Below are 72,089 nucleotides of genomic sequence, written 5' to 3' on the forward strand. Positions count from 1 at the left end.
CTTGTAAAATATATATTTAGTAAATGCATCCAATCTTAGCACCAATGACTCCGATAAGTGAAAATGAATTTAATTTAATTTATTAATAGTACTTCACCTACCCATCTGTTTATTTTCCTCTTATTTTCCACTTTTTCTGAAATTCCATGAGCTCATTGTGTTCTCACAGATGTCATGAAGATTTAACATGAATGTTCAGATACTAACGTGTGATTTAGTGATTTCTGTTCAGTGTATATAAGCTGCCAAACAATGTGATGTGTTTGATCACACAAGTTAATAAATGAAATGTATTGGGGAAAACATGGCTCATATGAAGCAAATGTCCTCCTGTAGGTGTTTATTAGAGGAGCAAGTGACTGTTTCTCCAGACAGATCCGTCCTTATATCACTATGAAACAATATCTCACATTCAGCTCTGTGTGTCTGTTCAGTCCTGAAACATATGACAGTTTCAAACAGCACCATTGAGCATCAACATGTATAAATCTCATTCTATCAGCATCAGTATGTGGCAGTGTTTGTCATTATATCTCCTCTCCTGCTCTGAGACCAGAGTCAATAACAAACTACAGACACTTCAACTACAATTCACATTGTGTCATTGTTCTCTACAGGTTGAGTTATTGTGGTGTCAAAGAAGAAGGTTGTGTTGCCCTGGCTTCAGCTCTGATATCAAACCCCTCACACCTGAGAGAACTAAACCTGGCTGGGAATAAACTAGGAGATTCTGGAGTCACACTGCTGTCTGCTGTACTGGAGGATCCTCACTGTAAACTGAAAATACTGCAGTAAGACCATCTCTCTAATAGCCTCATGTCTTTGTCCTTTAATATATATTGTAAGACCAAAGCTTGTAAAATATATATTTAGTAAATACATCAAATCTCAGCACCAATGACTCCGATAAGTGAAAATGAATTTAATTTAATTTATTAATAGTACTTCATCTACCCATCTGTGTTTATTTTCCTCTTATTTTCCACTTTTTCTGAAATTCCATGAGCTGATTGTGTTCTCACAGATGACATGAAGATTTAACATGAATGTTCAGATACTAACGTGTGATTTAGTGATTTCTGTTCAGTGTATATAAGCTGCCAAACAATGTGATGTGTTTGATCACACGAGTTAATAAATGAAATGTAATGGGGAAAGCATGGCTCATATGAAGCAAATGTCCTCCTGTAGGTGTTTATTAGAGGAGCAAGTGACTGTTTCTCCAGACAGATCCGTCCTTATATCACTATGAAACAATATCTCACATTCAGCTCTGTGTGTCTGTTCAGTCCTGAAACCCATGACAGTTTCAAACAGCACCACTGAGCATCAACATGCATAAATCTCATTCTATCAGAAGCAGTATGTGGCAGTGTTTGTCATTATATCTCCTCTCCTGCTCTGAGACCAGAGTCAGTAACAAACTACAGACACTTCAACTACAATTCACATTGTGTCATTGTTCTCTACAGGTTGAGTTATTGTGGCGTCACAGATGAAGGTTGTGCTGCTCTGGCTTCAGCTCTGAGATCAAACCCCTCACAACTGAGACAACTGAGTCTTTCTGGGAATAAAGTAGGAAAGTCAGGACTGAAGTTACTCTAAACTGAAGGAAAATACATGTTATAAACTGACAACATTATGCTATTGTGAGTAATCTTATTATTTAAATATTTTCAAATGGCCATAGTTTAGTAACAGGCCTCATAAGTGTGTAATTGGAGAATATAAAATAATAATTCAGTTCCACTTTAGTTTCCATACTTTAAACTGTTTAATGTGATGTGATAATGTGATGATCTGTGAATATATGAATATTTTCATATCTTCCAGTGTCTCTGGACACAAAGTTGTTGATCATTCACTGTTATTAATCTATGATCAGTTGTTGATTCATATCTCTGGCTGTAATATCAATATACTGTGTTTATTTTGAAATGGATCTGCTGATGTGATGTGACAGCAGTATTATCTCATACTCATATGTGACTGTCTTTGTGTTTTATTGTAGGACCACTACAGTGACATCAAATTCACACAATCCACAGAGACTAAAGACAGAGACACACATCACATGTTTGTTGTCTTTCACTGTTCTTGTTTTATAAGTAATAAATCATTTTGGATTCACTAGATATTGACATTTGTACAATGTAGATCAGGGTTGTCAAACATGCAACGCACAAAGATGTTCAATCTGACCCCCAGGATAACCTGAAGAATAATATTAAATAATAACACATTATTTTGAAAATAAAAGTTTGTGTTACAAACTGCTCAAAGACTTTTGTTAAAGATCCAAACGTAGCTTTATTAAGGGAAATCCACAATCGTAATCCAAATACCAGCCAAAGGGTCAAAATCACAGAGCAAATAAACAAACAGATATTTCCAAATCATCCTCACATTGAGGATGATCCCCCATTTGTTATACCTCATGGCTCAAAAGGGACATACCAAAAACAGACACAAAAAAGCCAGTAGAATGCAAAAATTATTTTAAAAATCATGCTATAAAAAATACTTTGTTTTAACACTTTTTAAAACTCTTATTTTGAAATGAACTTAAGCGATATTGAGTGTCACCCAGAAATATTCTTCTGTGTCTGTTCTTCCATGGCTGTTATTCCTCTTTCAATCTCTCCCAGTTTTTCTTCCTAAATCTTTTTTTAACTGCCTTGATAAAACAATTTCCTCTTTTATATGGGCAGGTACGATTCCAAAAGTAAGTAAAGTTATTCTTCAGCACTGAAAATGTGATGGTGGTTTAGCCCTGCCAAATTTTCTTTTCTTTTTTTTTTTTTTTTACTTGTCCGCTAATATTTCCAAGATTTCATTATGGCATAATGCTTCAGAGTCTAACTGGTGTCTAGAAGCTGCTACTTGTACTACTTCTTCCCTTCCAGCATTAGTCTTTGCTCCTTTGTTCCTCCAGCCTTCTAGTTACACAAGAAATCCCATTGTGCTGTCAACTCTAAAAATTTGGAAACCTTTTGGAAAACATTTTCAGTTAGAATCACTTTCTGCTTTCAGCCCTATTTGCAACAATCACTTGTTTTTGCCCTCTAAGATTGACCACACCTTTAAAAGATGGAGTGATAAAGGCATTGTCCATTTTTTAGATCTTTTTATTAATAATTTTTTCAATGACCTTATATTCAAATATAATTTACGAGCAACAGATTTATTCAGGTATTTCCATCTTCGTAATTTTGTAAGAACTCATTTCTCTAGTTTCCCCCAACTGCTTGAGAGTTTATTGTCAGCCCCTATAGAGGATAGCCTTATCTCTTCTTTATCTCATGTTGCTTTCAACTAGAACTTCATCTCTTTTATATTTAAAGTCAGCATGGGAGAAAGAGTTAGAGCTCAGCTTTTCTGAAGAGCTCTGGTCCGAGGCCTTTGTTAGAGTTAATTCTACTTATGCTTGTGCCTGGTTAAGTCTGATTCAAAGTTTTTGCATCGAACCCACTTTACCAAAGCTAGACTTCATAAATTGTTCCCAGAAACAGATGCTCCTTTTCTCCAGCTGACCATGTTTATACATTTTTCAGTTGCCCTAATTTGGCTTCCTGCTGGGCTTCCTATTTTGATTTTCTTTCAAGGGATTTACATATTTCTCTCCATGTCCTATAATTGCTGTCTTTGGTGTGTCTGTGCTTTCTTCTACTCGTTCGAAACAACAAAATGATGTTATTGCATTTGCCTGCCTGGTTGCTAAAAGATGCATTTTGCAAGTGTCCAACTCCACCCCCAACTACTTCCTGGTTAAAAGACCTCATGTCATTCCTTCCTCTAGTATGCTATTTAGGGCTCAACTGTTAAATTCTACAAAATTTGGAACCCTATTTTAAGTTTCTTTGACCTCAATAGAATCTGACTGAGTTTGGTCAGTATATGACTGTTTACATTTATTGCTACTTTAGCAATAAATTGCAGAGTTCTTTTCACTGTATTGTTCTGTCTTTTACTTCTGTCTGTAATAAAAAAAAAAGTTTCCCTAAGTTTGGATTAAAGACTCCTATTACCTGTTCATTTGTCTCCGTGAGCTTTTGATACAACGTACGGTGACATTAGGATGGACTTCCAGTAAAAGTTCTCTCCAGTAATTTGTTTTTCATGAAAGACGTGTCTAATATCTTTGCCAGTGCATTTGTTTGTTTGTCTGTCTGTCAAATATAGTCTTATCATTTATAAGTGAAGGATCTAAGGATCCTTAAATGCAAACTGTGTGTGCTTAGGGAATGTTGTTGTGAAGCAGTTAACTTTGTATATATACTGGTCAGATGAAGTGTGAGCATCGAAACACACGCAGCTAGGATTATTTAAAAAACTCTGCTCCTTTTTTTTGTACAAATGCTTTTTAATTATTTTGTATACTGAAACGTGTACGTTATTTGAACGAATTATTTGATATCACAGACGTTTTCCTACAGTGTGTGGAGTTTTAAGACGCTCCCTTACGCACTATAGGTGTGTTGAGTGACGCCATCTTTTCGTGTCTCAAATAAAAAGTGAAAGCAAATATTCATAGTTTATGTTTCTCCATTTAAACAGCCAGAATCGATTCTATACGGAATATTAGTTGTAATATGATCTTTCATAGAAACTAAGCCATGATTTTACATGTAGCTGTTTTATAGAAAGGCGGTGGATTTCGTGAGTCTGTGTAAATAAGGTGAGTGCACAGGTGCTTTACATGTGACTTCCGCATTCATATTTTCTCTAAACGACGTATATTTTCATGTTTTAATATTTTCTTTGGCAAACAAATGGACGTGGTTTAATTGGTGTGTCGTGTTGTCTCTGGTTTATTTGATCATTTGTTAACACGTGACTAACATTGTGTATCTGAGTGAACGCCGCGTCTTATCCTGTTTCTCGCAGGATCCGTTCATCTGAATTATTGTGTTTGTTTGTCATTTCCATTTAGATTCAGTGCTTTAGATCAGATTCTGTTTCATCATGGATGACACAAACATCCACAGATGAAGATTTTTCTCCAGGATGCAGGTACTTTGAATAAACATTGTATTAAATTACCTCCCTTGTGTTTTTGTGTCTGGGGTTTTTTTTTAAGTTAAAATGAAGATTAAAAAAAGGCCAAAAAGCCTCATCATGAAGTGTTCTTTTTTATTATTATGCATGACAATTACTTAACCTTTAAACAAAATTATTATCATCATAAAGTATTAAATCTCTTTTGTTGTAGTTCATTTCAGCACCAGAGTCCAGCTGTGTGTCTATGAGGAGGGACACCTCTATGAACAATCCAATAATGTTTAAGAGTGGAGATACAAAGACTGATCTCAGGTACATTTTTAAATAAATATTTTCTAGTATGTCATTTTATTTTAGTAAAATAATATATATAGTATTCTTTCACAATATATGAAAAATTCTTCTTGTACATTGCTAAAAGATTTTTATATATATATATATATATATATATATATATATATATATATATATATATATATATATATCAATGTATATATGTATGTATGTATATATATATATATATATATATGCATATATATATGTATATATGTATATTTTTAAATATATAGTGTTACACAGAAAGATGCCTTTGTAAAAACACTCAGTTCTGTTTAACATCTTTTGTAATAAAATAGTGTAAATCAAAAGATCCTGAAGTGCTCTTTAAAGTGATTGTTTAAAAAATGTATGAAGATGTACTTTGTTAAATATGGTAATTCAAAGAATTCATTTAAATCTCTTTATGTTATAGTTCAGCTCAGCAGATGAGATCAGAAGCAGAGCCCAGCTGTGTGTCTGTGAGGAGGGACACGTCTATGAAAAATCCAATAATGTTTAAGAGTGGAGATACAAAGACTGACCTCAGGTTAAAAAAATAATAAAATATATTATTATAGCATGTCATTTTATATTATCAAAATAGTGTGTATTTTCTACAACATATGAGAAATTATTCTTGCACATTGCTAGAAGATATTTTTTATCTTTATCTGATCTCTGGCTTCAGCTCTGAGATCAAACACTTCACACCTGAGACACCTGAGTCTGTCTAGGAATAAACTAGGAAAATCAGGAGAGAAATTACTCTCTGATCTGAAGGATGATCCAAATTATAAACTGGAGACTTTAGGCTATTGTGAGTATATTATTATGTAAATCTTTTAGTGACAGGCTTCATATGTGTGTAACTGGAAAATATAAGATATTTTTTTCCACTTTAGTCTCTGCACTTTTACACTGTATTTAATTCAGTGATGATCTATGAATATTTGAATATTTTTACTTCTTCAAGTGTCTCTGTATGCAAGTGATAACGAGTGAGTTGTTGATCATTCACGGTTATTAATCTATGTTATTAATCTCAGTTGTTCATTCATATCTCTGGCTTTAATATGAATATACTTTGTTTTTGTTTTTTTTAAATGGATCTGCTGATGTGATGTGACAGCAGTAATGTCTCATACTCATATGTGACTGTCTGTGTTTTATTGTAGGACTCTCAGTATTGAGACATCAGTCCAGTTTCCTCAGGATCAGCTGGCGGTGATTAAGGAGCTGCTACAGAGACGTCACAGTCACACAATCAACAGAGACTGAAGACACAGAGACACACAGCATCACACTGTCATGTGTGTCGTCTTTCACTGTCTTGTTTTGTAGGTAATGGCCCATGAAATTGAGTGCAGAATCAATTTGGATTCACTAGATATTGTAATGTAGATCAGGGGTGTCAAACATACGGCCCACAAAGATGTCCAATCTGGCCCCTGGGATGATTCGAACAATAATATAAAAAAAATACACATTATTTTGTTAAGTTTATTTGTGTTACGAACTGTTCAAAGACTTTTTTGGTTGAAGATCCAAAAGCAGCTTTAATAAGAGTAAGCCACAATTGCAAAATACGGTTGCCTCTAATTCTCTGTCTTTGGCTTTACACCCCCAAAAATCCAAGGAAATATTCCCTGCAGCCCCCTTTTAAACCTCATCTAGGGCAGAGACTGGTCTGCTTACAGAAAAAAGGTTAAAGATCTGGCTGTCTGGTGCAGTTATAACAGCCTGGAGCTAAACACACTCAAAACTGGAGATGATCGTGGGGTTCAGCAGAAACCCCTGTGCATTCCCCCCATGCACCATCATAAACAGCACAATAACAACAGTGGAGTCATTCATGTTCCAGGTCACCACCATCTCTCGAGTCCTTACATTTCATCATTCGAAACATTTAACGTTATATCTTTTTACAGTCTGTGCAGTGACAGTGTGCAGAGGTTTACAGGAGTATTTTGTTGTTAATTAGATGCAAAAAAACAACAACAAAAAAAAACAACAACACACAGATGTGGCATGCTATCAGAACCGAACCGAAAACGGTGGTTGAAAACCGAGGTACATATTGAACCTTGGACTAACTGTGTTGTTGCAATCCTAATACACATCATTTATACATTTATTTATTTAACACACATACTTATTTACCAACACATTCCCACTCCCAACTCATCACATATTGACGCTTGGTCTGGACCCATGGGCATCACTTTTTGATGCACAGGATACCCCTTAAGCGTCATTTATTGTCTTGTAGGGTCCTCCATTGCTTTAAATAAGAAACCTTTGGTGTCAATATTCATTGGGAATTTTGTCGTCATGATTAAATTCCATATTGGGTAGTAATTTTGCCATTATTGCATATATGTTGGGTGTTTTTTTTTTTGTTTTTTTTTACACTATTTACACATTTATGAGCATTTTTGTAATAAATACCTGTTACTGTACTTTTATTTACCTGTTAAGTGTTTTATATTGTTTAGAAGTGGGTGGGTTTAGGGTAGGGGTGGGGTTATGTGTGCCAAAATATCTATGAAAGCATACATTTCTATAAAATGATTTCTATTTTTGCAAATGCACGCAAACCATTAAATGCGACTCATAATGCAAACAACTAACAGCAATGGAGGACCCTGCACATCCAAAAGTGATGCTAAAGGGGTACCCTGAGTGTCAAAAAGTGATGCCAAGGGGTCCTGACCAAGCATCAACATGTGATGAGTTGGGGAGTGATAACGTGTTGTATTTACACTTCCTTGCACTTTTTTCCTTATTTTTTTTTATTTATATATTTATATTTATATAAATTTATATTTATATTGTTATTTCCTATTTATTTATTTTCCTATTTTTTATTCTTTTTTTTATCTGTGTCTTGTCACAGTCATTCTGCCTTTGAGAAAATCCTTTTTGCAGGTACAGATGATGCAGTGACTCCCAGGTGTTTCTTGGCAAGCTTGCTAAGAGATGGGAAAATTGGTTAATACTTTTTTTCCACCAAAGTAGTGGGTCTTGCTTCCATGAAAATATCTTCTCTTCTAAGTACCGCCACATTTCAATGAAGGCATCAACAACACATCATGGGATTCATTTCAATTAGATTGCTAATCATGCACATTGGTACTTTGACCCTGGCTTGTGGCTATATTTTGTTTTTAATTGTAGTACAGATGTTGTATAGATAATATATTAGATTAAGTATAAATGATTGAATGCTTGTTTGCTGTGGTGTTGCTCACCCCTTGCAGCCTTAAAAATATATATATTTTTTAATTTTACTGTTTAATGTTGTCCTGCCTCCTCCTATGTCTATCTCCCACCTGGCTTTGTCCACCTGATCTGTGCTTGAGGTTTCTTCTCCAGGCCTGGTTCTGTTGGATTTGCCTGCCTTTGGCCCTAGTCTGCTTCTTCTTTGGATACTTCAGTTTACTGCCTCTGAGTGGCATCATAAATAAATATATATATATATATTAATAATAACGCTTGTACCTTATACAAAGGAGGAGTTGTAGACAAAGATTCAGAATGATAAATTTTAGAAAATTGTCAGAAATGTCAGGACTGTTCTGTTTCCAGTGTCCATAAACTTAAGGAATAAGTTGGATAGCTCCTTAAATCATTGCTTTTGTAACATATATGTTCCTTGTGTTTTTACTTTTTAACCTAGTTTTCCCTTGTCTGTCTTACTCAGTTCACCTGTTGTCAATTAATTAGCCAATTAGCTCTTGTTTGGTTTAGTATTTATAGTCCTATGTTTCCTGAGTTCATTTGTTGTCTCTGTCTGTTAAGCGTGTTGTGTAGACTGTTTCCCAAGTTTGGATTAAAGAGTCTTGTTGCCTGATCATTTGTTTCTGTGAGTTTTTGATGCAACGTACATTGACTTTGGGATAGAATTCCAATAAAATTTCCCACTTGGAATAACTTTTTTTTCATAAAAGACTTGCCTAATATCTTTGCTAGAGCATTTGTTTATTTATACTATGTCAAATATATATATATATAATTGAAGAATCTAAAGATCATCAAATGCAAACTGTGTTGCTTCAAAAGTGATCATACATTTGAGTTGTTTTATTTCCTTTTTATTCATTTATCAGTTGATCATATAGTCATACAATTTTTAGTCATACAATATTTAATCAGTAGTGATTTAAGTAATTTATTATTTGAGTATTTTTAATTATTTAAATATTAAATCATTCAAAGTTTATGGGATGCTGTTTTGAAGTAGTTAACATTTAACGAATATTGAAGCTAAAACTAACTTTACCACGCTTGAATTTTGATCTGATATCATAATGCTAGTCGAATGTCTGGAATCGTTCATTCCGGAAAAACTGAATCAAACGCGCACCGGTTGAGGCTTGAAGTGACGCCAAAAGTGAAAGCAAATGTTCAGAGTTGAGCTGTCTGAAAGGAACCGATTTTGCACTGGTTTCTATTACGGTGCCAACCGTCTCAGAAGGTCGATTACCGCAGCTGAAGTCCAATGGCCGTAAGACAGAAGAAGCACAGTCAGTTGTACTAGTTTACTTATTTACTCTTGTTGGATAGAAATCACATACAAGTTGTACATATCCAGCAACAAAGAAATCACCGCAATGTAAAGGAAACATCAATGTAAGGGGCGTAGGCCTACGTAAAATAATAAACAAAATAAATTATTTCAACCGGTGCAGGCTTTAAGGATACAGATGTCAGCTACTGCAAAATTAGCAAAAAAAAAAACAGTTACTGTAATAGTTCGTGTTGGTCTCCACAGTCTCTTTTAAACGTCCGGTATCAGGATAGCGATATGACAACCCAGTGCTGGTCTTTCGGCGGCAGTCTTAAGTCCCGTGATGCACGATGAATCCGTAGAAATGATGAATACAGGTGCATAAGTCGATGAAGTGTGTTACTGAATGGTTATCTTGTTTATCCTGTACGACTCTCGAAAATGGTTCTAATAATAGACAAAATAAACGTAATCAGTAAACGAAATCCGCATAGATGTGCGATAAATGCTAGCAGCACAACAGCAATTGCTGCGTTATTACAGCAACATAATGGGCGATCATGCTCGCCGCTAATATCTCTCTTAATCGGGTGACTGCGCACTGAAATCTAGTAAATACAATGCAGCAGCAGTACATCGGATAAACAGTGAATAAATAATAACAATATGAGAAACACTTAAATGAAACTCACGTTTTCCAATGACGCACATTCAAGAATCGTCATAAACAAACTTCCACAAAGGTTTGGAATAATTCAGTACCATCTGCTGCCAATTCGGATTACAATATATTCTCCCCTGCAGTTCACAAAGTGAAGGGGCTGCAGAAAAAGATTTTATTCCGCCTTATTTAGCTGCGTTACAGGTGAGATTGCCGGACCCCCACTTTCACTCGGCCAGTTTTCAAAGGAACTGATTCACTTTCACGCAATCGCTGAATAAACCACGCCTCCAACACATACTAGCTCTACAGACCTAATAATAAAGGAACACAACGGAACAGGGGCTTTTTTTACATGAGCTAAGACACGACTTTACGTATATCTAGAAAGGCGGTGGATTTTTTTAATAAGGTGAGTGAAGGACGTATATTTTATATGTTTTAATATTTTCTTTTGCAAGCAAATGAACGTGGTTTGATTGGTGTTTCGTGTTGTCTGTGGTTTATTTTAGCATTTGTTAACACACGATTAACATGTCTCTGAATGAAAATCGCGTCTCATTAACCTGTTTGTCTTAGGATCTGTTCAGCTGAAATATTGTTTATATATATATATATATGTATATATACTTGGTAACTTCATGCGTTTTCTGATCGGATATCTGTCAGATTTGTTAAAACGGTTGCATTTTACACTTGCCCACGTGTCTTCTTAAAACGGGTATCAGATCTTCAGTTTCAAATGTAACGGCGTTCAAGTCAACTACGCGTTGCATTTTATTCATCATGTAGCTAATTTCAAGATCAAAGACCGCAACAGGAGAGAGAGATCGTTATCAGCACTGGAAAGATGAGCCAGTTCCGCTATTTTTAATTAAGATAATTGTGTGTTGACCGTCTGCAACTTACTTTGTTTCATTTGCTGCAGTTTGGTCTCAGGGCATAACATGTCATATAACCCATAACATGCTCTCACGTTTATTATGTTAAAGCGTTTTCAACAACCAGATGTATTTACGCCACGCAGGCACACGCACATACAAACACATACATTGTAGGGTCTGGCTGCAGACATGCCTGCACTTCCACAAGTGACGTCATTTGCAGTCCTCTTTTTTTTTTTTTTTTTTTTTTTTTTTTTTTTTTTTTATAATTTATTTTATATATTTATTAAATATTTTAAATTAAATATTTTTTAATTGAATCTCTCAACATTTTACAACAGTAGCCAGGTGGTGAAGACAAGAAAAAAGAAACTAAATTACAATGTCACTCACAATCACCACCTGCACTCTCTGCTACCTGTGACATGACTTGCAATCCACACAAATCCATGTTGCCAATGGAGACAAGAAGCTGTGATGGTTAAACGATTAATACTAACTTAGCATAAGGTACAGGGTCCTGCAAGTCATCTGTAGAAGATGAAGACAAGACCCGCAAATCCATATAACTATAATGCTTTTATTTATTCTACTCTAGAGGTAGAGGGTAGACTGACTCTTGCCTCGAACCAGTTCAGGGATTATTCTGCCCCATATCAGAACAGGCTCACTAACATAACTAATTATAATTCAATCCAGCAGTTTCCATCATCCTATAATGTCAGACGGTTGGGTGGTTTAATCACTCTCCTACTCCGAACTGTCTTGGCTTCAAACGACCAGCTCGGCGGAGAACCTGAGAGGCCTGGGAGAGTCGCACAGCAGCTGTCACACTGGGTTTTAAGGCATCAAGACGTGCGCAACTGGCGTCCCAAAAACAACAAGGAAGGGGACTCTTTTGTCGTTGGATGTGGTCTGTTGCGGTATGTCAGCAAGAATGTTTCCAGCCTTTTTTGAAGAGTAGAAGAGCCCTTAGAAGCCTTCAGTGCTTGTTTTAGTGACTGAACAAACCTCTTAGCCTGCCCGTTCGTTGCCAGATGATATAGAGTGGAATGAATATGTTTCACATGGTTGGCCTTCAGGACATTTGCAAACTCCTGAGAGACAAATTGTGGTCCATTGTCACTCACGAGGACTTCGGGCAGACCATAATGACTAAAAAGGTTCCTCAAAACTTCAATCATTTTTTCTGCTGTTGTTGATGTCATCACTTGGACCTCAGGCCACTTTGAATGCGTATCGACCATGACTAGATGACCCTCACATGGCCCAGCAAAATCTACATGTATGCGCTCCCATGGTATGCTTGGCCACTCCCATGGATGGAGGGGTGCTTGGGATGGCATTTTCAGTATTTGTTGACATGACTGACACATTTTCACTTGCAGTTCAATGTCAGCATCAAGACCCGGCCACCACAAATAACTACGAGCAATAGCTTTCATTCGGACAATTCCTGGGTGGCCAGTGTGCAGTTCCTCCAGCACTCTTTTCCACAGCTTGTGAGGAACAACAACTCTCATACTCCACATTAAACACCCATGTTGGACAGACAGTTCATTGCGCTTGGAGATGAAAGGTGAGAGTTCATTATTATCAATCAGGCTGATAGCTTGAGTCCCTTTCAGAACCATTTCGACAATTGTAGCCAGGATAGAGTTGCTCATAGTCTCTCGTCGAATATCACTGGCACTGACAGGGAGCTTTTCCACTTGTCCGAGGTAGAACAGTTCTACAGCATCCTTTTTCTCGCGATGTTTTACTTGCAATGGCAGATGGGAAAGACCATCAAAATTTGCGTGATGTTCAGCTCTTTTGTACTCTATGAGGTAGTTGTGCACAGACAAAAGTAATGCCCACCTTTGCATACGTGCCACCGCCATAGATGGAATTCCATTTTGTGGTCCAAAGATCGTAGTAAGGGGGCGGGGATCTGTGAAGAGCGTGAATTTCCGTCCGTAGAGATACTGATGGAATTTCCTGACTCTGAACACAATTTCCAGAGCCTCACGCTCAATCTGTGCATAATTCTGTTCTGCCTTGCTAAGTGTGCACGGTGCAAAATCTATTGGCTTTTCTTCGCCGCTGTGTAACGTGTGAAATGACGGCACCAATGCCATAAGGTGATGTGTCACACGCAAGCCGAATTGGGTTCTGTGGGTCATAGTGTGTCAAGACGTTTTGTGACACTAGTTGTTCCTTTGCCTTTTTGAATGCAGCATTGCACTCTGCAGACCACTGGCAGCGTTTCCCTTTGCTCAGCAGAGTATTCAAAGGATTCGCTATAGTCGCCAAATTAGGTATGAATCTCCCATAATAGTTTAACAGACCAAGGAATGATCTCAGCTGTGTGATGTTTGATGGAGTTGGGGCATTGACAATTGCACTTACTTTTTCAGGCGATTTGTGCAAACCTTCAGCGTCAATTATGTTACCCAAATATTCCAGTGAGTCCTTAAAGAAGTCACATTTCCCTCTTTCAACATGCAAGCCAGACTCCTCCAGGCATCCAAGGACTGCATTCAGGTTTTCCAAGTGTTCAGCTTAAGTCTGTCCGGTAACAAGAATGTCATCCAGATAGCTATGGGCATTGGGAAGACCTGGGGCAGAGGCGATCCCAAATAGAAGACAAGTATACTGGAATAGCCCTTTCTGTGTGGAAATTGTGAGGAACTTTGTGGACTCCTCCTCAACCCTCATTTGGAGGTAAGCATGTGACAAGTCCAGTTTACTGAAACATTGTCCTTCCGCTAACAAAGCAGACAGGTCCTCAATACGTGGTAATGGATAGTGTTCAGCGTGAAGAATGGGGTTTGTCACCTTAAAGTCACCACAGATGTACACTGCTCCATTTTTCTTTACAACAGGGACTATTGGGGTAGCCCATTCTGTACTGTACCGGTGACAGTACTCCCATTTCAGTGAGACAGTTCAGCTCCGCTTCAACTTTTGGACACAGAGCAAATGGGACTACTCTAGGCTGACAAAACTTGGGTTTGTGTTCAGGTTTCAGTGTTATTTTAGCTTTAATACTCTTCATTTCCCCTGATTGTTTAGAGAAAACAGTGGCATGTTTCTGCAGAACAGCTTCTAGTGTCCTCAGTTTGACTATTTTTATTTCTTTCCAGTTGAGTTTAATCTGACGCAGGCATTCCCTGCCATAGAGTGGTGGATAATCCCCCTGCACAACATACAATGGAAGAACAGCCGTCTGTTTGCCCATTTTTACATGATCATCAATTACACCTTCAGGACGTAATGCTTGTCCTATATATGTTCGAAGAAGAATGTCAGTTGAGCATAAGGGCAGATGTTTCAGTATTCTGTCATAAGTCTCTGTTGAAATCAAGGAGACTGCTGCGCCCGTGTCCAGTTCCATTTCAAGTGGCTGTCCTTCAACTTCTGGTTTCACCATGATACTGGACTTTTCTCCTGGCTGTGACAGTTTATAAGGAGCTAAATCAGAGTCAGTTTCATCACCACTGGATACTGCATCAGCATCAAGGTGGTGTACACTTCCTTTTTTAACATAGCCTTTCTGCTTAGTTTCTTTTGTTGGCCGTTCAGCTTTGCTCTGTTTCCACTCTTTGTTTTTCTGTCATTGTTACTCTTCCTGCAAACGTGACTGATATGACTTTTTTTCCACATGTGTTACAATTTTTGTCCTTAAACCAACGGTCTTCATCACTATGGTTATCCTTTCCACATCGTTTACATTTGTTTGCAGTCTTAGTCTTTGATAAAAAAGACAGTGCATTTACCGTCAGTGATCCACTTAGTTCATGCGCTTCACGTGACGCTGTTTCCATGGACACCACCAGTTCCACTGCTCTTTGAAACGTCAGCGTAGTTTCAGTCAACAAGCGCTTTTGTCTAGCCTCACTCTATCGCGAAGTGCATCATCCAAATGACCCCCAAATTCACAGTGTTCTGACAATCCTCTAAGCACTGCAACATACTATGTCACCGACTTGCTCTCCTCCTGACTCCGCCGGTGGAAGCGAAAACGCTCCGCGATGATCAGGGGCTTCAGAGAAAAGTGCTGCTGTAACGTGTCTGTGATCTGCTTGAAACTCTTCTCTCTCGGCTTGTCCGGTGCGATCAGACTTCGGAGTAATCCGTATGTTTTCCCTCCAATCACGCTGAGTAGCACAGGTACTTTTTTGTCAGCATCAATGCTGTTAAATTGTACAAAGTGCTCAAATCGTTCAATATAGGTGGTCCATGGTTCAACGCTTTCTTTAAAAGCTTCCATATGGCCTATAGTAGCAGCCATTCTAGCTAACCTTGCTCACTTTAGCTACGCAGGGAAAATAAAGTTCAGGTGCGCCTAACTACTCACGATTCACTGTGGTAGCTCCATGGAAAATTAATCCACCTCGTCGCCAAATATGTTATGTTCTCACTATCACAACATTTAGAATACACTCTTGAATGTACTACGATAAATAACACAGCCACAATGGGAGTACTTAACTTCTTCACTTGATTTTATTTCAAGGAACACAACTACTAATTTTTAATACCGTGGTGGTGCCACCTACAGGCACTGAGGGGAATGGCAATATCACATTCATAACACTTTCACCACCTCTCCTTCTCTTTATTGAGGTATAGCTGCATTCTTTCAGGGTCTGCATCACAATCTTTTCTGAAGAGGGACTTTTCATCAGAGTAACAGGGGGACGGTCAGTTCAGGGACACAAAATGATAAAAAGATTGTAAGCATTAAAAAGGAATGTATACCAAAAAAATATGTTTTGTTGAGGAATATTAAAAAATAAAAATATATGACAATATTGAAACATTTGTAATTAGTTTTTTTTTTTTTTTTTTTTTTTTTTTTTTTTTTTACTTGAAGTTATGCAAGCTTATCTGGGAACATGGCAGTTTAGCCTACTTGCACTAAAATAATTATTAATTAATTAATTTTGGGTACATATTTATTGTGTTCTATCTTGTTATCATTCCAACATACCACCCGTGGGACATTTTGCATTGAGTTAAATTTGACAGGAATGCTAAGGAACTATGGTAGAGGGACAGTAACTTTGTAAGATGAGCATTCAGAAACAAGTATTAGACCATTTTTGCACAAAATATGCCACATTATGTCATGGTGACTCAAATGCCACCGAATGCTAGGAATAACCCAATTGTTTCTTCTGGAATGAAGCCCAGACCACCTCCTGAAGTGGTTTGAGAGAACTGATTTAAATCTGTCTTGAAAGCATTTCAGAGGGGAATTTACACCTTTTCTATCTTTTCATGATCAGATAGCCATCCGATCAGAGAAAATGCTTGAAGTGACCATGTGTAAACAGGTCTATTGTGTTTGTTTGTCATTGCCATTCGGAGTCAGTGCTGAAGATCAGATTCTGTTTCATCATGGATGATACACAAACATCCACAGATGAAGATTTTTCTCCAGGATGCAGGTACTTTGAATAAACACGGTTTTAAATCACCTTGGATGATGGTAGATGGTTGTCTCTGTCATGTTTTTGTGTCTGGAGGTTAAAAATTAAAATTTAAGGAAGTTAATATAAAGATTTTATCAAAAAAAAATATTTAAAAGCTTCCTCATAGAGTGGTTTTGATGGGGGGGAAAAAAATACTTAAAGACATTAAAAGAAAATGATCATAAAGTATTAAATCTGTTTTGTTATAGTTTATTTCAGCAGAAGAGATCAGAAGAGTCCAGCCGTGTATCTATGAGGAGTGACGCATCTATGATTCAGCCAAATGATTTTAAGAGTGGAGATACAAAGAATGATCTCAGGTTCATTTTTTTTAATATAAATATTATTATAGCATGTCATTTTATATTATCAAAATAGTGTTACCTTTATCTTTAAATATCTTTATCTGTTATTTTAACGTGTATATGGTGTTTCACAGAGAGACTTCTATTCAACATCTTTTGTAATAAAATTGTATGTGATCCTGAAGTGCTTTTTTTAAGTTATTAATTACTATATAAAGATTTACTGTGTTAAATATTGTAATTCAAAGGAATCACTGGAATCTCTCTCTGTTATAGTTCAGTTCAGCCGAAGAGATCAGAGTCCAGCTGTGTGTCTATGAGGAGTGACGGGTCTGTGAATCAGCTATTAGATTATAAGAGTGAAGATACAAAGACTGATCTCAGGTCTAGTTTCTGTAAAAGATTTTTTGATTATGATACAAAATACATTAGCTTAGCTTATTTAATGATGCAGTATTTTAATTTTACAGGCATGAATTCCTCAACATTTTTAGATCAAATCTGATGAAGAAGTTTGAGCGTCTGTATGAGGGAACAGCGATGCAGGGAAACCCAACACTCCTGAATGAGATCTACACAGAGCTCTACATCACAGAGAGTGAGAGTGGAGAGATCAGTAATGAACATGAGGTGAGACAGATTGAGACACAATCCAGGAGAACAGCAACAGAGGACACAGCCATCAAATGCAATGACATCTTTAGACCTTTACCTGGACAAGACAAAACCATCAGAACTGTGCTGACAAAGGGAGTCGCTGGCATTGGAAAAACAGTCTCTGTGCAGAAGTTCATCCTGGACTGGGCTAAAGGGAAAGAGAATCAGGACATCCAGCTCATATTTCCACTTCCTTTCAGAGAAATCAGTCTGATGAAGGACAAAACATTCAGTCTTTCAGATCTTCTTCATGTCTTTTTCCCTGAAACTAAAGAAATGGAAATATCCAGTGATGAATATAAAGTGTTGTTCATCTTTGATGGTCTGGATGAGTGTCGTCTGTCTCTGGATTTTCAGAGCGATGTGAGGTTGTGTGATGTAAGTGAATCAGCCTCAGTGGACGTGCTGCTGATGAACCTCATTGTGGAGAATCTGCTTCCATCTGCTCTCATCTGGATCACCTCCAGACCAGCAGCAGCTAATCTCATCCCCTCTGAGTGTGTCCATCGAGTGACAGAGGTACGAGGCTTCAATGAGCCACAGAAGGAGGAATACTTCAGGAAGAGAATCAGTGATCAGAGTCTCGCCAACAGAATCATCTCACACCTGAAGTCATCAAGGAGCATCTACATCATGTGCTACATCCCAGTGTTCTGCTGGATCTCAGCCGCTGTTCTAGAGAAGATGCTGAGTCGAGCAGAGAGTGGAGAGATCCCCAAGACTCTCACTCAAATGTACACACACTTCCTGATCCTTCAGACCAACATTAAACATGAGAAGGACTATGAGAAGAAGGTGACAGATGAAGACATGATCTTCAGACTGGGGAAAGTGGCTTTTCAGCAGCTTGTGAAAGGCAACCTGATCTTCTGTGAGGAAGACCTGAGAGAGTGTGGCATTGATGTGACAGAAGCATCAGTGTACTCAGGATTGTGCACTCAGATCTTCAGAGAGGAGTTTGGCTTGTATCAGGGGAAAGTCTTCTGCTTTGTTCATCTAAGCATTCAGGAACATCTAGCAGCTCTATATGTGCACCTCTCCTGGACAAACCACAACATAAATGTGTTTGAGCCAGTCACCAAACAGAGTTTTTGGTCTAAAGTGAAGGACTGGTTTCAACTGAATTCATCAGAACATGTTTCATTATCTGAACTGCATCAGAGAGCTGTGTATGAGGCTCTACAGAGTAAAAATGGACATCTGGATCTTTTCCTGCGGTTCCTACTGGGTTTGTCAGTGGAGTCTCATCAGATTCTCCTACGACAAATAATGACGCTGAAAAGAAGCAGCTCTGACAGCGATAAGAAAACAGTTAAGTACATCAAGAAGAAGATCAGGACCATTGACTCTCCAGAGAAATCCATCAATCTGTTCCACTGTCTGAATGAACTGGGTGATCGTTCACTAGTGGAGGAAATACAACAGTATCTGAAATCTGGAAGAATAAGTGAAGCCAAACTCTCTTCATCTCAGTGGTCAGCTTTAGTTTTTCTGTTGTTGACATCAGAGAAGAAGCTGGACAAGTTTGATATTAGTACATTTGTTTGTGGAAACCATAAAACCATCAAACTGAAAGTTCTTAAGAAGATGCTGCCTGTGATTAAAGAATCCAGATCAGTTCAGTAAGTATCACTGAGAACAAGCACTTCACTGTTAAAACATGAAGAAAAACAAAGCTCATATATCTTCAGTGCTGCAGATGTTGTTCAGAGTTTAGTGGTCAGTATTTTAATGTGTTTTATATCAAATCAGTGACACCGTAACATTCAGCTTCTGAAGAGGGCATGTGAATAAATAATTTGGGTTTGTAATTACAGTAATTAAAACATTTCTTGCAAAAAAAAGGAATTTAAGTAATTGTATTTTTTTTAAACCACTGTCATTGCGCAACAAAGTAATATTATTTATCTTTCTTAAATGAGGTTAATGTTTTTTGTTCTGTGATATTTTAGATCTCAGTCCAATGATCCATGATGTTTGTATTTTCTATTTACTAATGGATTTACTGCTAATCTGATCTGATCTGGAAGAGTGAAGAGTGTGTCATTGCTCTCTACAGGTTGAGTGATTGTGGCGTCACAGATGAAGGTTGTTCTGCTTTGGCTTCAGCTTTGAGATCAAACCACTCACAACTGAGAGAACTGAATCTGTCTGGGAATAACATAGAAGATTCTGGAGTCACGCTACTGTCTGCTAAACTGGAGTATCATCAATTTATACTGTTGCTATTATGGTAAGATCATATTTTACGGTCACACAGGAAACACAATGTAAAGTATATTTGAAGTGTTCAGCCTCTTGTTGCTGCTGTGAGTTCAGCTGATTGAGTTGTAAATGATTGAACATGAGCTGCTCCTCAGTAACATGATACTGCAGGACTGAGAGACACACTGAAATACACACTTTCACACACAATCAACCTTTAAATCTCTTGACTGTAAAACAGACTCATGCTTAAGACAGTCAGTGATTATTTAAAACATTGTTTTAATTATGTTGAATCAAACAAATAACTGCTGCATACATATGAGTAAAGGTCTACATAACATAAAACTGAGGTAGTGAATACTGTCATTTATTTATACAGATTTTGTATGAGACACACATTTTATTTCAAATAAAAAATGCAGACAGTTGGTGTAGTGAGGTAATATTATTTATCCTGCTTGAAACTTTAGATGATTTGTGGTCAGTTTTGGTGCTCTGTGACATTTTGGATCTCAGTTCAATGATCCATCAAACATGTTGATTTGTGCTTTAAGTTTGTACTTTGTGTTTACTAATGGATTAACTGCTAAATTTATGAGGGTAAAAGAATAGCAAAACTCGAGAGCTACAGCGTTCAGGAATGGCAGACAACCCAAGAACTACACCTCAGACTCTACAGGCCTCAGTTTACATGTTAAATTTTAACGTTCATGACAGTACAGTACAAGTATGGCATGTTTGGAAGGCTTACCAGAAGAAATCCTCTTCTATCCAAAAAAAAAAAAAAGAAAAAAAAACAAAAACATGACAGCATGTTTTTAGATTTGCAAAGTTGCATCTGAATAAACCATAAGACTTGTAGAACAATGTCCTTTGATCAGACAAGACTAAAATGGAGATGTTTGGCCATAATGCATAGTGCCATATTTTTATTGAAAACCTAAAGAACATATCAGCACAAACACTTCATACCAAAAGTCACACATACTGGTGTCACAGGACCTGGGCACAATGATTAAATCGACCAAGCTTTAGCTTTGACAGCTAAAGCTTGGCCAACATTGGGTCATGGAACAGGACAATGATCCCAAGCACACCAGCAAATCTACAACAGAACAGTCAAAAAAGAAAAAAATCAGTGTGCTGCAATAGCCCAAAGTCAAGGCCTGACTCAAATGCTGTTGCACGAGCTGTGTGTAAACAAAGGCCCACAAACCTCAATAAACTGGAGCAACATTATAAAAAAATCCTCTAGAACGATGTGAGAGACTGATAAAGTCATACAGAAAATGGCAACCGCAATTAAAAGGAAAACAAGATGCTTAAATGTGTGTAATGGTTGAGAACCAATGAGATCTGTCTTGGTGCTTCATACACGTTTGAGCTTCGGTTTTTAATTATAGAAATAGTTCTGTGTTGGAAGACCTTTACAAGTGAGGTGTGTCAAACTGATGTTTATCCAGGTCCACAGTGCATCATACAGTATGGTCAAACAACAATGTTATGATTTTACATGTTCTTGCATGGTCTTCTACCTCAAGTCTACCTTTTACATGTATTCAAGAAACTGAGGACAACAGAACAGCATAAGTTATAAAAACTTTTAGGTCAGAGATACATTTGTGCAGTTTATATTATAAGCATGCTTTATTCACTAAATGATGACATCATACAACTGGCAACTTTGCTTCTAGGCAGACAGTTTTAGTGGAAACATTAAGCAGAGCTACCACATTTAATAATCTTAATATACATCAGAGATGTGAGTGTAAATTTTAGCTTACAAATAAGAATATTAATATTAAAAGTTCTCAAATTAAGATCAGCTAGCTCTTGAGTTATGCTTTTTTTACCTTCATATAAACTGTTCTGAACAGAGAGAGTGAAGAGTGTTTAATTGTTCTCTACAGGTTGAGGGACACAGAACAACTGAATCTGTCATATAATGACTTAAGTACTTCTATGGAACTACTAAATCCTCATGGTAAACTGGAGAAACTGTGGTAAGATTATATATGACACACTGTAAAGTGTAGTGTAAAACAAATCACCCAAAAAGGTCAGAAAACATAAGTCAGAGAAAATGTAAAAAATTAGGTATTGTTTGTGAATGGAATATTTACTGTTGATTGGTTGAGACAACTGTCAAACAAGATGCAGAGGTACAGAAAGTAAAACATTGTGACTTTGTTTCTTGTGCATTTGTAAACTTCTGTGTTTATGTTAAACCATTTTTTTGCATTATTAAAACCGTAAAATAGATTGTCTGTTTACATTAAGTGCATAAGGGCTTGACTGTTACCCGACAAAATTACTAAAGAAACCAGTCAGATAAGTGGGAGAGTAAGGACAGTGGGCACATGTTTTTTTTTTTCACATCTGATTTGGGCCACTTCAAATTTTAATTGGATACATATCCAATATTTAAGCATCCAACCTATGTCTAAACACACATATCTGATACCCTCACAACTTCTTATGCATAGGTGACACGTACTGCCCTTAAAGATAGCCTTTTAATGCTGGCGTGCTATATGCACTTGCATTTTTTTGAGGTGGGAACTTTATATGTAAGAAACCACGCAACATTTATTTATAAAATTACCGTTATTTTCCGGCCTTAATCTGTTAAGTCAGATTTTGTGCTGCAAAACATCAATGACAGCTGTTGTCCATGCTGACAAATAATGGTGTCCGCGTGAGGCAAATTATGTAAATAATTTTAATAGCACAGCCATTCAAAACCTGAGGGCCTACTACCATGTGCATAGTTAAGCGATGAGTGGGATTGATGCAAACACACATCAGATACCAGTCTTGTCTAAAGTGAATGTAAACAGGTGAGTCAGAAAATAGAAATGGTCAAAAGATCGGATCTGTGCATTAACACCTGCAGTGTACATGCAGCCTATAAGGCAGCATCTGTTTATAATGAATAGAATCATATGCAAAGAATATGTTATTACATATTCTTGATTTTACTTGTTTTGTAAAGCACTGCAATACATTGAGGTATAAGTACTATCTGCCACAATTTAAATAAGAAATGTCTCACAGTGTAGGTGATTTCAGGTTTTGCTATCTTTGGGTGATGGAGGAGAAACACACACACGCATTGTGTTTCCATGTTTTATGGGGACATTCCATAGGCGTAATGGTTTTTATGCTGTACAAACCGTATATTCTATTGCCCTACACCTAAACCTAGGAGACTGTGCATACTTTTACTTTTTGAAAAAAAAAAAAAAAAAAAAAAAAAAAAAAAAAACTAATTTTGCATGATTTATAAGCCTGTTTCCTCATGGGGACCTAAAACATGTCCCCACAAGGTCAAAATTTACTGATATTACTATCCTTGTGGGGACATTTGGTCCCCATAATGTGATAAATACCAGGTACACACACATCTGGTTAAAAATACTGACAGTGCAATAAAGAATTATTATTTATCTTTCTTGAATGAGTCTTTAGTTTGGGGTGGCGAACATCGGTCCTGGAGAGCCCCAGCCCTGCAGAGTTTTGCCTTAACCCTAATCAAACACACATGAACAAGCTAATCAAGGTCTGAAGGGTTACTAGGAAGCTACAGGTAGGTGAGTTTTTATTAGGTTTGGAGCTGAACCCTGCAGGGCTGTGGCTCTCCAGGAACGGAGTTCGCCACCCTTGCTTTAGATGATTTATGATCATGTTTTTTGCTCTTTGGCATTTTAAATCTCAGTCCAATGATTCATCACACATTGATTTTTACTTTCTCTTTACTAATGGATTCACTGCTAAACTGATCTGATCTGAGAGAGTGAAGAGTATGTCATTGTTCTTTACAGGTTGAGGGACTGTGGCATCACAGATGAAGGTTGTGCTGCTCTGGCTTCAGCTCTGAGATCAAACTCCTCACACCTGAGAGAACTAAGTCTGTCTTGTAATTACATAGGAGATTTGGGTGTGAAGCTCCTCTGTGCTGCACTGGAGGTTCCTCATTGTAAACTGGAGAAACTGTGGTAAGATTATCTCTCTGGTAGTCTCATGATTTGTCCTTTAAAGGAGAAGTCCACTTCCAGAACTTCACAAAAAAATTCACATATAATTTACTCACCCCCTTGTCATCCAAGATGTTCATGTCTTTCTGTCTTCAGTCATGAAGAAATTTTTTTTTTGAGGAAAGCATTTCAGGATTTTTCTCTATATAATGGACTTCATTGGTGCCACGATTTTGAACTTCCAAAATGTAGTTTAAATGCAGCTTCAAAGGCTCTAAAGAAGAAGGAAGAAGGGCCTTATCTAGCGAAACGATCTGTCATTTTTGGGAAAATAAAAATTTGTATACTTTTTAAGCACAAAAGCTTGTGTTCATTTTAGCAAAATAGAATTAAAATGTTATGTTACTTCCCTAACACATCGACTGCTTACACAAACATTGATCACACTACAAACAAGACAAAACAATAATGCTATAAGAAACAGAAAAGATTCATTCATTGTTTACCTGGGTCTTTAGTCTATGATTAGCTCACCTCACCTCCTATCTAACAAGTTTTCGGGTTTGAGTCGCTCGTTCATCACGTGACGCCCCATAAGATGAACGAACGACTTAAAACCAGAAGACTCAAAACAGGTGAACTAATTCCAGTACAGAACCTAATAGGATGTTGCGCATGCGCGACTGAACGAATCACTCCCCGAGACGACTCGTTCTTCCAGAGTCACATTAAAGATTTGTTCAAAATGAACGAATCGTTCAAGAACGTCCCATCACTAATTCATAGCATCGTGGACACGCACCCCAGAGTCTGTGCTACACAAGCTTTTGTGCTTTAAAAGTATACAAATTTTTATTTTTCGGAAAAAAAAAAAAGGACTGAAATGATCGTTTTGCTAGATAAGACCCTTCTTCCTCAGCTGAGATCGTTTGAGCCTTTGAAGCCGCATTTAAACTACATTTTGGAAGTTCAAAATCGGGGCACCAATGAAGTCCATTATATGGAGAAAAATCCTGAAATGCTTTCCTCAAAAACCATAATTTCTTTAAGACTGAAGACAGAAAGACATGAACATCTTGGATGACAAGGGAGTGAGTAAATTATTTGTAAATTGTTGTTCTGGAAGTGGACTCCTTTAATGTAAATTCTAAGACTAAAGCTTGTAAAATAAATGTTCAGTAAATGCATCAAAACTCAGCACAAATGATTCTGATGACTGAAGATGAAGTTCACTTCTAACAGATGTCATAAAGATTGAACCTGAATGTACAAATACTAATGTGTGATTTAGTCATTTCTTTTGTTTATAAGCTGCCAAACGTGACACAATGTATTTCATCACAAGAGTTAAAAAATTAGATGTAATGGGGAACATGTGGCACCTGTGAAGTAAATGGCCTCCATTAGGTGTTTATTAGAGATGCAAGTGACACTTTCTCCAGACAGATTCATCCTTATATCACTATGATCACATTCAGCTTTAGCCTTATTTGGACGGTAATTCTTTCTCATGTTAGTTATTTTTACAAATCCAGACTGTCAGCGTTTTTCCAAACTACCTACTGTTTTTTGACACACCACTTGAGGAACAATTACTGCTTGAATCGGGCATTTGTGTGTCTGTTCGAGAATGGTCTGTTTGCAGATATGCAGCACTTGCATTTTCAGACTTGCACTCTGACACCTGCACTTCTGTAAGTGACTTGCAGTCTATTTTATTTTTTATTTTATTCTATTAATTTATTATTTTTTTAATTGAATCTGTCAACATTTTACAACAGTAGCCAGGTGAGGACAAGAAAAAAGAAACTAAATTACAATGTCACTCGCAATAACTTGCACTCTCTGCTACCTGCGACATCACTTGCAATCCACACAAATTGTGCGTGTTGTGGAGACAAGATGCTGTTGTCTAAACTTGGTTAAACGATTAAAACTAATTTAATAGCATAACGTACAGAGTCCTGCAAGTCATCTGTAGGAGAAAAATACAAGACCCGCAAATCCATGGCCACAGAACAGCAGAATATGAACGAAATATGAGCAAAATCTCTTAAGCATTTTCCTCCCCTATGTAGCAGGGATATGTTGTTACACCAGATTACTCATTTTATTTATGGTATTTTATTTTATTTTAATTATTTGTTATGGGGTATTTTATTTTGAAAGAAGGTTGTGCGCTCTTATCAGAGGTTTTAATCACAGTATGCACGTCGGCTGACGTTATGCGTAATTGAGAGAAGGAAATCGCAGCACAATCTAGGCTCCTCCTCTTTGCGGCGATGCCATTAGAGGAGAGAGGTACGATTCCATGAGCTCTCTTCAATTTATGCATATTAAGTTTTCTAAGTGTTTACTTCATGTTTAAAAGATCAAATGTGAGAAAGTATTCAATCTGACGTTATGTCAAACCGTTATTTCGAGTTATTAATGTGTTAAAGTTTGATTGCTGTTATGGGGTGAATAGCGAGCTGCGTGCAATGGCGGCGCTGTGTGTGCAGCAGGCGCGAAAGATGTGCTAGCGGCTAAGTGGCTAATAATGCGTTTAATTATATACAAAGATTTATATGTTTATATAGACATATATTCTGTTTTATTACGATAATGGATATTATATTGACGAAGTGAGATGCTGGTGCATTTAACATATACATTGTGGTTAACAGACATTGCAGAGCCGATAACCGTGCCTGTATGTTTTTGTGTTTTACTATTCAGGTATGTTAATTGGTATCTAAGAAACACTGTAATACCCTTTTGAATGTAAAAATGCTTACAAATTCCACTTATTAGTATCATCATTGTTAAATATTATTGATATTATTACATATAATGTAAACGTATGTTGTGAATTGTGTGCTCTTTCTGGCAATGCCATTAGAGGAGAGAGGCATTGCAGAGCAGAGCCGATAACAGTGCCTGTATGTTTTTGTGTTTTACTGTTCAGACATTACGATTAAATCACCCGTGACAAAACCAGCTTTGTGTGCAAAATCCTTTATTAAAATAAAAATCAACACAATGCAGAGGAACAACCGTTACACACATACATACATAGAGGAGCATATTGAGTTTAGTCTATCATCTTAGTCCACATTAAGCCATGCTTTGCGGAGGAAAAAAACTATATAAATATAGATATACATTATTTATAAAAACTATATCAAATTAGATTTTTTAATAGCACTTCTTAATACATTAAGCCATATTTAGTGTTTATGGTTTTCTACGGGAAGAAAACACTTAACGAAAGACTTTGAGCATTGCGTTCATATTCTGCTGTTCTGTGGCCGCGGATTTGCGGGTCTTGTCTTCATCTCCTGCAAATGACTTGCAGGACTCTGTACGTTATTAAATTTGTTTCAATCGTTTAACCACCACAGTGTCTTGTTTCCATTGGCAAAACACACCATTTGTGTGGATCGCAAGTGACGTCCAGGTAGCAGAGAGTGCAAGTGACGATTGCAAGTGACATTGAATTTAGTTTCTTTTTTCTTTTCTTCTTCACCTACTGTTGTAAAATGTTGAGATATTCAGTTAAAAAATAATAATAAATAATTAAAATAAAATACAAATTAAAAAAAGCCTTCCGGAATGCTGTTGTCTGAGAGTGCTGAAAAAGTGTGTCTGCAGCCAGAACCTATTGGTCTGTTCAGTCCTGAAGCACATCAGACAGCAGCATTGAGCATCAACATGCATAAATCTTATTCTGTCAGCAGCAGTATATGGCAATTCTTGTCATTATATCTCATCTCCTGCTCTGAGACCAGAGTCAATAACAACCTACACAGACTTTAACTACAATTCACGTTGTGTTATTGTTCTCTACAGGTTGTGCAATTGTGGAGTCACAGATGAAGGTTGTGCTGCTCTGGCTTCAGCTCTGAGATCAAACCACTCACACTTGAGACACCTGGATCTGTCTAGGAATAAACTAGGAAAATCAGGAGTGAAATTACTCTCTGATCTGAAAGATGATCCACATTATAAACTGGAGAGATTATACTGTTGTGAGTATATTATTATTTAAATCTTGGCTTAAGTTTAGTAACAGGACCTCATATGTGTGTAATTGGAGATAATAATTCAGCTCTACTTTAGTCTCTGTACTTTAAACTGTTTAATTCTGTGATCTAGGAGTATATTAATATTTTTATCTCATCCAGTGTCTCTGTGTGTAAATGATAAAGAGAGAGTTATTGATCATTGACTGTTATTAATCTATGATCAGTTGTTCATTCATATCTCTGGCTGTAATATGAATATACTGTTTTTTTTCTGCTGATGTGATGTGACAGCAGTAATGTCTCATATGTGTCTGTCTGTGTGTTTTATTGTAGGACTCTCAGTATTTAGCCATCAGTCCAGTTTCCTTAGGATCAGCTGATGGTGAATAAGGAGCTGCTACAGAGACGTCACAGTCACACAATTAACCGAGACTGAAGACAGAGACACAGCATCACACTGTCATGTGTGTCGTCTTTCACTGTCTTGTTTTTTAGGTAGAGCGCAGAATTATTTTGGATTTACTATATATTGTCTACAATGTAGATCGGGGTATTAAACATACAGCCCACAAACATGTCCAATCTGACCCCTGAGATGATTTGAACAATAAAATAAAATAACACATTATTTTGAAAATTAAATAAACTGTATTTGTGTTGCGAACACAGAACTTGGGTTGAAGATCCAGACACAGCTTTAATAAGAGTAATCCACAATCGCAAACTACTATTGGCTCTAATTCTCAGTCTTTGGCTTTATACCACCAAAGTCCTCCTATGTCCAGGGAAATATTCCCTACATCTCCTTTTTTAACCTTGACACCCATTCTCATCCAGCACCCACATGATCAGCACTGGCGCCCCCCCAAGGATGTGTTCTCTCCCCACTGCTCTTCTCCCTGTATAGAAACAACTGTAGCTCTGAAGATGCCTCTGTCAAGCTCCTTAAGTTTGCAGATGACACCACACTTTTCACCCTCATAGTGTCTGGTGCAGGCATAACAACTTAGAGCTGAATGCGATCAAAACAGTGGAGATGATTGTGGACTTAAGGAGAAACCCCTAGTGCTCCCACTACTCGCTATCATGCGAATCACTGGTTACAATCCTCCCCACTCTCCAAGAACTGCATGAGAACAGTTTCTTCCCTCAAGCTTTCCGTCTCATGAACATATAACTTAGCAATAAACACAATACACAACACTATTTATACATTTATTTATTTAACACATATACTTATTTACATTTCCTTGCATTTATACTTGACGTACAGTATCTCACAAAAGTGAGTACACCCCTCACATTTCAGCATGAAACATTTCACATTTCACATTTCATGTTTTTAGTATATCTTCGTATATCTTCTTAAGAAACAATACTATAGATATGAAACTTGGATACATTTTAGAGTCAATGTGCAGCTTGTATAACAGTGTATATTTACTGTCCCCTGAAAATAACTCAACATGCAGCCATTGTTGTCAAAATAGCCGGCAACAAAAGTGAGTACACCCTAAGTGATAACAGCACTATGTCATTTAACCATGCAAAGCCACATGTCCTGTTCATCATGTTTATATTTTTTGTCTGCTTGACAGGACCATACAAAGTTGTGTATCTTGTATTAGAGTAAATTAAAATGTGGTGCTTTTAGTACAGTTCTCTCATGCTGACCAATGGATGTTCAACAAGGCACCTCATGGCAAAGGACTCTCTGAAGATTTGAGAATTAGAATTGTTGCTCTACACAGTGATGGCCTAGGCTATAATGTTCAGTAACAACCTAAAACGAGTTACGGTATTGTGGCCAGGGTCATACAGAGGTTTTCCAAGACAGGTTCCATTCGGAATAGGCTTCACAACAAAGTTGAATACTTCTTCTGTGCTGCCAGCATTGCTTTAGAGGTTGCAGAAGTAGAAGGTCCACTTGTCAGTGTTCAGACCATATGCTGCACACTGCAGCAAGTCGGTTTGCGTTGGCGTCATCCGAGAAGGAAGCCTCTTCTGAAGCTGGCTTACAAGAAAGCCCACAAACAGTTTGCTGACAGTTTGACGACAACCTGTCCAAGAGCGTGAATTACTGGAACCAAGTCCTATGGTCTGATGAGACTAAGATAAACTTGTTTAGTTCAGACGGTGTCCAGCATGTGTGGTGATGCCCTGGTGAGGAGTACCAAGAAAATTGTCTCTCCTACAGTCAAGCATGGTGGTGGTAGCATCATCGTCTGTGGCTGCATGAGTACTGCTGGTACTGGGGAGCTGTGGTTCAGGGAAACATGGATTCCATTATGTACTGTACATTTCTGAAGCAGAACATGATGCCTTCCCTTCAGAAACTGGGCCGAACGGCAGTTTTCCAACATGATGATGACCCCAAACACACCACCAAGGTGACAATGCCTTGCTAAGGAGGGTGCAGGTGAAGGTGATCTGACCTGAACCCTATTGAGCACCTATGGGGCCTCCTCAAGTGGAAGGTAGAGAAGCACCATGTGTCTAACATCAGCTCCATGATATAGAGGATTTGAAGAGGATCCCAGCAACAACCTGTGCAGCTCTGGTACATTCCATGCGCAGAATGATTAAGGCGGTGCTAGATAACAATGGTGCTAACACAAAATTTTCACACTTTGGACACAGTTTTGACAAGTTCACTTATGGTGTACTCACTTTTGGTGCCAGCTGTTTTGACAATAATGGCTGTATGTTGACTTATTTTTAGGGGACAGTAAATATACACTGCTATAAAAGCTGCACATTGACTACTCTAAAATATACCCAATTTTCGTTTCTATAGTATTGTCTGTTGAGAATACTAAAATGATTGCTGAAATGTGAGGGGTGTACTCACTTTTGTGAGATACTGTATGTCATATTTAAATGACAGTCAGTGTCAGGGTGTAGAACAATCACACACAGTCAGAAAGTGTCATATCATTTAAATTAACATTTTCATAAAATAAGCAAAGTCTGTTTGAGGTGAATCTAATTAACCGATCGCCTGTGTGTGCATGCGTGTACAGGTTTAATCTCCATTGTGGGGACCAAATATTAACACAAGGAGTACAAACTTAAATTTTGACTTTTTTGAGACTGACACTTATGGCCCACATTCGGGCTGAATGCGGTTAAATGTGCCATTTCTCAACCAGAATCGGGCCAGATCCACTAATCCAAAGCCTAGCCAAATCTGGCAACGATTACTGGGCAAGAGCTGGCTATCATATCTGTATATCAATGCAGCTGTATATCAATGCAGATGTCCAGCTTACCCCTCACCCCCCCTCCCCTGCAACTGTGTGTTTGCTATTGTATTGATTTTCCTTTCCTTTTTTTTTTTTTTTTTTTTTTAAATATTTTACAGTTAGGCAAAGATGTGCAGACTTACTAATCCGCACATCTCTGTGTGACAAAATATTTGATATCTAAAATAAATAGCATAAAGGGTCTTTATAAAAAAGGAAAGACTTTCACTTTCTGATACATCATGTGACTTCTAGGAAAAGTTATTCATGCTTATAATAGAATCTGCAGAGAACATTCCAGCATTTTGGATCTGGACTTGGATAGATGACATACATACGAAGACCTCAACACTCAGGTTTGAATTCAATTGCTTAGTTTTTTTTTTTTGTTTTTTTTTTGCGATTATCTCACTGAAATGTTTGCTCACTTAATGTATTGCTGTTTTTACAATGATAAGGTTTTGTTGCAAAAGCTTACAGTCAGCCCAAGCAAGGGTGATTTTAAACTTTAAACTGAATAAAGCAGAAAGTATTATTATATAGACGCTTAATTACACATACATACATATATATATATATATATATATATATATATATATATATATATATATATATGTATGTATGTATGTATGTGTATATATATATATATATATATATATATAGCTTAATACAGAGGTTCCCAACCGGTGGTGATCCTCCAGGGGAGCCGCGAGATAGCTTAAAATTAATTTAAATATTATCTTAAAATTGTTTAATTTAATTATTAATGTGTTAAATTAAAATGATGAAAGCACGGCCTCTCTCGTGTTCCGTGATTGATTGCTTCGGACTCAGTGCAGCAAGCTTCATCGCACTGTTAAATACAGACTGAAGGACGAGTTACAGCCTACATTTACACCGCTTCACGCAAACTACATCTCTCGGCTGCATGAAGCAAACCGCGGCGCTAATGTAAAGGTAAAGACAATCAGAGTTGTAACGAACTTGCGCGTGCCTAATGTATGGCGCGAGTCGTACATTAGGCACGTACAAGTCCGCTTTTGTTTCACAAACTATGCACGCTCTCGGGGCTTTGATCCCTAGTATTTTTGCGTGAAATTTCAATATATTTGCATAGTCGTTCAAATTAATGTTCTGTTAGTGTTTTATAATGGATGCTCACCTATAGAGGATAATCTTGTGAGACGCAGTGGTGTTTATGCACCTATTAGCATCAGACGCGCGCTGTCGGAGGAACTGATTACGTCTGACTGATTACGTCTTCGATGAACTGTCTTGATTGATATGTTTCAACAGATTTAGTATTTGCTGCATTTTTCATTTGCATGTTTATTTTGTAATGGATACAAACAGTTCACCCTGGTGAAAAAACAGCATATGCTGGTAGGTATGTTTTGATGCTGGTTTATGCTGGTCATGTTGCTGGTCAAGGACCAGCTTAAACCAGCATCAAAACATACCTACCAGCATATGCTGTTTTTTCACCAGGGTAGTTCAAAGGGACAGGTTTTGTGACTGGTCTTTTGGCATCTCCCTGTTGTCCTGTTTGGCAGGTTCACTTATTTAAGAAAACATACTCTGAAGTTGTAAAGAATGACTGAATTAAAGAAGTCAGGTGCTTTAAATGTGTATATGTAAATATATTATTTTAAAAAGTTAGAATTGAGCAGAGGGTTTTCTTTTACGTTACAAAATATAGCTTTAATTTAAAGTTTGTTTGAATTTTTTTTTTGTTGTTGTTGTTGTTGTTGTTGTACTAGTTTTGTTGTAGTTTGGTTGATAGAAAAGGTTTAAAAAATAAACCCCTTTCCCTTTGCTGCAGAAGTACACTATAAAAGGAAATGTCAGGCATAGGGGAGCCTTGCAAAATTGACCAGAGAAGGAGGGGGGTCCAGGAGTAAAAAGGTTGGGAACCCCTGGCTTAATACTATCATTAAACCTTTAGCACAATGGTTACCAACCCTGGTGCTTTTTATTTATTGCAGTTTTGTTATCCAACTTGCATGTTGATAAATAGACCATATTTTGAAATACTGCACTTTGCAAACTGCATAACAGACTTGTAAAAAGTTACATCTCTCTAAGAAGATCAGAAATGGAGACATCAAAAATCAGATTAGGGACCAGGGATGGGAGCACTATAGCAGGAAAAGATTTCATGATACTCGATGCTTCAAGTTTTGCCTGGATCTGACGAGCTGCGCAAATCCATGTTCATTATCAGTGTGAATTTGCGCAGCTCGTCAGTGAACAAATCCATGTTCTTATCAGTGTGAATTTGCGCATATAAGGCTCAACGTGAAATCACGCACCTGATGGCATTTACCGCTGATTACAGAACCGGCTTTACTGACAAAACGCGCAAGCATTTCGGCCGATACGTTTCGGTGCATCCCTAATTTCTGGTGTTTTAATTTGCAATATTTGGAGAAGAATGCTATTACCTTTTGTCAAAGATTGTTTAAAGAAATTGTGGCAAGCTCAAAACTTTTATATTAATATTTTGAATTTGAAGAAAACTGAAAAGTTTTGTGTAAACTGTATAATGTCGAATTGGCTTACAATAACTACTGGAGCGATATTCAATACAGGCACATAGGCATTAGCTTAGAGGCTAGCCAAAGGCAGCAAATGTCAATCATGTCGGTCACGACAGCCCGCCACGTACTGATCTGATCTCAGATTGTTATTTTTAATCTTTTGGGGGTTTCTTGCTTTAAGATTAGTTGGATGCAAAACTTCCATTAAATCAACAGTCAAATTATTCGTAGCGCACATCCCTAGTGTATGTGCATGTGTTTATTGTTCATTGCCGTGGTATTGCACTTATTTCAGTTACAAATATTTGACTAGGTTTATTTATTCTATCAACATCTGGTTTGTAAATACTATCAATGTTATGTTGTGGAAGACCTGACCTGTATAGCATTTACTTTTCTCTCCAGTGACATAATGATGGATCCAAATCCAGATGATATCCTCCCTGGTGAAGACAAAGAGAACAGCACAGTTGACTTTAACCAGACTCAACTCAATCTGAACAATTTAGAAGTTTCACCTGAATCTAAACAAAATGAGTTTGCAGAGGGTCCTGTCCTTGATGATAAAGAAACCTGTGGTGAAGTTAAAAAGGAAGTTAGTGAAGAAACCTTTGATATGGAGCAAACTTCAGTTCCTGTCACATCAGAAGAACAAACACCTAAAACCGAGATAACCACAGACCACAGTATTCAAGCAAATATGTCAGGAAGAGAAAATCAGGCGCACAAGGTAAACATATTATGGTTTGGGGTGCAAATCGGGTGTGTGGCCAGCCTAAGAAGCTAAGCTGATAGACACAAGTTGTCAAAAATTAAATAATAAATGTCTGTTGCTGCAATATGCACATGATGGTAGGGTCAGAATTTGGTATAAACAACACAAATCCATATACCCACCCTGATTAAGGGGTTTCAGTGCTGGCATAACAGTGGAAAGCATTTTAGTGCATTAAAAGAAATGCAAAAATTCTGTTCTGTTATCATTTACTCACCCCCATGTCGTTGCAAACCTGTATGACTACTTCTGTGGAAGACTATAGGAGATACAGTAAAAGTCTATGGGGTCCAATGTTGTTTGGACACTTACAACATTTTTCAAAATATCTTCTTTTTTGAGCACCACAGAAGAAACATACTCATAGAGGATTGGATCACAAGAGAGTCATTGAACATGGCCATCCCTTTAATAAATTTGCAGCATTTGAATGATTCTATCATATCACAATATACCGGAATCTAAGAAATCTTTCCAGAACTTTTTTGAATTTATGATATACATAATGCATGCCATTCTGAGGGCTTAAAGGGTTTACCCAATAAAGTAGCCACTGCGTGTACTCACACCCTTTCAAGAACTTAATCAAGAAAAGATTTAAACTTGAACTCAATATTCTATTAATTTTTTCACAGCAGTCACTAGAAGAAAAAAACAACTCCAAGGCTACTGGCCATGCAGACATGAGCAAGTCACCTGAACCATCTGACTCATCACTCAGCCGCATGGGTAGGAAAACAATATTTACCGCATCCAAGCATTGATGGAAAAAATCAAGTTAAATTATCAGATTTGTACTTCTGTTCTGATTACTTAAGATTGGTTTCAGATGAATTTGAGAGTAATTCTTTGGTGTTTATTCTAGATCCCAGTCTGTCTGTTGTGTTATTTGGAAGCTTTTTGGCAGTCCAGTTTGGACATGAAAACATTGTACTAGGAGAAAATATTGAAAATTTAGCAACATCCAGGATTGTTTCTTCACAGAGGAAGATATCAGACCGTCACGTCTCTGTGATAAACATGATTGACTTTCATGAGACTGAACTTTACCTGGAGTCTGTGGATCATCTCATTGGTCAACTCCTGGATGATAATGAAATCCATGCTTTCATCTTTGTTTTGCGACTGAATCAGTTAACAGATGCTGATAAGATGGGTCTGGAATGGCTTCAGAGAGTGTTTGGTGATAAAGTTCTTCAGTTTGTATTGATTCTCTTCACTTATGAGACAGACGAAGAATGTGACACTATAATAGATGATCTGAAGAAAAACTCTGATCTGGAGCAGCTGCTGGAAAAATGTGGAGGAAGATATCAGACCTGCAACAAGATGATGAACAACCAATCAGAAATGAGAGAACTGATGAACAAGATTGAGCTTCTGTTTAATGACAATCAACAGCAGTGCTACAATGGAGAGAAACGAGAGACAGAAGAGCCACAAAAGATTGAATGTGAAAGTGGTGAGAAACACAGATTCTTCATTGATATTTCCCATGTTTAGTCCGGACTGTAATTAATATTTGTTTGTTAGAAGTTTGAAGATAGAGGCCTTGGTAATAAATTGATTAAAATGTAAATGTATTTCTAGATGTAAATTTGTAGATGTAAATGTAGTTGAATATCCCGAGTTTAGAACCAGCAACTGATAACAGAAGCTCATAATTATTATGGGTAAACACAAACAAGAGTATGTAACAGATACTGACAGGTGAACAAATAATAGTCAAAACCTTCTCCAAACTGCAAAGAGGAGTAATCACATACATTGAAATTAAGACAAAAAAAAAAGTAAGGAAAAAAAAATAGTCAAAGATGAGGTTATTGGCCCTCAGAACGTCTCGGTTACATCTGTAACCCTCGTTCCCTGGAGGAGGGAATTGAGACGTTACGTCATAACTGACGTATTTGGGGTCTCACTTGGGAGGCCAATCACCTCTGAGTTAACTGGAAAAGGCCAATGAAAATTGGCGAGTGGAAATTGCATGCCAAGCCACTTATATATAAGTTGGCGGCGTGCATCCACTCATTCAGATTTATGCTGAGGAGCTGAGCCGAAACCGAGCGCCCCAGCGCAGTCTAGGATTGTGGCAAGAGGACGTAACGTCTCCGTTCCCTCCTTCAGGGAACGAGGGTTACAGATGTAACCAAGACGTTCCCCTTCAGTCGTACTCTACGACGTTACGTCATAACTGACGTATTTGGGGTCTCCTCTGGAATCTTGAACTGCGTTACGTGATTGAGGAACAAATGCTGACAGGCAAGCGTGTCAGGACAAATGAAACTCAACATGTAACCTTCCCAACGCCCTCTAAGCCAGATAACGGGCCCACCAGGGAAGCCAGGTATCTGAAGCAACCGTTGGGGGGGGGCAGAGCACGATGACAAAATAGGGGTCACGTGGAGAAGACTGGAAAAACATGGTAGGGGAAACACGGAAAAATCTGTGGACTGAGACAAGATGCCACGACCGGAAGGGGTGAAGGAAGCCCCTACCGGACACAGCCCAGACTACGCCGTCCTAATCCGAACTATGGGGGCAGGGAGGACCCAGAGTTCACCTAAGGAAACAACTGGAGAAAAAGTGTAAGGATCCAAAGGAATGCCGCAGCAAGCCTACACTGAGCCATCCTCCCGCAAATTACTAGATGTTATCTTAACACATGGGAGGAAACAGGCTCTACACGGAGGTTGTAAAACCTCGTGAAGGTGTTCGGTGTCGCCCAGCCCGCAGCTCTACAGATGTCTGCTAGAGAGGCGCCATGCGCCAGTGGGCTCAAACTCCTAGGGGGCACAGCTCACCCTGGCACTGGTACGCCAGAGTGATGGTATCAACTACCCAATGGGCCAACCTCTGCTTGGAGACAGCATTCCCCTTCTGCTGACCTCCAAAGCAGACAAAGAGCTGCTCGGAGCGTCTGAAGCTCCGGGTGCGGTCCACGTAAGTGCGCAATGCACAAACGGGACACAGCAGTGCCAAGGCTGGGTCTGTTCCTCCGGGGGCAGAGCTTGCAGGTTCACCACCTGATCCCTGAAGGGAGTGGTGGGAACCTTGGTCACGTAACCTGGCCGGGGTCTCAAGGTCACGTGAGAATCAGCCGGCCCGAACTCAAGGCATGTTTCACTGACAGAGAAAGCGTGCAGGTCCCCCACCCTCTTGATGGAAGTGAGCGCAATCAGGAGCACGGTCTTTAACCCTCTGGGGTCTGAGGATGTTTTGGCACCCTGGAGAAGTTTTGACATGCCCTGACATTTGTGCTTTTTTCATTATCTTAAAAACATATTAATGGCTAAAGTCTGATTACATTGTAATCAGCACAAACTGGGCTACAAACTGGGCTACTGGGCCATATGTAAGCAACATTAATGTACATGTATGTGTTTTTGAGAAAACAACATTTATGCGTGGTTAGTAAAAAACTAAAATTTTAAGTCACTGAAATAAGGCTATGAAACACATTCAGAACATTAGTTCACAATACTTTTGAGAACTGGATGTGGTAGGCTAGAGTTTTTTCTACAAAATCATGTGAAAATTATCTCGTTCAGTCATTCACAAAAAACAATATACTTATTTAAATTTTCTAAGACGTGTGTGGTGATCGCAAGGGAATATGCGAGGGAGTGACAATGGCCATTGAATATTTAGTGATTCACACCTGAGAGACAAAAGGCCCTCCCCTAATGGCCCATCAATGAGACTTTGACTGTCAGGTAAAAAAACTATGTGAGAAGATTCAGAGATTGGGGTTTTAGATTATCTGTATTTTATTTATAACACAGTATAATATAAACATACATTATGAAGGTCAACGACACATTATTAAGTACACTGATCTAACCACAGAGATGTGAACAGACATTGTGTAATTTCTGAAAACTGTTTTCTGAAATCTGTTCAACAAGTAACACAAGTAAATCATACCTGATATTTAAGTGCTTGCAAAACTCATCATCAGTAGTCAAGGAACATGTTTTACCAATAGAAAATCAGTGTGGTTGAAGATCTGATGTTGGTACAGCGCTTTCAGAGGAAAAGTTTGCAGGATTCATCTGTTGTGCAGGTATCAGAACACGAACAACTAAAGCAAAACAACAAACATCTGTGAGCATGTTAATATCAGGAGCAATTTAAAGAATCCTTGCTAAATGAAATCATTAGTTCTATAATTTCTATCCCAAAAAATATTCATATAGGTATCTGGTCACTAAAATAAATAAATAAATGAATAAATCAGTGAGCATGTTGATAGGCCTGGAACAATATTGTTACATTAGCAATCACTAATATTGCCCATGTGATTTTATTGCTATCATATGCACACATGCTTTGTATTGATTATTATACAGTACAAAAACAACATGTGAGAAACTAAATTATTATTAAGTACGTTATGTACACGTTTGAGCAGATATTTGCAGACAGAGTATTCAACAGTAAAGATTGGTTTAAGCATTCTTAGACATTACTTTTATATCATCTAAACATTAGCCCTACTTTTATGTCAATTTGTTTATGAAATATAAAACATTACTGATGCCTTACAGATGCATTGAAAAGTTGCTTATGATATTTCAAAATGTTGCACTCGATTTCACACATTTTAGTCAGGAATTATAGTTTTGGAAAAAGTCCAACTAGTAAATGCGTTCAAGTTTATGTCACAACAACACATTATCTAATGCCAATAAGAAACATTACTTACACTGTATAAGAGATCCTCTCGTCAGCTGCCTGTAGCCGCGCTCGCGTTCTGTTTGTGAGATAAACAAGCTTAGCCTGTTCCTCTCAGCGCATCCTCATCTGGAGTAAATAAAAGGCTTTTTCTTCTCAGTGCCTTAATCCAAAAACGAAAGTATCCAACACAAACACGTTGCTGCTTTGTTTACGAGTTGATGTGGGCGTTCATTTTGCGTGTCTCTCACGTGGCTGTTTGTAATAACAATAGCGCCGAACAGTGCGTGGGCGTGAACTAATTAGACGTAATGAGCTCAGAGGGGAAAAACAGGGCATGGCATTGGTTTCATACGGATTACTTAAACACAGAATATGTGTTTTCAATTAAACTTAGTTCATTTAAAAGTAGACATTTCAAGCTTTCTATAGATATATCTCTCATGTTTGTGTGTCATGTATTCACTGAGTTTTAGTTCATTTTAGTGACGCATTTCAACTGGATATTCACGGAGACTGAGAAGACTGAAAGGACACCCTGTATATTTTCTTTATTGTAAAAAACCATGAACATCTGTTAATATGTTGAGCATACACAAATGAAAGAAAACTTTCTACAGATTCAGGTGATGTATTACTTTTATGTGTCCAACCAAAGTTGAGGGAGCAATTCAAGTTCTTTTTGCTGTCATCTGGAAAATATGCGAGTGCTCCCGCCGGCGCCTTAGCCGACCCCAGGACGTTAAAGACAGATTTTTAGCTCGACTGATGCAAGTGGCTCAAAGGGGACCCTCCGAAGGCCTGACAAGACCATGGAGAGATCCCAAGAGGTTTCCACTACGGTATCCGTGCTACGGTTTTCTTGCGCTACGGTTTCGCACAGCACCGGAAACCGTAGCGCAAGAAGCACTGCGAGCAACTCCAGGCAATTGATGTGCCAGTGCATTCGGGGTCCTGACCAGGAGCCAGAGGCTGCCTGCCTGTTGCATACAGCACCCCAGCCGGTCTCGGAGGCATCTGTGTTCACAACCACATGCCTCGAAACCTGGCCTAGGGGCACACCTGCCCGTAGGAACGCAGGGTCTGACCAGGGGCTGAAACGGCGGCGACATTCCGGGGTAACGCCGACCCAGAACGTGCCATGGTGCCATGCCCATCTCGGTACTTGGCCATATAGCCAGTGCTGCAGCGGTCTCATATGGAGCAGTCCCAGCGGCGTAACTGTGGCTGCGGCTGCCATATGCCCCAGGAGCCTCTGAAAAAGTTTGAGAGGAACCGCCTTCTTATGCCTGAAGAGTTTCAAGGCAATTCAGCACCAACTGAACACACTTGTTCGTGAAGCGTGCCGACATGTCGACCGAACCCAACACCATACCAAGAAGAGACCAAGAAGATACTCTGCACAGGGGAGAGCTTGCTCTTTTCCCAGTTGACCTGAAGCCCCAGACGGCTGAGGTGCAGAAGCACCAGATCCCTGTGCTCGCACAACAGATCTCTCGAATGAGCTATTATCAGCCAGTCGTCGAGATAGTTGAGAATGCCGATGCCCCTCTCCCAAAGGGGGAAGAGGGTCCCCTCCGCGAGTTTGGTAAAGATGCGGGGAGACAGGGCTAGCCCAAAGGGGAGGACTTTGTACTGATACGCTCGACCCTCAAAGGCAACCCGGAGAAAAGGTCTGTGTCGAGGAAGGATCGAGACATGAAAGTACGCATCCTTCAGGTCGATGGCTGCAAACCAATCCTGGTGGCGAATGCATGAGAGAATGCGTTTCGCCGTCAGCATCTTGAACGGTAGTCTGTGGAGGGACCAATTCAGGGCGCGAAGATCCAGGATAGGTCGTAACCCACCGCTCTTCTTGGGTACGATGAAATAAAGGCTGTAAAACCCCTACTTCATCTCGGCTGGAGGGACCGCTTGATTGCATCCTTCGCCAGGAGAACCGCAATCTCCGCACGCAGGACAGAGGCATCCGTGTCCGTATGGACAGAGGTGAAGAGGACGCCCCTGAACCTGGGCGGGCGCCTCGCAAATTGAATCGTGTAGCCGAGTCGGACTGTCTGGATCAACCGATGGGATGGGCTGGGGAGCGCTAACCAGGCCCCCAGCTGCCGTGCTAGTGGGATCAACGGAACAATCGGTGATGTACCCGGGGTGGGGCAGCCCGGGAGGGGGGGGGCAGATGTTGGAGTCCCCCGACGAGCAATCTCCTCCATCTCTGGGTCCATCTTCACTCGTTCGCGTCAGGGCCGCTTCGCGGACTTGCGGGTGTTCTTAGCAGGGCCCTGATCCACGGACTGCGCCACTCTCCTGCGGCCAGCTCGACGCGTGGGTTGAGGGGTTGCCCCTTTTGATGTCGCAGGAGGCGGAGCAGGTGTAGAAGCCGCAGGGGGGCACCCTCGGTGACCTGCAGGATGGCCATGGCATGCAAAGCGGAAGCGCCCTGACCCGCAGCGCTGTAAGCCTTGGCAGCAAGAGGTGACGACAGCTTACAGGCCTTGGATGGGAGGCGGGGACGATTCCTCCAAGTGGCGGCGTTTTGCGGGCACAAGTGCACCGCAACCACACGCTCCACCTGGGGAACGTCCACATACCCCCTGGCCGCTCCGCCATCCAGGGAGGTGAGGAGGGAGGAGCTCAGACGCGAACGAGCCGTGTAGGGGGCTCGCCACGTCTTAGTAAGCTCCTCATGTACCTTGGGAAAGAAAGGTCCTGGGGTGGAGCGAGGTGGAACGTTGCTACCAACACCCAGAAAGCAATCATCAAGCCACGAGCGCTCGAGTGAAGGCGCCTTAGGCACCTCCAGATCGATGCTCTTAGCTGCCAGAAGCAGCATGGCCGTCAGTTCGGCCTCCGACTCCGACTGAGTGATCGACATCCTGTTCTCCTCTGGAGCACCAAAGGAGACATTAGACTCACCGCAAGACGAGCGGGCTACGGTTTTCTTGCGCTACGGTTTCGCACAGCACCGGAAACCGTAGCGCAAGAAGCACTGCGAGCAACTCCAGGCAATTGATGTGCCAGTGCATTCGGGGTCCTGACCAGGAGCCAGAGGCTGCCTGCCTGTTGCATACAGCACCCCAGCCGGTCTCGGAGGCATCTGTGTTCACAACCACATGCCTCGAAACCTGGCCTAGGGGCACACCTGCCCGTAGGAACGCAGGGTCTGACCAGGGGCTGAAACGGCGGCGACATTCCGGGGTAACGCCGACCCAGAACGTGCCACGGTGCCATGCCCATCTCGGTACTTGGCCATATAGCCAGTGCTGCAGCGGTCTCATATGGAGCAGTCCCAGCGGCGTAACTGTGGCTGCGGCTGCCATATGCCCCAGGAGCCTCTGAAAAAGTTTGAGAGGAACCGCCTTCTTATGCCTGAAGAGTTTCAAGGCAATTCAGCACCAACTGAACACACTTGTTCGTGAAGCGTGCCGACATGTCGACCGAACCCAACACCATACCAAGAAGAGAGATACTCTGCACGGGGGAGAGCTTGCTCTTTTCGCCACGTCTTAGTAAGCTCCTCATGTACCTTGGGAAAGAAAGGTCCTGGGGTGGAGCGAGGTGGAACGTTGCTACCAACACCCAGAAAGCAATCATCAAGCCACGAGCGCTCGAGTGAAGGCGCCTTAGGCACCTCCAGATCGATGCTCTTAGCTGCCAGAAGCAGCATGGCCGTCAGTTCGGCCTCCGACTCCGACTGAGTGATCGACATCCTGTTCTCCTCTGGAGCACCAAAGGAGACATTAGACTCACCGCAAGACGAGCGGGCGCCATCCTTCGGCAGCTCTACGGGACCACGAGTGGAGGGCTCGGCCCTCCGTGGGGGCTGACCCGATGGAGTGTTCCGAACAGCGATCCTCAAGTGGGACCTAAGCGTGGTCATGGTCATACGCTCGCAATGAATGCATGAACCATCCACGAACGTTGCCTCAGTGTGTTTTCGGCCCAGGCACGTGAGACAGCGATCGTGTCCATCATTAGAGGTAAGGAAGCTACTGCATCCAGAAGCACACGGTCGGAAAGACATCTCGTGAGACACTCTCAACGACCGTGCTTCGTTGGAAAATTGCTCTTTTAGTGCTGGTTTGCCCAGGGAAGGACCGCGGCACAAGCGTGCACTTGAGGGGTTCTTCGCTGTAATGCAGAGTTACCGCTGCAATGATGCAACCGGTCAGCTTACGGGTGAAGCTCCGAAGCAGAAATCTGAATGAGTGGATGCACGCCGCCATCTTATATACCCGAATGTACGGTGGAGTGGCTTGGCATGCAATTTCCACTCGCCAATTTTCATTGGCCTTTTCCAATTAACTCAGAGGTGATTGGCCTCCCAAGGGAGACCACAAATACATCAGTTATGACGTAACGTCATAGAGTACAACTGAAGGGGAACTAAAGCAGTGTGTCAGAATTTTTCTATAACAAATCCCTATTAGATATGAATATTAAAGTTACAGTGCATCTGGAAAGTATTCACAGCGCTTCACTTTTTCCACATTCTGTTATGACTAAATTCATTATTTTCCTTAAAACTGTAAGATCTGATGTTGTATCAAGCTATTATTTTTTATATTTATGCATATGCATGGCAGTTGGGAAAACCACTTGAACAGCTGTTTAGCTGTTGCAATTCTTTTTGTTTGATTTGTTCATAAATGTAACAATCATTATCAAGCATTTAGTTCAGTTGCATAGAATTATGATGATAAGTAATGGTATGTAATATAAATATAGTTTACAATCAATAGATAAAGTTTTAAAAATGACTGTGTGAGTTCACGTTAAAGTCTTTGTATACTGTACCTATATAATTTATCAGCTATATAAACTAACTTCACAGCTTTCACTTGCACTGATAGTGTAAAATGTTTTCTTTTTTAGTTTAGTTTAGTTAAGGTTTTCTTCTTGTTGTATTAATGCGTTTTACTTTATTCACATTTTCTTCAAACAATAGAAATGAATCATTATGACTCTCAAGAAGAGTTTCACAGTTCAGTTTTTTTTAAGGTTTCAAGGCATTTGATTGCCTCTTTGTGACTGATGTTTGATGTTTGCATCTGATACAGCATCTGCTCTTCAGGTCAATTTCATAAGAAAGTATTAGCTCAAATCTCAGCTGAAGAAAGCAAAACTGTATCTTTGTCATAGTATCCTTTCAACTGTTAAAGGAATAGTTCACCCAAAAATGAAAATTCTGTTGTAATTTACTTACCCTCAGGTTGTTCCAAACTTGTATACATTTATTTGCTCTGTTGAATACAAAGGAAGATATTTAGAACAATCTCAGTAGCCAAACAGATCTCATCCCCCATTTATTACCATAGTAGGAAAAATAAATACTATGGAAGTCAATGGGAGATGAGATCAAAGAAAAAATAAAATTATACAGTCTTGGAACAACCTGAGGATGAGTAAGTGATTACAGAATTAAAATTTTGGGTGAACTATCCCTTTAAGAGTATTTGTCCTGACAACACTGCTCAATGCATTTCATGGTTACATCTTACAAGGTGTTAAGTAAAAATAATATCCTTGTTTACAAACCTGTTTCAGTCACTTTCAACATAAAAGTATTTGCTACTGACTCTTTCATAAAGGGTTTCTTGTGACTAATGGCATGTTACTATAACCAAAATCATCATCATATCATCTAATATGTTAGGCTGTACATAACTACATATAATAAATGTATGACAGATAATAACTGTTATCAAACAGAACAAAATATATTCTAAATGCCCTAAAAAAAATATTCTTGCCAATTATTTATTTCTGTTTCAAAAGCCGAAGCTCAGATCATCAGGAGAAACACTGAGTCCTCCACATCAGCAGAGACAGAAGAGCAACACATGGTAAGAGTTGTGTGCAAATTTTAATTAGCATTTGTTTCTTGATGTTACATGTTACATTGCAAAACATAGTTTATGGTTACATTAGAAAAAATGGAAAAAATTGAGCATGCTAACCAATTAGCATTCTAGCTATTTAGCACAGGACAACAAATGCAGAAAAAACTTCAACTTCAGAGAGGAGTTTCTCGAGAATGGTACTGAATATCAAAAATCTCTTCATGTCCTGATTCCTGCTCATAAAATAATTTTGGTGCGGCTCTGTTCAAAGGTCATTTGAGTCAATTTAGGATAACATTTGTTGCAGTAGTGAAAAATGTTTTTCATTTACTTGCATTTACAGGTGCATTGTTGGAAAATGACAAATAAAATATCAGAATTGGCATAAACCAAGGAACATAATGTAACAGAGAAAATAAATGTTGGACTAAGATGTTTAAAGTTCTAAGCATTTAAAAAAAAAAAAAAAAACCTTGTGTTCAGACTTTTACGGTACCTTCAGGACATACACCATGGTAAATGGTTAGGTGTTATGTGTGTATTTTTATGTTAGAAGTAAGTGTAAAGGGACATCAGTAATAGGGTAAATAAAATGTAAGATATTGTAAAACAGTCCTAATTACCAAACTTGAATTAATGTGTCTTCCTCTAACCAGTTTTTCATTTTCATTTCATTTTTATTTAGTTATTTTAACTTATGCTTTAAAGGGCATTTTTAGATTGTGATGTTCTAATGTCCTACTAATAAATATAAAGAGTACATGTTCCGTCATAAAAAAAGAGAGAGAGAGAGAGAGAGAGAGAGAGAGAAAGGTTGCATAGCTAGAAACTGCTGATCGACTGACTGCATAAGTAGCAACCATGTTAAATGTCTTCTTATATCTTAAAACAATGTAATTAAATCCTGAGCACAACACATTAAATACAGTTGGTTGTAGCGTATACAGTCAACAAGTCAAATAACAGTCAGTGAGCGAGCCAGCTGTAATATCATTGTGTTCCTATTGGTCAGCGTTAGAGGAGCTCAGCTTAGCCTGACAGTTAGGACCAGGGTAGTTTCCCACTCCAGTTGCTGGAGTGACTGAGCTTGACTTGTGTAAAATGTGTGCTTTCTATGAAGACCATGCTTTTAATGAATTATATTTAATGAATTATTATTTGTAAGTATTACAATTCTATCCATTGGTTTTATGTGACATCACACAGCAGTGCGGTCACCATTTGTAGGACCAATTGCAGCATGCCGTCTGTCTGCTGTGCTGTGAGCTAATGATAACAGCAAATCACAAAGAAATGGATTAATGTTTTACAAAATCCCCACAAACCCTGAGCGTCGTGTGGACGATCTGAATCAGGTGCGTTAAATGAGGGAGACATACAAAATGTGCAGAGCAGTGGGCCAGAGGACTGGAGTTGAGAACCACTATATTAAATTATTACAATTTTCTTAGACAATATACGTAAGCGCTGCTGTCCCTTCTTACACAATACTCACAGTGAAGCACTGTACCAGAGCTTGATTCGTTTTTCCATAACCACGTGATCTTGAGTAATGTCATCATCCAGCTCAGTTCAGTTAATTAAGTGTCCCCAACTAAGCAAGCTAGAGGCGACAACAGCAAGGAACCAAAACTCCATTGGTGACAGAATTGGAGAAAAAATCCTTGGGAGAAACCAGGCTCAGTCGGGGGCCAGTTCTCCTCTGGCCAGACCAAACCAGCAGTTTGTTCCAGATTGTGCAGAGGACTCATCTGGTTTCCGTGGTCTTGTGCCGATAACCATGTAGGGGTCTACATGTCTATGTCTACTTTGCCTCTTGTGGAGCGATATAGCAAATAACAGTGGTGCGCAATGCGCACATTACAAGATAGTGATTGGTGACAGCATTGCTTAGCTGTATAGCATCAATATCAGTAAGATTTGTTTAATGCAATATAATTAAACCTAGTGTATGATTAGGACGATAAGTGGGTCCAGGGACATTTTGCCTGACCCCAAATGAGTTAAGTCTGTAAATACAACCCCTAATGCATAATTTGTATTATCAATGTGAATGTTGAAATCTCAGACAATTAGCTTTTTATCAACTTTGACCAGAAAATCTGGTGCCAGAAATCTAATGTTTAGAAGCTCAAGCTTTAGAAATAGTTTTTGTTCACTTAATTTGTGGTTTTCTGGTTTAATCATGATCAGATTTTGTCTAGATGTAATATTCAGGGAACAGACACAGTCTCAATAGGAAGGACTACATGTGCACTGCTACAGTATTAATTAAATTGGGGTAGAGGATGCAGGGTGGAGATCTCGAAGACCAAAGGGACCTTGCACGGGGCCTGGCTTGCGCCTTTCACTGCTAAAGGTTAGGTGGATTGGATATGCCTGTGAGTGTGAGTTGTGTCAAAAAGGGCAGCCAGTGTAACCTGTAGAGGCCAAATCAAATGTGAGTGTGCAGAAATGGGCCTTGTACTTCTGCAGATTTTTTTAAACATGTACAGGTTTATAAAATCATTATAAAAGAGTTTGAGTGCTTTGAAAGTGAGTTTTGCCTAGTAGCTCATTATTTGACCCAGATCACCCTTACATAGTCCAGCTTGTCCCCATTATTGGCACCCATTTGGAGCCGATATGGAACCTATTGAGTGACTAGTATCCACCCAACTAGGCAAACCCAAGAAATTAATATGTGCTGTGTTGGAAGAAAATCCTTATAATGAAAACATTTTCTTCAGGGTAATGAACAGACTTTAGAAGAAGGGAGCAACTCCACACCTGATGGTCAAGCAGATTTGAGGGAAACACCTGAAGTGTGTGACTCTGATTCATCAGTCATCTGCATGGGTAAGAAAACGACAATATTGTTTATAGTGAGACATGTTCTCATATTGTGGTGTACTGATGTGTTTAACAACAGTTGTGTGTATTTAGACAACATGTTTCCCAGCATGACCATTGTGTTATATGGAAACTCTTCATCAGTCCAGTTTGGACATGAAAACATTCTACTTGGAGAAAAACAGACAAATATGAAAAATTCAGAAATATCCAGAATTATTCCTGTACAGAGGAAGATATCAGAGCGTCACATTTCTGTGATTGATATGACTGACTTACATGAGACTGAACATGTGGATCATCTCATTGGTCAATTACTGAACGAAGCTGAAATCCACACATTCATCTTTCTTGTGCGAATGGGCCAGTTAACCAATGATGACAAGATGGGCTTTGAATGGCTTCAGAGAGTGTTTGGTGATAATGTTCTTCAGTTTGTGCTGATTCTCTTCACCTATGAGAGAGAAGAAGAGTGTGACTCAATAACAAATGGTCTGATAAAAAACCCTGTTTTGGAGCAGCTGCTGGAGAAATGTGGAGGAAGATTTCACATCTGCAACAAGATGATGAACAGCCAATCAGAGATGATAGAACTGACGGATAAGATTGAGCGTCTGTTTAATAAGAATCAACAACAGTGTTACACTGAAAAGAGACGAGAGACAGAAGAGTCACAAAAAACATGTGAACGTGAAAGTGGTGAGAGAAACAGATTCTTCATTGATATTTCCCATGTTTAGTCCAGACTGTAATTTAACATACTGGTTAGTGCTGACATATGAGTTTGAGTCACAGCTTTTGGACCATTCCCGGGGCCCATCCCCCTATCTCTTCCACTTTGCTTCTTGTCTCCCCTTCACTGTCCTTTAATAATAAAGGCAAAACTCTGAAATGCTGCCTCTGCAAGCAGGATACAGAGGTAGGAAGGTAAAAAGGCATGTCAGAATCCAATGGCTTTTCCACATCCTGTTTCCTGAGATACGTGCAAAAATCAGAACGATTTTTGAATGATGTTACATTCTACATTCCATGACATTTGAGCTAAAAAATAATGATGGCATCTGAAATTTGGGGTTGGTGGTCAGTTTGTGTGTAAAACATATTCTGACTAACTTTTCCCAATTTTTATTTTTCTTTAGTGAGAAAAATGTCAAACAAGCTTTTAAAAAGTGCTCAACCAACCAATGAGTGTCATTTTGAAATGTTATATATCTTTTTAAATGAAACCAAACACACATTGTATCTGAAAAATTATTTCAACATCAAAAATTGTTTTATCATAACTTATTAAGTCATAAATTACACCCATTGCAACCTCTTTGTCCTCTTAATCCCCTTTCACACAGAGCGTTGATCAGAGTGCCTTCTGTGTGAATGCAAAGACAGGATTGATTCTGGGATTGTTCCCAGGATGGGGACCCTGTCAGGATCAGTCCTGGCATGTGCCTTGTGTGAACAAAATGCAGGACCAGTGCCATAAGTGGTGTGTTGACACTGACAGAAAAAAGGTAGTACAGTTCTGTCGCTGGGGCGGTACCCTAAGGTAGAAAGTGAAAAGTTACAAATATGTACCTTTAAGGTACCAAAATGTAGTTCTGAAGTACTAAAATGTTCCTTTAAGGTACTAATATGTACTGTTTAGAGGTATGTAAGATACAAAGATGTACCTTTTCAATTTTGTACCTTAGGGTACCGCCCCAGCGACTGAACTGTACGTTTTTTTTTTGAGTGTAGTAATGATCATGCATGATCATCCAGTAAGATCATGTATCAAGTTTATGGTGCGTGCCCACTGGTATGGAGGGGGTGGAGAAGATTGAGCGATTTCAGTTTGTTCCTATGAAAGATGAACCTTACACTTGCATATGAACATGAAACTCAAATTTCATAGTAATGAATTAAGAACACTCCAGTCGTTCACTTTGCTCTGCTCCAGTGGAGATGCATGTAGATGCTCTACATGCATCTAATAAATGTTTGACAAAAGAAAAAAATACAATAAAATAAAATTCTATATGGCTTGAGAAACATTATTGCAATTTAATTGTTTCTTTTGTTTCAGAACATGGACCTACAAAAAATAAACAAACAGGAGAGACCACCACAAGTGAAACACACAGGGTAAGATCTGAGTTAGGTGCAAATTTGTTAGCCAACTAACAGTGTTGGGAAAAGTTACTTTTAAAAGTAATGCTGTTACGAATCTGGTCGGTGTCCTGTGGTCCGCTCACCGCAAGATGTCGCTCTCACCCTGTCACTATACACAGACTGTTGCATTGCACCCCGGACTACTAATCCCATCACCCATTGTGCTGATTGCGTCAACTCCTGTGGCCAATCAGGCGCGCTATAAAAGCCCCGGTCTTTCCCCATGCAAGCCACAGAGTTTTGTTGTTGTTGAGTTTCTATTGTTAGCGTTCCTAGTTTCCCAGCTTCCAGTGTTTAGTTCTCTCGCCTGGTCATCTCGTTTTCAACTGTCTCGCCTGCCTTTTGGACTATCGCTCGTTTCAAGGATTATTCGCTTGTCTCGCCTCTGATATACCTGTTTGCTGTTGTTTTGACCCTGCCTGTTTTCGACCATGTATCTGTCTCGTCCCTTTAATAAAAGCTCGCGAATGGATCCGCTCGCCTCTCGTCTCATTCACTCCGTTACAAATGCATTACAATTTTGCGTTACTCCCTGAAAAAATAACTAATTACGTCACTTAGTTACTTTCTATGGAAAGTAATGTGTTGCGTTACTTATGCGTTACTTTTTAAATCTGGGCAGGGCTTGCTTCTTTGTTTTTAAAATAAAACAATTATAATGTAAAAGCCCTTTTACACCAAAAGTGAAATCAATTCACCTCAAAAGTATTTTCAATAGAATTCAAAAGTACATTGATGCAGGAGATCACTCTTCAGAAATAAAAAATAAATTAAGCACAAATGTTAGTTTATCTAAAGTAATTTTTGCTTATTAGTAGCAAAAACAAAAACACTGTTTAATAAAATGAGATTAAATACATAAAGGATATTTGTTTTAACTAATTAATGCAGGGTTGCGTCATATTCTGAGTTTCCATTTCACTGTTTTTATTTATTTTGTGGAATACTGAATCTGTTTTTTTGTGAGTGAGATGAATTAATGCATGTTCACATTTAGTCTAGCATACAGTAACATCATGTTAACTCCCAATTTCCCGACAGGAGTCTTGTCAATCAATAAATGGGGAAAAAAGTAACTGGCATTACTTATTTGAAAAAGTAAGTCAGATATTTTCTTAGTAATGCGTTACTTTACTAGTTACTTGAAAAAAATAATATTATTATGTAACTCGCGTTACTTGTAATGCATTACCCCCAACACTGCCGACTAATATTTGCTTTCTTAGTTGCATGTTCTAACTCCTATTATTTTTGAGTGTAAAACTTGTTGCATTTACATTTATGGCATTCAGCCAGTGTTATTTTCCTGAACAACATATGAAAATGGTTCACATTTTGGTCTGCCATGGTCCTCAGATGCAAAGGGTTCAAATGGCAAAGGGGGTGGTCTTGCAGGCACCTGTCGGGCACTTTTGTTAGAGTAGGGTTGTCTACACCCAAATCAGATGATCTGGCTGATCAGGTTTTATCAGGGTAACTCGAAATGTACAGTCAGGTTTTCCAGAAAGGTAGCTCTCCTAGGAGCAGGGTTATCTACCCATGTTAAGGAATAACTGCAGATTAGATACTGAATTATTACTGAAACAAGTTATATAATTATTGAATTAAGCCTGGAGTCAATTATGTCACTTACACAGCTTCAAAATATACATTTCTGGATGAACTATCCATTTTGTTGTAAGAAAAAAGAAAAGTCCCAAAACATCTACACATATATTTAATGATATACAGTGCATTTTGCCAAAATTGTGAATTTATTTATTTATTTATTTATTGTTTTAATGCTGATACTAGGCAACCATACAACCTATCAATCTCATTTCATGCCTGAAATGTTTAAGTATTCACCATAAGGATACAAAATTACAGCTTTTTGAATTGAGGAGCACTAATAGTGAGCCAGAACTTGCACATAAAGTCACATTTTTATTTATTAATTTATTTTTTCACAGGGAACTAAAGAAGAGCTTAGAAGAGACAAAGAGGAGCCTGATAAACACGAAGAAAAAGAAAGACTTACAGGTTCAAATTCATTGTTTGACAAACTTCATCTTGAAGCCAGGCCTAATCTGAGAGCTGCAGATGTTCTTCAGATAACCAAATATTCATTACAGTCCTGTGAGTCTTGTGCTGAAGAAGAGCTGATTCAGACTTTCACACAAAAACTACTGATGATGAACTACAGAGCAAGATACATTAAAACTAAAGCGACAAATGAACAAGATGACACACAACAAGAAGACAAATTCTCACCTGGAGATGAGTTTGATATTTTTGATGAAATGTCTATGTCAAACAAAGAAACAAGTCAATCTCAGAGAATTCACCCGATGGATGTTCAGATGGCCGTGTTTCATTGTGCTGATGGTTTTCTGAAACAGCTGATTGTGACTAAACTGTCCCAGTGTCAGTACTCTCTGCCTCTGCTTGTTCCTGATCCATTCACACAACAGCTTGAGTTTCCTCTCTGGACATTCAGACAAATCAACAAGAGCTGGAAGATCAGAAACACCAACAATGAAATCATCAGTCAAATTCAACCGATCTACAAGGCAGGAACTCCAATGGTGTTTTTCTTCAGGTTTGGCTCTGTGTCTTCATCCAAGTCCCAGCTGATGAACAGTCTGATCAATGAGAAACACAACACGTTCTTCCACAGGAACTGCACAGGCAGCAGCAGAACCAGAGTCCTGATGGATGGAGTGGTGGAGATCGCCTGGTTCTGCCCCTCTGGATCATATGGTGATAAATTCAATGACTGTGTCGCATTTTGTAATCTACACGGAGATGCAGGAGACCATGAGAAACAGCTGCAGATTCTCACTGAAATGAGCTCAGTCAGTGTTGTTGTTCTACCACGACTGGACAGGAATGACAGACATGCTGCAAAGATACAAAACTTGTCCAAGAACAGAAAACCACTCATTTGCCTTTTTACAGAGGATGAGTCTACTCTCATTGAGACTCGAAAAGGAAAATACAAGATTGGTTTGAAAGACAGGAATCAGTCAGATGTTTCTGAAGAACTCAGAAAAGCTATAAATGCTTGTCTCTCAGAATCATCTTCCATATTCAGACTTGAAGATGTGTCCAAACATTCAGACATCAGAGTAGATGAAGAAGATGATGATGACTGCAGGAGAGGAAGAGCAGCAGCACAGCAGATGATGAGTTCACTGGAGAAGAAAGATCTGACAGAAATAAAAGAGTCATTTCTGCCTCATCAGGGGAAACTGTGGCATCAGTGGAGTCAGAAGAACAAAGAACTGCATCGACCTCGAGGTCACGATACAGAAATGGAAATTAGTAAAAAACAAGCAGAAATGAAGAACATCCGTGAGCAACAGTATGAACTGGATGTCAGCGGGTTTATGAAGATCTTCATTGAACAAATAAACTCACATGCTGCAAACAAGATGCTTTTCCTCAAATGGATCAGAATTCTCCTGGATGAATATACATCAGCTGATCTTGATGCTGTACATCACAAGTATGATGAAAAGTGGTCAAAAGTCTTAGATCTGAAAAAGGATCATAATAAATCTAATCAACTCAAGGCTGAACAATCAGAACTTGAGAAAATATCTGAGGAACTTCAAGCTGCAGCCTTTGGTTTGGAGCACATCATGAGGGAGATCGGTCAGATCTATGAATCATGTTCATCTGTGAAGAGGAAGAAAGACCTGCAGATTGACTTCTCTTCTCTTCCGAGTCTTGCAGCAGAGATGATGATCTGTGGATTTCCCTTGGAGCTGATGGATGGAGATGCTGCTCATGTTCCTGTGATCTGGATCTCTGCTGTTCTAGATCAACTCATCCAGAAACTTGGAGACCAGAGAGTCTTTGTGCTGTCAGTTTTAGGGATTCAGAGCTCTGGGAAATCCACCATGCTGAATGCCATGTTTGGACTCCAGTTTACCGTCAGTGCTGGCAGGTGCACCAGAGGAGCTTTCATGCAGCTGGTTAAAGTGTCAGACGAGATGAAATCACAGATGAACTTTGACTATATTCTGGTTGTTGATACTGAGGGTCTTCGTTCTCTAGATCTGGCTGGAACATCAACAAGACATCATGACAATGAATTGGCCACATTTGTTGTAGGTCTCGGAAATCTAACATTGATCAACATCTTTGGAGAAAACCTTGCTGAGATGCAGGACGTTCTTCAGATTGTTGTTCAGGCCTTCATGAGGATGAAGAAGGTCAGACTGAGTCCCAGATGTGTATTTGTGCATCAGAACGTTTCAGAAGTCACAGCTGGAGAGAAAAATATGGAGGGAAGGAGACGACTGCAGGAGAAATTGGATGAGATGACAAAACTTGCTGCTAAAGATGAAGACTCTACTGCAGAGCGTTTCACTGATGTCATTAAATTTGATGTACGGAATGATGTGAAGTATTTTGCTCAGCTCTGGGAGGGCAGCCCACCCATGGCACCACCAAACCCAAACTACTGTGAGAATATTCAAGAACTGAAAAACACTGTTCTTTCAAAAGCCTCTGAGTCTAGCTGTGTTACACTGTCACAATTTAAAGGACGTATTAATGATCTGTGGAACGCACTGCTGAACGAAAACTTTGTGTTCAGCTTCAGAAACATTCACGAGATTGCAGTGTACAGAAGACTAGAAACCAAATACAATGACTGGACCTGGAAACTCAGAAGTGCCATGTTGAAAATAGAAGACAAATTCCATACCAGAATTGCCAATGGAAAATATAAGGTGGAGCAAAAAGATCTGTTGGCCAACATGAATCAGACAAAAGAAGCAGTACAAAAATCATTTGTGTCATATTTTGAAGAGGACAGAGACAGAGAAGTTCTGAGTCAGTGGAGAGGAAGATTTGAGACCAAAATTGAAGAACTGCATGACGACCTCATAAAGAGAGCAAAGAGAACATTGGATGAAGTGATTCAACAGAAAAAAACAAGAGAGAAGCTGGATGGTAAAAAGACAGAGTATGAAAACAAGCTTTTCAGTCGGAGTAAGGAACTCGCTATGCAATTTAGAAATACAAAAACAGATGAACATGAGCTAAAGAAAGAGTTTGACTCTGTTTGGAGCACATGGGTCACTGAACTGATCAAAGACACTCCTCCAGTGAAAGACATTGACATTTGGAAGGATGTCATAAAAATCCTGTCAGAAAATCATGAATTGTCTCTACTGCAAGAGAGGCAACATGGGACACACTATAAACAGTTAGACTGCCTGCCTGATTATTCTGATTATATTATACAGAAAAAAAGTGTACATCTTACTGATCAGGATCAGTCCCCTAATTGTGCAGATGCAAGCTCTGAGACCCAGGAAGAAACGTCTGCCATACAACAATCACAAGCATCAAGTTTCTTGTCATTTCTCAAGTCACTCAACCCTTTTAGAAATAGAACTGTAATGGAAAATCAGCATAAGCCTCAATCTCAAAATAATACCCAAGATCAAGATTCAGTAAGGGTTTTGATCAGAAATATAACTGAGCAGACCAGCAAAACACTTGAACGGGCACAAACAGCACAACGTGGCTATCACGATAGCTATATTCAAGAAATGACAGCATGTGTTCAAAAACACATCAGTGAATACCAAAGTGAAAACAAGAAGTTTAGATTAAAGAAAGAGTTCTCTGTGGATCTTTGTTTGCATGTGTGTGAGCTTGCACATGACAAATTTACTGTACTTCACAACAAGTTTAAGAATGCAAATGATCCAAAAATGTATCTTGAGAGGCAGAAACCTCAATATTACAGCGTTTTCAAGAATTACTGCAGAGGAGCAACAACAACAACTATATTTGGTGAATTCATTTGCAGCAAACTTGAATCTTCCATCTTGCAAGCAGTTTACAACAAAACTGCTATTGACTTGGCAGACCTGATGAAGTGTGATGTACCAGCATTCAATGGAAACAGATCAAAACTGGAAAAACACATTCTAACATCCCTTGCAGAAGAGGAGAATTTTCAACAGTACATTAAATATATTCATAACCCCAGAGAGCACTTCAAACATTTTATTACGTCCGAAGTCAGTAAGTTCATCAATCAAAACGACCAAAAGGTCCTCACTAAATTCAGAACAAATCTCACAGACACAGAAAAGTCTGTGAAAGCAGCAGTGGAAGAGTCAATAGCAGAGGTCAAGAGAATCAAAGGAGATGCCATCATGTGGCAGAAAAGCTTCATTGAAACCCTGTCAGATGAACTGAAATTAACAGGAAATTCATGCGCTGACCTCAGTACAATCACAGATTTTGATTTTCTTGAGGAAGTTTTACAAAAAGATCTTAAAAAAAGGATTTCAGAGCTACAGAATGGTTTTAAAAGCATTAATGGCATACATTTGGAAAAGTGCAGAAAAAAACCTGATGGCATTCTCATTGATCAGTTCTGTCAGTGCTGTTGGATTCAGTGTCCATTCTGTAAAGCCATCTGCACCGGTACCGTGGAAAACCATCCTGGAGATCACAGTGTTACTTTCCATCGTGTTACTGGGATATCCGGGTGGAAGTTCAGAGATACAACATTCTTGACTGTGAACATTTGCACGTCAGCAGTGGCAAGTGATAGATCTTTTTATCCAGATTCCTCAGATAACACAGTCCTCTGGAGAGAATACAGAAAAGGAGGTGATGGGTATTCAGACTGGAGCATTACTACTGACGTCTCTGAGCTGCCCTACTGGAAGTGGTTTGTGTGCAGATTCCAGAAGGATCTAGAAGACTACTACAAAAACACATTTGAAGAGGGTGGCGAGATTCCGAAAAAATGGAGAGAGCACTCAAAAGATGAAGCAATACAGAGTTTAGATGATTATATCTAAACAACTAAAACAAGCCTTTTTCCAGATGAAACAAAATACAAAATTGAAGTAAACCGCTTTTATAAATAGTAAAATGTAGAGACAAACAGAATCAGGTTTATTGAATATTCCAGGGGTATATCAAATCTGTTCTGGATAACTCTCTCATTTAACACACCTGATTCATCAGCTCATTAGTAAGAGACTGCAAGAACCGAATCCAGATTGTGACTCGAGGTCCTTTGCCATTCCCCACTCCCCACTCCCCACTTTTTCATGTCAGTCTCTACTATCTTATCGACAAAAAAACAAAAAAAAAAAAAAAAAAAAAAAAAAAAACATGAAAAAGCCAAACAAATCAAATCTGTTAACCATTCTGATTTGTCTATATTCAATTTATATTCAATTCAATTTTCTCTATTTACTATAGAAATTAGGGGTTTTGTACAATATTTGTGGAAGTGTAGAAACAGTGTTGCCACAAAAAAGAAAAAAAAAAGAAAGAAAAAGAAAAAAAACATTTGCTTCTCCCCACACTTACTACTCTACTCTTCTTTTTCTTATGCCCAAGTGACACCAAGTGTCAACTTAAATGTGTTCTTAAAAATTATCTTTTTGCTGTATTGTATCTTCTTTTAATGTTTTTGCTGTTGGTTGTTGCTCATGTTATTATTTACAAGGACAATGACAACAACATCATATGAAATGAAATAGCTTTATATAGATGAAATTACTGTAACAATGATATAAGACATACCAAATAAACTCTAGCTTATTTCCTCATCCTGCTGCTCAACCTCAGTAAATGTAGTTTGAGTTGTGTTGTTTTCATAAAGCTTTAACAAACATGTATGATTAAATGTGTTTTTTTTTTTTTTTATCTGGCCTGTGACAGACGTGTGTATTTTCACAGAGCCTGCCAGAGTTTGCTTTCACATTCTTTACTTTCCTTCCCTCTTTAAAGGTCACCTTTCTGCCAAAATATTTAATCAGATGGACACAACTGTGTGAAAAAATACAGGATTAAATGAATTTTTTTTTTTTCTAAATAATAAAATAAATATCATACATTTTTACCCTGATTTATATAAGACACCCACTAAAATGTCATTCCATGAAACAATCTTGTCAGGCATATTTACAACAAAAATCAGTTTATGACATATTGAAAGACTAATTACTTAGTTACCCCAAATAATAATTACTTGTAATGTTGCATTTTAATCTTTGCCACAGGTTTTGCCCATTTGTCAGTAAGACTTTTTGTACTCATTTAAATTGCAATAAAATTTTGTATGCTCACTTAGTATTTTATATACTTTAATATGTACAGGAAATATGTTGTTCGAATGTTTACAGAAATGTAATTGTTACATTAAATGACAATGGAACATTATTGCAACCGAATTTTGACATTTAATTATCTTAAAATGTATTTAAAACCCTAAAAGTAGACTTTTTTAATGTGCTATCTATGTATACAATCACTTTTGTAAATTTATTTTGATGTGGACATGTAAATGCCTTTGACCCATGCTACCATGCTAAATCCCATTTGTTGTTATCCACTACCTTCATATACAATTATCCACATTCATTATGATCAGAAAAAGTTAAGAGCAGGTTTACCTTCTGTGAGTCTTGCACAAGTTTACACTTGAGAAAATACTTCTATAAAATTATTGGTAATGTACAAATAAACAAAAACAATATGATTCAAGGATCACAGACAAAAGCAATAGCAACATTCTTTTTTTTCCCCGTTAGATTTTAATATTCTTTCAATACTTGGTGTTGTAGCCATCTCCTCTTTATCTGTTCTTCATTATTTTGTGAGCCTTCTTGCTGTTGGCTGAGTAGAAGACAAAACTTAAAGAAGAATTAAACCATTTATTAATAATTACTTAATCAACAACAAATTAACATTCTGTATGATTCATAGATTAAGTAAACAATCAATTGTTATTAGTTAAATGTGTCATAATGTTTAATTCCCTAATAATTTATTTTATTAACTAATAGTGTAAATTCACCTCATCGCATGACAGCATGCTTACTAACTATGCCCACAGTGATTGGCTGATAGGGGAGGGGTCTCTGTCAGATTTATTCATAGAAATATTGTACAGTGTGATATTCTGTTGCCATAATCAAATAAAGGTTTAAAAATAAAAATGTTGACACTAATTAAATAAAGATTTTAAAATGCAGGCTTAACCCCAATTTGGACTGTAATTGTTATATAGGTGAGAGAAAAACATCAACATTCTGGATTCGGATGGCAGGGGGCACAGACTACCCCCTGCAAAATGTGTAAAAAGTCTTAAAATGCTCTGCATCTACACTAGTGTTTGCAAGTGTTTTCCAAAAGGTTCTCATGACCATCGCATGTTCCCTTTGCCAACAAACTTCTGGAAGGGCCCTTCGTAATGAATTTAGTTGCTTTAGTTTGGAAAGTCCCAAATGGTGTCTCCTTCCTGAAGTGCATCTGTGAAGAAGCAATAGTGTGAAAATAATGGCTTGTTTCCATTCGCCCATTTACCATTGGAAGGAGCTCAAGTAAAGCTAATAATATACACAGGTGAAAATATTCCAGTTTTGGGCCAATTCACAGCTACTGTGCAATATGAAGATCAAGTACATGAGTTACCGCTGATTGTAGTGGAAGGGAATGGACCAAATTTGTATGATAGAAATTGGATCTAGAAAATAAAGTTGAATTGGAAAGAAATTCAATACATGAATCAAACGAGACAGCCCAGGTCTATCCAGGAGGTGCTTGAGAAGTACAGTGAAGTTTTAAAGAATGAATTGGGAACTTGCAGGATATTAAAGCTACTTTATATCTCCAGTAACGTATAGTGAGTGGGCTCCTGCAGTCGTCCCTGTGATTAAAAAAGATTCAGCAATTCGTTTATGTGGAGACTATAAGTTCACTGTTAATCAAGCTGCCAACACGGGAGTGTATCCTCCACCACGAACTGAGGAAGTCTTAACCACTCTAAGTGGAGGGAAGGTGTTCTCTAAGATCGATTTATCTCAGGCATATCAGCAGGTCTTGCTGGATGATGACTCAAAGAAGTATACAACAAATAACACACACAAGGGACTCTATGTCTATAATCATCTGGCATTTGAAATTCGTTCGGCCCCTTTTATTTTTCAATGGATTATGGAACAACTGATAAAAAACCTTAAACCAAATGGTGAGCATCCTATCGCGTATGCTACATTGCGTACATTGTCCCCTGCTGAAAAGAAATATTCACAGTTTGAGAGAGAAGCATTAAGCATCATTTATGGAGTTCAGAAATTCCATCAAAAGCTGATGGAAGGATGGCCAGGTAAAGTGTCCGAGGATTTGAAGGTGTTCCATTCTAAAAGAGACGAGTTGTCAGTGGAACAGGGGTGTGTGTTATGGGCACACGACTGATTGTACCCTTCAAATTTCAGAAAGCAGTTTTGCATGAAATTCATTCAGGACACCCTGGCATCGTTAAAATCAAAGCCCTGGCTCACACATATGTATGGTGGCCAAAAATTAATATGGATGTGGAAGGAAGTTGTAAAGAGTGTGGAATTTGTCAACAAGAACAACGAATGCAGAGTCAAGTCCCTCTTCATCTATGGGAATTTCCAGGTGAGTGCTGGAGACGGTTGCATATAGATTTTGTCTGTCCTCTCCTGAACAATATGTTCATGATTGTAGTGGATTCTTATTCCAAATGGTTAGAATTTTTCTGTATGTTACAAATTACCAAGCTACAATTACCAGACTGAAGAGATTGTTTTCCACATATGGATAACCTGAACAAATAGTGACTGACAATGCAACTACTTATTATTATTAACTATACTTCTGATGAATAGGTAAAAAAACAGAATGGCATGTTGCATACTACTGGTGCAACTACACATCCAGCCACCAATAGATTGGCAGAGAGATATGTGTATAGATGGCATGGTTAATACATAATAATACTGTACCAAAAACTCACCATACTGCTAAACTCACTGCAGGCGTTCACCGGGCGCTCAGTGCTCATGTATCCACCTAGAGCTGCCTTAGCTCGGCTAGTCTGTATGACATTTGCTGCTGGCTCTGATATGTCTCTGCAGTGATTAAACATGACATACAATTTGTTTTGGGTATATCTAACAGATGTCTCATGAATCTATTATTTGTTTCTGGTCATATCGTTTTGGCTGAGCATAAAAAATTTTATTTATTTATTTCGAACTTTACAGCGCTGACTTTGTAGCATACGTTTGACTGAATTGTGCACGTGCCCCCTCAGATTTTTGAGCAAGGTGGACTTTTAATGCATCTTCCAAAAGACAAAAAAATAGCCGAATATAATCTTTTATTTGATACAATCACACAGGCTTTATTAGAACGTTCAGTGCGTGCGGCACATCAGCTCAGCTGCTAAATTCAAATCTGCGCTCGCGTTTCGACAGCGCTGCGCATTATAACTAATCACACCAGTTTCATAAGTTGACTTTATGAATGCAATGACCAATCAGAGGTGTTCAGATTAGTCATCAAAAAGCACTTTTGTTCACTCACTCGCTGACTGAATTCTCTGGCGAATTTTCTCATTTTCAAGTGTAGATGTGCGTACGAATGTAAGTAAGATATTAATTTCACGGGGTAAACAGCTTCAGTGATTTTAATCGGAGATTTTGAGAGTTTTGCTTGAACTCTGGCTAGACTGACTGTAAATGTTATTTGCTTTTTCTGTACAATGGAAGTGTTGTAATTAACTTAGTGTTTTTATAAAATTCACATTAAATACAGAGACCCCCAGAGACTGCAGTACTTTACAAATACAAGCTTTTCTGAATATCCAGGACTTTATAAAAATTGCATCTACAACAGTTTAATGGCATATTAAATGTTATAATGTCAATATAGAATGTAATGTTTTTGAGTTATAGGATTTTTTAATATCACACCTGTGTCATAATTATTCAACCCCTGTTCAACATTGCCGTTTTAAGTCACTTATTTTTTATGGTAGGGAACAAAATTGTCTTAAAACACAATTAGGCCTTTATAAACTTTATTAAAAAACAGAATTAGCTTGGGGTGTGACACAAACGTTAGCCCATGCATGTGCTGAAGTTGAGTTGCTAGTATGACACAGTCAACAGAGCTCTCACAAAAACTATAGAGAAGAAATTGTCTTATTTTATTAGAAAGTCTAAGGCTACATTAAGATTTCCAAGACATTAAAAGTTCCTAGAGACGCATCTGGCAGCCTTATTCCTTAGTTTGAAGTGTGTTGTACCAGAAAACCATTGAGGGAGTTGAACAAAAAAAGCACAATATCATAAAATGTTTGATCAGAGCAACTGAGAAAAACCAGCAATGTACAGCCAAAGACTTGCAATATGACACAATGAAATGAGGAAAAACATTTCAAAGCAGTGTATGAAAAGAACACTAGACAAGTATGGTCTTCATGTTGGGGCATCTTGCCGAATACCAAAAAGAACAAAAAGGCCAACCTGAACATGCTAAAATTCATTTGGATAGACCTGTGGAGTTCTGGAATGGAATAAAAGAATGTTTCATTGAGTGATGTGACCAAACTAGAACTATTTGGACCTGTGGATCAGCGGCATGTCTGGAGCAAAAAAAGACAAAACTTATAAGCAGAAGAACACCATCTCCATCGTCAAACATTGAGGTGGATCAGTCCTGTTATGGGGTTGTTTTACTGTAGCAGGAAGTGGAAAACATGACCGTATGAAGGATATCATGTATTCTTTGAAGTATCAGGCCATTTTGGCAAGAATTGTGATGCTTTTGGTGCAATGACTGAAGCTGATGATCAATGGACTTTCCTGTAGGACAATCATCCTAAAGTATACATCAAAATCTACTTATGCTTGGTTCAGGAATCAGTCATAGAATGTTCTTGAGTGGCCTGTTCAGTCTCCAGATTTAATTCTCATTGAAAATATTTGGTTGAATTTGATTAAAGCAGTGGCAATGTGAAAACCAAAGATTATCAGTGATCTGAAAGCTTTTTCAGGCAAGTGTAGCAGAGATATGTTGTTACACCAGATTATTCATTTTATTTGTTTATAATATTTTATTTTATTCGTTATATATTATTGGTAATGGGGTATTTTATTTTGAAAGACAATTGTGAGCTCTTATTAAGGTAGTAATCACAGTATCGGCTGACGTCATACGTAGGTGAGAGAAGAAAATTGCGGTGCAATCTAGGTTCGTCCTCTTTCCGGCGATGCTATAAGTGGAGAGAGGTACGATCTCACGAACTCTGTTCATTTCATATTATAGGATGTTTCATAAGTGTTCACTTCATGTTTAAACGATCAAATATGAGAAAGTATTCAAGCTGATGTTATGTCGAACTGTTTGTTGGAGTTATCAGTGTGTTAAAATAAGTTTTTGAGTTTAATTATCGGGTGAACAGCGAACTATGCAAAATGGCGGCGGCGTGCGTGCAAAACGTGCGAGAGATGCACGGCTAATATTGCGGTTATGATATGAAGATATATATAAAGAGATATATGTATATGTGTTTAATGAGATGTATTATATTATATGAAGATAACGAATCTAGTATTAAAAAGTGAAAATGATATGTGTTTTAATGATTAACTACCTGGTACATTTAACATGCATTTTGTGGTTAACAGGCAATGCAGAACAAGCAACGCTGATAGTGCCTGTTTTTGTTTTGTGTTTACGAATACAGGTATGTTAATTGATATTTTAAACACTGTATTTCTGGTATGAATGTACAAAAATGCATACGAACTTCACTTAATATTATCATTGTTAAATATTATTGCTATTATTGTTTATACTATTATATTATTGTACTATATATACTATTATACTATTATTATAATATCATTGTATATAATGTAAATGTGTGTTGTAAATGTGTAAATGTTGAACTGGAGTGTCCTCTTTCCGGCGATGCTATAAGTGGAGAGAGGCAATGCAGAACAAGCAACGCTGATAGTGCCTGTTTTTGTTTTGTGTTTACGAATACAGGTACTGAAATTAAATCACCCGCCACAAAACCCAGCTTTGTGTGGACAGTCCTTTATTTATACACCTAAAAAAAAAAAATAATTACACAGCGCAGAGGGACAACCGCTACACAAGGAATGGGCCAAGATTGCAGTAGAGAGGAGACAGAAGCTTCCAAGCACTTTCAAGCAGCGATTATTGGTGGTTTTAAAGAATAAAAAATTCTGCACCAAATTTTACTTTTGGGGGTTGAATAATTTTGAAGATGAACCTTTAGAGCCAATTTGATTTTTTTTTTTTTTTTTGTTACATTACTTACTTACTTACTTACGTTCTCAGAATTATTCAAATGTGTAATGACAAACTTTCTCCAATAGTGTACTGACGCCTTTGGTGAATTGTTTTCACAAAATTTTGTTCTCTGGATCAAAATGTCTTGCAGATCAAGGGGGTTGAATAATTTTGATTGCAACTGTGTATGTATGTGTGTATATATATATATATATATATATATATATATATATATATATATATATATATATATATTGAGTGCATGACGCGAAAACAGCCTTTTCAAATGTATCCACTTTTCAACGCAGAAACAGCGTAATGCGGGACGCGCGGAACAAGCGGTTCTTCGTTTTAAATAAAGTAATAAAGTGTTGTATAAATTCGTGTCCTGTCATTATAAAACCCTCGTTTCACTCGGCTACTATGCAGTGGAGCAGGACAACCTCCTACCAGTTGTTTCGGATTCTCATCGACAGGCAACCCGTTTTGGGCGCGAGGAGGGGCATTTTTATTGCGTGATAAATATGAGCAGCATGGCAGCGGTGTATGTGTATTTGTCCAGAAATAGATAAATATTAAATCTACTATTAAAAACAAATAAAGAACCAGTATATGAGAGTGGTTATTCTGTGCAAACAGTGAGACTCTATATTTGTACAGTGTGCGCATGTTATAAAAAAAAAAAAAAAATCAATTCCGATTTGAAGCTTGTGACATAAACGCGCACATCAACCCGATCACTTTATTTAGTGTTCATGTAAACACTAACGTACATTCAGATTCATCAATCGGAATTAATTCAGTCCGATTGAATAAAAAATGTGCATGTAAACGTAGCCGTGTGTTAAATGTGTTGTGTAAATTGTTGGCTGTTTTGTTGCCGTGGGCTGTTAACGTACCCTGACATTAGGATGGAACTCCAATAAACGTTCCCACTTGGAATACTTTTTTTCCCCTCTCTCTCATAAAAGGCATGTCTAATCTTTTTGCTCGTGCATTTATTTATTGTCAGTGAAATATATTCTTATCATGTATAAGTGAAGGATTTAAGGACCCTCAAATGCAAATTCTGTGTTTATGGGATGTTGTTGTGACGTTTTTTTTTTTTTTTTGTGAAATGCTTTTTAAAATAGTTTTGTATACTAAAACGTGTATGTTTTGATATCACACACGTTTCCCCACTGTGTGTGGAGTTTAAACAAGCTCCCTTAAGCATAGGTGCGTGGAGCATAGGTAACAGCCAGAATCGACTCTATACGGAACCTCCGTCTATACGGAGTATCAGTGCAGTGTTTCATAGGAATGATTTTACGTGAAGCTTCTTCATAGAAAGGCGGTGGATTTTTTTAATCTGTGTGTAAATAAGGTGAGTGCTGAGTGCGCAGGTGTTTTACAGGTGACTTTGGCATTCATATTTTCTCTAAATGACGTATGTTTTAATATTTTCTTTTTCAAGCAAATGGTATGGTTTGATTGGTGTTTCGCGTTGTCTGTGGTTTATTTTTAGCATTTGTTAACACACCACTAACATTGTGAACGCCGTTCAGCTAAATTGTGTTTGTAAATTGTGTGTAAATTGTGTGATCCATTCAGAGATTAGATAGTCAGTGCTGAAGATCAGATTCTGCTTCATCATGGATTACACACAAACATCCAGAGATGAAGATTTTTCTCCAGAATACAGGTACTTTGAATAAACACTGTATTAAATCACCTTGAATGATGGTAGATGGAAGTCTCCATGGTGTTTTTGTGTCTGGAGGTTTGTAAGTTAAAATGAAGATTTTATTTATTTAAAAAAAAAAAAAAAAAAACTTTTCATGGCGTGTTTATGATGAAAAATAATTAAAGACTTTGAAAGAGAAGTATTAACATCATAAAGAATTACATCTGTTTTGTTATAGTTTATTTCAACAGAAGACATCTGAACCAGAGCCCAGCTGGGTTTCTATGAAGAGTGAGTCTATAGGTCATCCAGTAAATTTTAAGAGTGGAGATAAAACGTCTGATCTCAGGTACATTTTTATATAAATATTATTTTACAATGTCATTTAATATAATCGAAATACAGTTCTCTTTAAATTTCTTTATCTAATATTTCAACATGCGTAATGTAATGCAGAGAAACATTTGTGAAGGCACTCTGTTCTGTTTAAATTAAATTATCTTAAAGTGTTTTTTAAAGTGATTGTTATATGAAGATATACAGGTGCATCTCAAATAAATTAAAATGTTGTGGAAAGTTTTATTTCAGTAATTCAACTCAAATTGTGAAACTCGTGTATTAAATAAATTCAGTGCACACAGACTGAAGTAGTTTAAGTCTTTAAATTGTGATGATTTTGGCTCACATTTAACAAAAACCCACCAATTCACTATCTCAACAAATTAGAATATGGTGACATGCCGATCAGCTAATCAACTCAAAACACCTGCAAAGGTTTTCTAAGTTTTCAAAATGGTCTCTCAGTTTGGTTCACTAGGCTACACAATCATGGGGAAGACTGCTGATCTGACAGTTGTCCAGAAGACAATCATTTACACCCTTCACAAGGAGGGTAAGCCACAAACATTCATTGCCAAAGAAGCTGGCTGTTTACAGAGTTTTATCCAAGCATGTTAACAGAAAGTTGAGTGGAAGGAAAAAGTGTGGGGGAAAAAACTAAACAACCGAGAGAACCGCAGCCTTGAGAGGCTTGTCAAGGAAAATCAATTTAAGAATTTGGGTGAACTTCACAAGGAATGGACTGAGGCTGGGGTCAAGGCATCAAGAGCCACCGCACACAGACGTGTCAAGGAATTTGGCTGCAGTTGTTGTATTCCTCTTGTTAAGCCACTCCTGAACCATAGACAACGTCAGATGTGTTTTGGGCTAAGGAGAAGAAGAAATTGACTGTTGCCCAGTGGTCCAAAGTCCTCTTTTCAGATAAGAGTAAGTGTTGTATTTCATTTGGAAACCAAGGTCCTAGAGGAAGGGTGGAGAAGCTCATAGCCCAAGTTGCTTGAAGTCCAGTGTTAAGTTTCCACAGTCTGTGATGATTTGGGGTGCAATGTCATCTACTGGTGTTGGTCCACTGTGTTTTTTTTTGAAAACCAAAGTCACTGCGCCCGTTTACCAAGAAAGTTTAAAGCACTTGATGCTTCCTTCTGCTGACCAGCTTTTTAAAGATGCTGATTTCATTTTCCAGCAGGATTTGGCACCTGCCCACACTGCCAAAAGCACCAAAAGTTGGTTAAATTACCATTGTGTTGGTGTGCTTGACTGCTTGAAACTGACCAGACCTAAACTCCTTAGAGAATCTAAGAGGTATTGGTAAGAGGAAAATGAGAAACAAGAGGCCAAAAAATGCAGATGAGTCAAAGAAACCTGGGCTTCCATATCACCTCAGCAGTGCCACAGACTGATCACCTCCATGCCACACCGAATTGAGACAGTAATTAAAGCAAAAGGAGCCCATACCAAGTATTGAGTGCATATACAGTAAATGTATACTTTCTAGAAGGCCAACAATTCACTAAAAATGTTTTTTTTTTGGTCTCATGAAGTATTCACATTTGTTGAGATTTTTAAGTTGAATTCCTGAAATAAATTAACTTTTCCACAACATTCTAATTTGAGATGTACCTATACTTCGTTGAATATGGTCATTCAAAGGATTAACTTAAATCTATCTTTGTTATAGTTCAGTTCAGCAGAAGAGATCAGAAGCAGAGTCCAGCTGTGTGTCTATGAGGAGTGACTGTGTCTGTGAATCAGCCGTTACATTATGAGAGTACAAAGACTGATCTCAGGTCTAATATTTCTGTAAAAGGATGTTTAGTTATGATACAGAACACATAAAAGACACTGTGCTCATTAGCTTATTCAGTAATACAGTATTTTGTTTTTACAGGCATGAAGTCTTCAACACATTTCGATCATATCTGATGAAGAAGTTTGAGCATCTGTATGAGGGAACAGCGACACAGGGAAACCCAACACTCCTGAATGAGATCTACACAGAGCTCTACATCACAGAGAGTCAGAGTGGACAGATCAGTAATGAGCATGAGGTGAGACAGATTGAGACACAATCTAGAAGAGCAGCAACAGAGGAAACAGCCATCAAATGCAATGACATCTTTAGACCTTTGCCTGGACAAGACAAAGCCATCAGAACTGTGCTGACAAAGGGAGTCGCTGACATTGGAAAAACAGTCTCTGTGCAGAAGTTCATCCTGGACTGGGCTGAAGGGAAAGAGAATCAGGACGTCCAGCTCATATTTCCACTTCCTTTCAGAGAAATCAATCTGATGAAAGACAAAACACTCAGTCTTTTAGATCTTCTTCATGTCTTTATCCCTGAAACTAAAGAAATGGAAATATCCAGTGACAAATATAAAATGTTGTTCATCTTTGATGGTCTGGATGAGTGTCGCCTGTCTCTGCATTTTGAGAGTGATGTGAGGTTGTGTGATGTAAGTGAATCAGACTCAGTGGATGTGCTGCTTATGAACCTCATTGTGGGGAATCTGCTTCCCTCTGCTCTCATCTGGATCACCTCCAGACCAGCAGCAGCTGATCTCGTCCCCTCTGATTGCGTCCATCGAGTGACAGAGGTACGAGGCTTCAATGAGCCACAGAAGGAGGAATACTTCAGGAAGAGAATCAGTGATCGGAGTCTGGCCAATACAATCATCTCACACCTGAAGTCATCAAGGAGCCTCTACATCATGTGCCACATCCCAGTGTTCTGCTGGATCTCAGCCGCTGTTCTAGAGAAGATGTTGAGTCGAGCAGAGAGTGGAGAGATTCCCAAGACTCTCACTCAAATGTACACACACTTCCTGATCCTTCAGACCAACATAAAATGTGAGAAGGACTATGAGAAGAAGGTGACAAATGAAAACATGATCCTGAAACTGGGGAAAGTAGCTTTTCAGCAGCTTATGAAAGGCAACCTGATCTTCTATGAGGAAGACCTGAGAGAGTGTGGCATTGATGTGACAGAAGCATCAGTGTACTCAGGATTGTGCACTCAGATCTTCAGAGAGGAGTTTGGCTTGTATCAGGGGAAAGTCTTCTGCTTCATTCATCTGAGCATTCATGAACATCTCTATATGTGCACCTCTCCTGGACAAACAACAACAGAAATGTGATTGACCAAATTGCTAAACAAAGACCACTTTCTAAAGTTTTTAATTGGTTTCAGAATAATTCGTTGTCTGAACTGCATCAGAGAGCTGTGGATGAGGCTCTAAAGAGTAAAAATGGATATCTGGATATTTTCCTGCGGTTCCTTTTGGGTTTGTCAGTGGAGTCTCATCAGATTCTCCTACGACGAATAATGACGCTGAAAACAAGCAGCTCTGACAATGAGAAAACAGCTGAGTACATCAAGAAGAAGATCAGGACCATTGACTCTCCAGAGAAATCCATCAATCTGTTCCACTGTCTGAATGAACTGGGTGATCATTCACTAGTAAAGGAAATACAACAGTATCTGAAATCTGGAACAATACATGAAGCCAAACTCTCTTCATCTCAGTGGTCAGCTGTGGTTTTTGTGTTGTTGACATCAGAAGAGGAACTGAATGAGTTTCGTCTTGATACATTTGTTAAAGCAAAGAATGAGCCTAAAAATATGGAAGTTCTTCTGAAGCTTCTGCCTGTAATGAAAGAATCCAGTTCAGTTCAGTAAGTGTTACTGAGAACAACCATTTCACTGTTAAAACATTAATTGTTCAGCCAGAAAATTTAAGTTAAATGCTCATAAATCTTGTGCTGCAGATATTTAGTGGCCAGTGGTTTTATATAGAATCACTGACACTGTAACGTTCAGAGTCAGAGAAGTGGCATATTAATCAATTATTTGGATTTGTCAATAATTATTGTCTTCACAAAAAAGGAATTTAACTAATTGTAATTGTAAACCACTGACATTGTTCAAAAAAATAATAATATCTTTTTTTAAATGAGGCTCATGTTTTTTGTTAGATCTCATACCAATAATCCATCAAACATGTTGATTTGTGATTTAAGTTTATACTTTATATTTGTTAATGGATTCACTGCTAAACTGGCTTGATCAAATCTGAGAGAGTGAAGAGTGTGTCATTGTTCTCTACAGGTTGAGTTATTGTGGTGTCACAGATGAAGGTTGTGCTGCTCTGGTTTCACCTCTAAGATCAAACTCCTCATACCTGAGACACCTGGATCTGTCTTGGAATAAAATAGGAGATACTGGAGTCAAGCTGCTGTCTGCTGGACTGGAGGATCCTTGCTGTAAACTGGAGAAACTGCAGTAAGATAATACTTGACTCTCACATATAAAACAAATGTAAAGTATTTTGAATTATTCAGTCTCTTTGTGCTGCTGTGAGTTCAGCTGATTGAGCTATAAATTGAACACATGAGCTGCTCCTCAGTAACATGATACTGCAGGACTGAGAGTCACACTGAAATACACACTTTCACACACAATCAACATTTCAATTTCTTTAAAGAGTCACTGGCTGTTTTTAAAACAATCGTTTTGTATAAAATCACACACGTCACTGCTGCACACATATGAGTACAGACCTAAATAACACTGTAAAACTCTGGTAATTGTGTAATTTACTTAAAACAGATTTTGAGTGAGAAAAAACATTTTTAAATTGAAAATGTAGACAATTGGTGCAACGAGGTAATATTATTTATCCTTATTGAATAAACCTTGATTTATGATCATGCTTTGTGCTCCTTTTGCATCTCAATCCAACGATCCATCAAACATGTAGGTTTGTGATTTAAGATTTAAGTCTTTTCTCTTTAATAATGGATACACTGCTAAATACATGAAGGTAAAAGAGTAGCAGAAGTTGAGAGCTAGCTGATTTGAATTTGAGAACTTGTCATAGTAATATTTGGATTTGTTGAGAGTTGAAATTACACTCAATATCACACGGGGGAACCATTTAAACATTTGGATCACTCCGCTTGCAGAATTTCTCATAGCAACTGTAATGGCGGATGCCGAAATCCACTATAATTTTATAAGTAAAACTGTTTTAGTGTTTTTAGGTGATAATGTGCTTGTTTAGACTTCAAATAGGTGGTTTGGTAATAAAGATAAGGTCTGTTTGAAAATTTATTTCAATGTTTTTCGGCGATGTGAGCTTCAGGGACTCAGTAGCCATTCAGCACTCATGAACCCGCCAAGAGCAGACTCACCTCCAGATTTTCTGAAATTTGCTGCTGGCTCTGACATCTCTACAGTGGTTAAATACGAGTGTGATATTACACACACACATGTTGCACTTGAAGGCTTTTGCATCTTAACTCTTCATATATATATATATATATGTGTGTGTGTGTGTGTGTGTGTGTGTGTTGGAAAACTGTGCACTTTCAAGGATGCACATTTAATATGAGCAGAATAAGAATTTAAAGTAGTTGCACACCAGATGAGAAGCACAGCACTGCATAGACAGCAGTCCAAAACAGTTAATACAAATGTTTACTTCAGGAATTAACTAGAGATGGAAATTAACTAATTACAAATACTTCCATTACAGTACTCAGTGGTTTAATGTAATAAAACTTCGATACAGTACTTTTTTTTTATTTTTTATTAATCATTATTTTTTTTTGGAGTATTTCTTTACTTGAGTTTTTTTCAGCCTGCTTTTACTTTTACTCCACTACATTTCCTAATTATAATGTATACTTTTACTCTGATACATTTCCCCAAAGCATATTTGTTACTTATTACAAAATAGTCAGAAGTCAGAAGAATACGCGCTGCAGGAAAGCAGGTTTGATGATGGTCTGGCGCTTGCAAGTCAGACTCCTAAAAACACCATTGCTCATGTGCAAACAAGTGCACGCACATTTTCCACTCAAGTTGATTCTGAGGTGTGATATACAGTATATCTTCTGCGATAATATGGTAGGTGTTGTTGT

At 38.4% G+C, this 72,089-nt stretch overlaps 1 protein-coding gene and 3 pseudogenes across 4 annotated transcripts; all 4 read left to right on the plus strand.

Moving 5' to 3' along the window:
* LOC127171278 (uncharacterized) overlaps nucleotides 1-1,620 on the plus strand; it is a 179,137-nt pseudogene extending 177,517 nt beyond the window's left edge.
* A 15,468-nt stretch (nucleotides 1,621-17,088) lies between these two features.
* Nucleotides 17,089-28,379, plus strand: LOC127171336 (NACHT, LRR and PYD domains-containing protein 3-like; annotated as a pseudogene).
* Nucleotides 28,380-31,557: 3,178 nt separating this feature from the next.
* Nucleotides 31,558-57,196, plus strand: LOC127171333 (interferon-induced very large GTPase 1). Of its 4 annotated transcripts, none has more exons than XM_051119911.1 (9): nucleotides 31,558-31,591; nucleotides 34,181-34,505; nucleotides 35,186-35,279; nucleotides 35,416-36,012; nucleotides 45,003-45,070; nucleotides 47,797-47,905; nucleotides 47,993-48,598; nucleotides 49,962-50,020; nucleotides 52,000-57,196. In XM_051119911.1, exons 2-9 carry the CDS (start codon nucleotides 34,188-34,190, stop codon nucleotides 56,869-56,871), a joined length of 6,723 nt encoding a protein of 2,240 aa, XP_050975868.1. In that variant the 5' UTR covers nucleotides 31,558-31,591; nucleotides 34,181-34,187; the 3' UTR covers nucleotides 56,872-57,196. The 4 variants fall into 4 exon arrangements, with proteins under 4 accessions (XP_050975868.1, XP_050975867.1, XP_050975869.1 ...); XM_051119910.1 differs by lacking the exon at nucleotides 31,558-31,591 and adding an exon at nucleotides 32,103-32,192; XM_051119912.1 differs by lacking the exon at nucleotides 31,558-31,591 and adding an exon at nucleotides 32,103-32,192 and having other exon boundaries at nucleotides 35,189-35,279.
* An 8,600-nt stretch (nucleotides 57,197-65,796) lies between these two features.
* Nucleotides 65,797-72,089, plus strand: part of LOC127171279 (NACHT, LRR and PYD domains-containing protein 3-like) — a 13,374-nt pseudogene continuing 7,081 nt past the window's right edge.

Source organism: Labeo rohita, chromosome 9, assembly GCF_022985175.1.
Source record: "Labeo rohita strain BAU-BD-2019 chromosome 9, IGBB_LRoh.1.0, whole genome shotgun sequence".
NCBI lineage: Eukaryota > Metazoa > Chordata > Actinopteri > Cypriniformes > Cyprinidae > Labeo > Labeo rohita.

Excerpts from the sequence above, each read along its gene's own strand:
- LOC127171333 (XM_051119911.1), top strand. The coding sequence starts at position 34,188 with ATGATGGATCCAAATCCAGATGATATCCTCCCTGGTGAAGACAAAGAG. Across the intron at positions 35,280-35,415 it reads CTCATCACTCAGCCGCATGG|ATCCCAGTCTGTCTGTTGTG; the intron begins GTAGGAAAACAA and ends TGTTTATTCTAG. Across the intron at positions 47,906-47,992 it reads TTCATCAGTCATCTGCATGG|ACAACATGTTTCCCAGCATG; the intron begins GTAAGAAAACGA and ends GTGTGTATTTAG.